This window comes from Lissotriton vulgaris, chromosome 2_1 (assembly GCF_964263255.1).
Source record: "Lissotriton vulgaris chromosome 2_1, aLisVul1.2, whole genome shotgun sequence".
NCBI lineage: Eukaryota > Metazoa > Chordata > Amphibia > Caudata > Salamandridae > Lissotriton > Lissotriton vulgaris.
In genome coordinates, this window is record NC_141687.1 from 346,141,240 (window position 1) to 346,213,328 (window position 72,089).

Here is a 72,089-nt window from a genome sequence, read left to right on the forward strand (position 1 = left end):
CACCTGGGCAGACAGCAACAGTTGGGCTTACTGTGCCCACAACACCTCCCAGCACAGTTGCAACATCACAGCCAACCACTGCACCCCAACCTGTGTACCTAGCACAGTCAGTACCATCCTGTGCCGGACAGTTATGGATTCTGTGATGGCTATCATCACTCCAGGCAGGAAGGAACCAGGACCCAGTAGGAGGGTGCAGTCTGTTCCAAGGGCACAGGCCTGTGGGGCTAGGGGTAACTGTAGGCCAGCAGAGTGAGCCCAGGCTGCCATCACCGAAGTCCTGGGAGTCTACCATGACTTCCAAAGTGTGATGGGCCAGTTATTGACCAAAATCCGGGATATTAAGGACCTGCAGAGGGACACATACCAGGAGGTTTGCTGGCATACACACAGAGGTGGCCAGCATGCACATCAAGTTGGCCTGCATCAATACCAACATGGCCTCCCTGGTTGGGGTGCTGTTGATGGAGCAAGGATTCGCACGTTAAGCGACTTGCTTGTATCATGAACCTCGAATAATGTTAATAAAGTAATCAATATGTTCGTCTTACTCATTTTGCACACTTTCCATTATACGGGGTGTCCCCGTGACGCTTGCCTATGTGTTTATTAATCGTAATACGCTTGCATTTTAAAATGGTCGCTGCTACGTGGGAATTTAGACTGCACATGCGTCGGTCATACCCATGTGACGTGACGTACTCGCAGTTCTGGTGGGAAATTGTTTGCTCATGCGCAATACAGCTAAAATGGCTGCTCTGTGTTCTCACATGCTCAAGGCTTGCATTGCTGCTTTTGCTAAGCTGTTCGTTCTGCTTAAAACTTAATGCTTTAGTTATGATAAAGTAATGGGAATAGTATAGTAGTTCATGGTATACAGTGAAATCATTTTTTAAAACTGTTTCTTTCCATTTCATGTACACTTCGAAACCTGGCCCGTTGAATTATGCTGTGACCCATTTTGAACCATACTGCGTCTGCGCGAGATCCACGAGTCTCCAGAGCAGATGACCTCTGAAAAATTGCCAAGGAGCAGATTGACTGTGAAGATGCTCCTGAGAACCTAAACTTACGAACTCAAAACTAATACAATGTATTTGTAAATAGAACATTTATTGTTATACGAAATGAAGACATCATGATAACCAAAATTCAATGGGTGTGAACAAGATTTAAATAAGAAGCCTGAGAAAGTCTAAAATTTAGGTGGTGTGATGACCTAACCTCCTCTTTTGTCCAATCAAAATTGGGGATCCTTACACTTGCAACATTTGGGGGTGGTACACTGACCCGCAAAAAACAGTATAACTAGCATAGGTTTAGCTGGAGAAATTGTCCGACTTGTCCGAATAGCTGACCTGTCACTGACCCAACGCACTCTATAGGTGACTGATACAGAGAGCTGCGGAGCACTCTGTTGGGAGGTTCCAGAAACCCATTGCGGGGTTTTGATAATTTAAAGTGCTGGCGAAGCACTTTGCTGGGAGGTTCGAGAACCCAATCGGGGTTATTGGCAGAATCCTTGCAAAGAGGGAGTAGCGCAGGCATTGCAACCGAAGCTGTGGGTGTTGGTCCTACCCTTTGGTGAACCCGATCCTGATCCAAATTCTGGGGTTATCCTGTCCTGACTGTCCATGAGCTGTACCTGCTCGCCTACTGGCACCTAAGTCCTTGAGGGTTCCTTCCAGTCTTTCCAAACTGACCCATGGCCAGGGTTGGTCTTCTTTCTATCCTAGGTAAATATATAAGTCTGTGTGGGTGATTGTTTATCTATATTTGCATTCTCGAATATTGCAAAGCATAATTGCATATGTTCCCTTTTCTCCCCTGTCCCTTTATAAACAAGATTTCCATGCATTACTCATCTGTTAGCATGTTCCACTTTTGACCTACCTTTAGTTAATGCTAAATCGCTTCTATTTTTAGTATATGTTCCTTACCTTACCCTCCCTTAGGAGATAAGCTGAATTGAATAGTATGTTCCAATCTTACCTACCCTTTAGTATTTTTGAGCTAAAATTGAACTTCAAATTGCAAATAGTTTCTTTGACTGTTCTAAAGACTTTTTGAATATAGCATGTTCCCTTTCTTTACCCTCCTTTAATCAGGTTGCGAGAGGTTGTTATCTAAATATAGCATGTTCCTTGTTCTTACCTATCCTTCAGTTTAAAGTCTTAAATGCTTAGAATACTCTGTCTTATTCATAGCTATATACTGTGTTTGATGCTAGTTATTGATAGCTTTATCACATTTAATTTTCTGCTCATGACATATGATGATGAAGATGATTAGATAAAACTTTGAACCTACCCTGAGTCTGTGGTTATTTCATATTTCAATAAATGTTTATAAATGTTCTTGACTACCTAATATTTCGACTTGACTCCCTGATCCTAGGTGTTTAGGTTCCTAGTATCTACATTGCTAGGTTATCGATATGGGAATCAGTGTAGTATAGAGAATCTCAAGATATACTGATAGAAGAGCGTGAGTTACCCAAGGTAAATATTGACGTGTGTTTAATGAAATTTATGGGCCCAGGTGAGTACTTAGTAAAAATATCCTAGCCGGGTGACCTGCGCGCTCTATCAGTATTCTTTTTTGGTTAGCAGAGGAAGGGTTAGGGATCAGTCAAAGTTAGGTAGCTAGTTAGTAGGTTAAGGTTCATATTTTATTGATCGATCAAATGTGTTATTACTGAACATTGTGTTATTATTAAATGTGATGTTATTGAAATGTTTATTTGATGCTGCTATATTGAATGTATTAACAAGACTTGTCCGTACCTGTTATATGTTTTGTCTGGAATCCCCGGGGGCAGAATAGCGTGTGGTAGAATAGAAGCCACATCGCGGTGAGGTCACTTAGTCGAGGAAAAATTAGTGCATGGTTGGGCAGAACTGGAAGCCCTAATTAGGGTTTTTATATGAATGGCTGAATAAATGATAGCAACGAGTTTGCTAGCAAACATCTATTGTGATATAACCTAGTAAGGGTCACACGGAAGGAGTAGCAGGTTCATCGGAGCTAGATTGATAGCAAAAGGGTTCGCTGGTGAAACTTTAGATTTAGTATATATCCCAAAGTGGATGAGTCAAGGGAGTAGCAGGTTCTCTAATGCTTGTATGAAGGATAGGCAGAAGGGATCTATCCGCAGTATATGAAAAGTAGACAGAAGAAGTTTACTTACAGTAAAACATATCTTTCCTTTCTAGACACTCGAGTACAGTGGCGAATGTTTTATGTTGTAAATTAAATAAAGCACTTGCACTTTAAGAAGAAAATTGAATTTCAGTTACCTTGTGAAGCAGGGAGTCAGTCGCGGAGCTGTGCTGATGTCACTATGTGCCGCGCTGGTATTGGTCGAAACAGCGGGTATGTAGCTAAGATAGTATTGTAAAGGAGGGGTGAGCGCAGGAGTGTGAGAACTTGACTCACGGGAAAAGCCACGCACCCATTGGTGGAATTTATTTGCAACCACATTGTTGATTGGTTGTCTAAAATTGAAAGACGCGCTAGCATTGGAAGAATTTAGCAAACAGAAGTACGTATTTTCGCACGATTTAAGTTTTTTGCGAAGTATATGTGGTATCCAGAAAGTATACCTAATCCGAGAAACTTAGGGTTTGCTAAGGAACAGATGTTAAGAGGTAGACCTTACAATATGTATGGAAGCAAGAGAAAAATGACTCTTGTAGACAAAGTTAAAAATTATTTTAAGAAAGACAAGCCGATTAAAACTAGAGAAGGAGTTATTATTCCACCACCAAACACTCCCGCTTCATTTATGATGTTTGACAGAGGGTATTATGCTTGTGTATGGTTGGAAAATTGAGTGGAATATACCAAAGATGACGGAATTTTAGCATTCCCTCTAAACGGTACCTTCAATGGAAGAATTTTGTTCAATTTGAGAAACCGAATGAATGACTTACATCCCAGACCTAGATTGACGCAATATGAGGCTTTAGAAGAATGGGAGTTTGAGGCCTTTGAGCGAGACAGACCCAGGATTGACAAAGGAATAAGTAAATGGTATCCGAAAAAGCACAGAGAAGCAAAACAGAAAAAAATGAAACAGTGGAGACAGAATATGATAGTGGAAGGCCCCTACCCAGTGCTAACCGTAGAGGAGCCTATGGGAGGTAAAAGGACTGAAAAAACTAGACATTTAATGACTACTGGTGATTCTGATGATGAATACCTCGAGGATTTATTAATGAAAAATCCACCACCCTATAGTGAAGAAACAAGAATAGTAAACCCGAAAAATCCATTCTTTAGGCCTCCCTTTAATGAGGGGTCGAGCATGTCTGATCCGACTGTTCCATATTATAGGCCTTCCTGTAATGAGGGGACAAGCACTTCAAATCCGACTGCTCCATTCTTTAATCCACCTTTAGTTCCGCAAGTGATTCACGAGACCTCCCTTGAGAGGGTATTACAAGAAAGAGAAAAGGAAGCTTTAAATAAACAGAGAAGTGAATTAATTCAGAAGATATCCCAGTTAAATACAAGCCCTGAGGCTTTGACAATTCCAGTAACCATTGGCCCAGTTGTTCCATTGTATGGAGATAAACAAACTAGTCCAAACCCTCCAATTATAACTACATCAGTAGTACAGCCAAGAAAAGAAACGCTGATAGTAGATGATCAGGCAAGCGAATGTGAATCAGTGGTTTCCTTAATGGATTTACCAATACGAGAGCCTGAAAGGGGTTCCATGAGAAAACCTACACCAGTACCTGCAAGGGAAGTACAGATAGAGACTTCATCAGGAACGAGAAGTGCCACTGTAGTGACTCCTGAAAACAAAGAGAGATGGACCCGGGAAATAGAGAGACCAAAATCGCAGAACAAGCCATTAGACATTTTTAAATTAAGAATTGAAATTGAAGAATTGATGAATGGGAATGTGGGACTGGAAAGATTGAATACACTCAGTGAAGACGAATTGCAGTTTGTCTGTAAAAGCATCACTAGAAATACAAGGGTGTTTCACGAAAAATTAATAGATATGGCAACTAGCATGGGAATTGACATTGGCAAATCTAAAGTGTTGCAGAAACCCTATCGAGTAGAATTTTCTGACAAAGAAAACATGAATGCGTCAGGGAAAAAGGTCCAGATTAGAGAGTTGATGAATTTAATGCAAAAATGGGGCGATCTAGAAAGATGGAGAGCCAGGTGGGCAAAGAAAAAGGAAGAGGTGCGGTCAAGACAAATGGCTTCAGAATTTGTCCTGAAAGAAGCCGACAAAGTAGAGAAATTATGTCCCATGCGAGAAGTACCAGGTGGAGAATATGTACATGTGCAATGGTCCCGACAAGATATTGTGTCATTTACAAATGACTTTCCAAAATTACGAGAGAAACCGGTAAAATGGTACAAACAGGTCGAGAGATTTGTGAAGGTTTCGAAATGCTTTCTGAAAGATTTAGATGGTTTCTTCGACATTGTAGTCCCTGTGGATCTGTGGACAGAATGTAAAATTGCTGTAGATTGGCCGAATGAAGAATACCCTAGAGACCCAAAGACAGGAGCTCCTTCCGAGGATGTGATGATGAAGTACAATCAGGTAATGTTGTACCTAAAAGGAAAGGTGCCTGCAAAAGAGACAGACTAGACCCGAATAGATAGAACTACTCAGAATCGAGATGAAACTGTACATTCATATTATGAGCGTCTGTTACAGGTGTTCAAAACGTACAGTGGGCTAGATAATATTGAAATGAAGGATATGACCTGCTTCATTTATCGATTTGTGTTAGGATTAAGGCCTGAAATTTCACAGTGCATTAAAGACAATAAAATTTGCTGGCAAGCTAAGCCCATAGATAAGGTCCTGAAATATGCCAAATACTGTGAAGATGAGCTAGAAAATAAGAAAAAGGAACTGAAAGAAAAAGTTATGTGGGCACAAGTAAAATTAGCAGAGCACCAAGAACAGCAATTAAGCAAATTGACAAATACTCAGAATCAGAGACTTGGGGGTGGAGGAAAACCAAGGGTAAAGATGAGTCGAGAAGAGGCCAGGAAGAAATTTCCCTGCCACGGGTGCGGAAAAATGAGGCACTGGAGAGACAAGTGTAAGGCTGTGCAGAATGATAATGTGCAAATTAATGATTTAAATCCACAGGCGCAGAATGAGGGACCACGGAAGACACAGCAACAGGTAAAACAGAATCAGTTGCCTAGTGCACCTAGGCCAAATTATAGGAGCAAAGCACAACAGGGTAAAGACACCGAAGTGTGGGAAGGAAGGGAAGATAGCTTTTGCTAAGCTGTTCATTCTGCTTAAAACTTAATGCTTTAGTTATGATAAAGTAATGGGAATAGTATAGTAGTTCATGTATACAGTGAAATCATTTTTTTTCTATGTTTTAAAACTGTTTCTTTCTATTTCATGTACACTTCGAAACCTGGCCCGTTGAATTATGCTGTGACCCATTTTGAACCATACTGCGTCTGCGTGAGATCCGCGAGTCTCCAGAGCAGATGACCTTTGCAAAATTGCCAAGGAGCAGATTGACTGTGAAGATGCTCCTGAGAACCTAAACTTACGAACTCAAAACGAATACAATGTATTTGTAAATAGAACATTTATTGTTATACGAAATGAAGACATCTAGAGAACCCAAATTTAATGGGTGTGAACAAGATTTAAATGAAAAGCCTGAGAAAGTCTAAAATGTAGGTGGTGCGACGACCTAACCTCCTCTTTTGTCCAATCAAAATTGGGGATCCTTACACTTGCAACATTGGGCGGTGGTACACTGACCTGAAAAACAGTATAACTAGCGTAGGTTTAGCTAGAGAAATTGCCCGACTTGTCCGAATAGCTGACCTGTCACTGACCCAACGCACTCTATAGGTGACTGATACAGAGAGCTGCGGAGCACTCTGTTGGGAGGTTCCAGAAACCCATTGCGGGGTTTTGATAATTTAAAGTGCTGGCGAAGCACTTTGCTGGGAGGTTCGAGAACCCAATCGGGGTTATTGGCAGAATCCTTGCAAAGAGGGAGTAGCGCAGGCGTTGCAACCGAAGCTGTGGGTGTTGGTCCTACCCTTTGGTGAACCAGATCCTGATCCAAATTCTGGGGTTATCCTGTCCTGACTGTCCATGAGCTGTACCTGCTCGCCTACTGGCACCTAAGTCCTTGAGGGTTCCTTCCCGTCTTTCCAAACTGACCCATGGCCAGGGTTGGTCTTCTTTCTATCCTAGGTAAATATATAAGTCTGTGTGGGTGATTGTTTATCTATATTTGCATTCTCGAATATTACAAAGCATAATTGCATATGTTCCCTTTTCTCCCCTGTCCCTTTATAAACAAGATTTCCATGCATTACTCGTCTATTAACATGTTCTACTTTTGACCTACCTTTAGTTAATGCTAAATCGCTTCTATTTTTAGTATATGTTCCTTATCTTACCCTCCTTTAGGAGATAAGCTGAATTGAATAGTATGTTCCAATCATACCTACCCTTTAGTATTTTTGAGCTAAAATTGAACCTCGAATTGCAAATAGTTTCTTTGACTGTTCTAAAGACTTTTAGAATATAGCACGTTCCCTTTCTTTACCCTCCTTTAATCAGGTTGTGAGAGGTTGTTATCTAAATATAGCATGTTCCTTGTTCTTACCTATCCTTCAGTTTAAAGTCTTAAATGCTTAGCATAATCTGTCTTATTCATAGCTATATACTATTTTTGATGCTAGTTATTGATAGCCTTATCACATTTAATTTTCTGCTCATGACATATGATGATGAAGATGATTAGATAAAACTTTGAACCTACCCTGAGTCTGTGGTTATTTCATATTTCAATAAATGTTTATAAATATTCTTGACTACCTAATATTTCGACTTGACTTCCTGATCCTAGGTGATTAGGTTCCTAGTATCTACATTGCTAGGTTATAGATATGGGAATCAGTGTAGTATAGAGAATCTCAAGATTTACTGATAGTAGAGCGCGAGTTACCCAAGGTAAATATTGACGTGTGTTTAATGAAATTTATGTGCCCAGGTGAGTACTTAGTAAAAATATCCTAGCCGGGTGACCTGCGCGCTCTATCACTGTAAGGCACAGCTTTCCAAACTGTGTGGCGTGACACGCTACTGTGTCGCGCCCCATACGTAGATGTGTCGCGCGATGGTGCCGTAGCACTTCTCCCTCCCTCCCCAGAGTGCTACGGCGCTGGTCATGGCCACTGTGAGACTCTGAGTCAGGCAGCGAGTCCAAATACATACGTTCATTTTTTAGTGGCAGCGCGATCACATGCAGGCGTAGCTAGGGAGGGGGGGGGGGGGTGGCGGTCCACCCCAGGCGGCACTATCTTTGGAAAAAAATAAAATAAAAGGGAGAAAGAATTGGAATGAAAGATATACGGAAGGAGCAGTAAAGAAATCAATAACTGGAACACAGATGAAAAAAAGGCTAATGTTGTTAAACCAACGTTTTGTTTTTTAAAGTTTCTAACTCTGTGTTGTGCAGCTTTTCCGTATTCAACTAGAGGTCAACAAAATGCTATTTTCAGAGAGACACCATTTCCATTTTCTTTACTGTGAACCTTTTGTTTTTGGTCAAGTGAAGTACATATTTACAAGTGTGCCCATATTAACGATCTTGCATTGGGGGTGGTATTTGTGAAAATAGTAAAATTGAAGCCAGGAAGAGGAAGCTTAACACTTTCTTCATGGGAGGCATTTTAGGTAGTTAAAGCAGAAAAAGAGGGCCAAACACAAAATGTTCCAGGGCTTTAAAGTACTAAAACAGGCAATTTTTAAGTGAACGTAGTTTGAGACCAATCGACCATCAGTGTAGCCAAGTGGAGTAATTCTAAGAAAGCAATTACGTTGATAAATAATGGTAGAAAACATCCTTTAAGCTTTACCATGCAGCTTATGCCAAACTTTTTTTGTTGAGCAAACTAGAGCCAAAGGTATCAGAGTGCTTTACATACGCACCAGTTGTGTTACAGACGGACACTTGCATTTTTTTGTGTGTGGGGTTGTGTGCGTGGGGGTGTGGGGGGTTGTGTGTGTGGGGGGGTTGTGTGTGTAGGGGGGGGGTTGTGTGTGGGTGAGGTGTGTGTGGGTGTGTGGGGTTGTGTGTGTGTGTGTGTGGGGTTGTGGGTGTGTGTATGTGTGGGGTTGTTTGTGGGGGGGGGCTGTGAGGCCTGACGCCCCTTAGGTGGTTTGGGCTCGCTTGCTCACGTTACCGTGTCTCTGAACATTTTTTCACAAAAAGGTGTGTCACCAACATGAAAAGTTTGGAAAGCTGTGCTGTAAGGCATCAACACCACCCTCTACAGGGCGTTTCCACCTGCATCTACCCCTTCCTGTGGTCAAAGTCCAGACAGGTCGTCCTCATCTGTTGCAGCCACAGGAAGTAAGGCCCAGTCAGAGAAGGACACACCTGCAGTTGCCTCTGTCTCAGCAGCTGCGGATCCCCCCTCTTTCAGAAAGAGGGGATGCCCACACAATATTCCAGTAGGTGGGGATGGCAAGACAGACACCATCACCAGTAAGAAACCTTGTCCCTAATGTCTACCTGTGTGTGTTACACATTCACTTTGTGGACTATTCCATATTTGATCCGAGGAGTATGTTGGATTTTGGACTCCATGCAATTTGGACTCTACTACAATGGTTTCATCCACCATGACTGTACACTTAACTTTTTGTTGTCAATGTGTAATTCCTACTAAATTTCTGTATCTGATCCTTTTTCACTTTATTAAAAACACATGTCATTAAATCATTGTCTCCTGTTGTAATTCTCACCTATAACAATGTGAATGTACCAGCATGTGAACTTTGCAACGTTAAAACTAGGTACTTCTGGAAGCATGGTTATGTTGTATGTAAACAGTGTTCAACTCAAGATCACTACCATGTCCCAACCTCACATACATACAAGTGTCTGGGCCGATGAACATATTTATTCAATTGTTCAATCATAGGCTGACATGGTGTAAGAAACACAGCAAAAAAGACATGACTCAGTTATTCTGTGTCAGTGATCACATAATCACTTGCAGACTTTCACAACATGAAAGAAGGGGATACAGCTGACAATATCCTACACAATAGGCAATAATAAATTAGATCTACATCACCTAGCTGGAGCTATATTCCCTATCTCACAAAAGGAATCCTACACTTAAACGAAAGAAATAAACAGATACATGTCAGTACAACAGTTTCTGAAGACAGTGACATTTCAATCCAGTGCTGCTTGCATTTGCTGAAATGTCACAAACAAATGTCAGTGATATGCCACAAGCACTTTGGCCCACAATGAGGAGATACATCAACAGCTACAAACAGTTCATACACAATGAGGAACTAGCCAATGTGATTGCAGTATAGCATGAATTGGTCCCAACACAACATTGTGTTGGATCGCATGATGGCACACATATTGCATTAGGACCAACACACCACAAGGAACAAGTATCCAATAGATGCCACGTAACTTGCATCCTGTAGATGTGCAAGCTGTCTTGGTACCGGCTTTATACACCCAAACTCGGTGACAGACATTCCCAGGAGAAATCCATGTCCACTTCGTACATCTGAACAGCATCATATACCTGCTAATGTCACAACTCTAAAATGTCCAAATGAAAATGCCATGGTGAAGGCATCTAAAACAGACAAACACAGAGAGGAATTAGCTAAGCAGCCCTACAAATGGCATAAATCACTTGTCAACTCCTAGAGAACACAATCCCAGACAACATGTATTGCTGAACAAAGCTACACTTACATATCTAACACCTTACTCCAGATATTGCCAGACCCATATATTCCTAGTATTTTGCATTAACATCCTCCTCACAACATCACTATAAGAGTAGCAGTAATAGTCAAAGTCATCACATCTCTTACCATCCTAACACTCAGGAGAAGTAGTTTCGGATGAGATCTTGACGCAAGTCCAATCCTTCTTCTTCACCACTATCATCATCATTTGGTATTTCAGGTTCCTCACCTGGTGGCTGTCCATTGCCTGCATCCTCTGTGATGTAAGAGTTGTTCCGTCGATGGCAATATTGTGGAGCATGCAGTAGAGCACAGTGATCTTACACATATTCCCGGGTGAGTAGAGGAGGGCTCCCCCAGTCTTGTCCAGATATCTGAATCTAACAAAAGCCCGCTCCACTGGCCACCATGTTCTTCCATGGGCCTCATTGAAGCGGACTGCCCTTGGTGTAGTAGAATTCCTCAGCTGTGCCAACAACTAAAATGCAATATAGCCCAGATTTTCACAAGTGGTGGGATTGATGAAGGATAAGTGATGTGAGGTAGGAGGTCAAGCTCCACCTGATGACATAAGTACAGTATTGTTTGATGATTCACACAAAATTTCTGTATGACAAGTTGCTCTTTCATAGTCTGGAGGTCTGGCCATGGGCGGTGCATTGAAGCTAGGTGTCTCATTCCTCTGACAGGGTAACTATGTGAGAAGTAACACAAAAATGTATATTGGTCACAGTGTGCACAGTAACATATGAAGAGTAAGGCAAAACTCATGTAACTGAACCTAAATGCTTTGTGAAGCATTACACACTTCACATCATCATTGTCAAATGCTAAACATCCATACCAGTCATCTTCAATGTGGCATTTACATGTCTGTAACAGAACTGTTCACATTATCAAATCAGAAATTGTAAATTTGCACTATGGTGAGGGTATCATTAGTTCTCAGGTGAAATACCGCCAACTGCGGTGTACAGTGCACTGTAAACATTTAGCCTATGTGCATGCACAGTAATGCACTACACAGATGTTATGTACTGGACAGGACATGGAAATAGAGTTTTTCAAAAGTAAACATGTTTGCTCTCATTTGTAGAGGTGGTGACGCACTTAACTGTCACCAATACTGTTTTCCCAACCGCTAACATGGCACATGCATGACTTCGCTAATAGGACATTTTGATCGTCTGCCGCCAGTGGAAGTCGACCGTGCAGTAGATTGTTGCATGAATGCCAGTCACAGTCATAGGCTAATGTTGATGATAGTGAAAGTCATGGCCCAATGGCTGTGTGCGCCAATGCTGATGACTGCGTGCATGACGTACATGTACGCTGCAGTTTGAAAAATAACCCACTTACCTCCTGACACTGCTGCTATCAACACCTCCTCCATTTTATCTGCTGTTTCCCGCCTCTAGGAGCAATCATGGCACATACTGCAAGGGAGAGGGCCCGTCCCTGCACTCCAGAGAAGTTGGATACCCTGGTGAATGAGGTTCTTCCCCTGTATTCTCAGCACTATGCTCACCAGAGGAAATTATGTCAAATACATATTTGTCTAAATGTAACTGCTTCCTTTCTATTCCCATATTCCTCAGAGTGTCAGAGTGTAAGCATTATGTTGATTGCATATGTTTTGTGGTCCCTACATAGGACATACATGTAATGGATTATGGGGCACTGTACTTTGTGTAAAGAGGGCCACCATTGTAATGTGAGATAAAGGTGATTTCTACTTGTGTTACATGCATATATCTATGCAGGGCTTACGTTTATAGTAGTGACAATTAGTTCTCAAATCACATCATGGTACATGTGCATAGTTATGTACAGGCTTTACACAATGTGCCAAGTCCGTATACTGTTATAAGCATTTAAGGAGGATTTTAGCCATGAGTACCATCCCACAGATCACTTAGCCCACATCAGTCTTAGTAAAACAATTGTCTGGGAGGTACCTTTACCTCACAGACCCCTTCAGAGTACCACACAACTGTATACTCACATATAAGATGGCCAGAAGATTCACTTTTATGTATTGCAATTGTGGGAATGTGAGGTTTATGTGGGATAAGTAGCCTCAACCTGCAGAGAGCAAGGTTTTACAATGATTTGTGGGCAGTCTGTGCCATGGCCCAGACTTGGACAGATTTACCGTGGCAGGAGAAGTGAGGCACAGAGTAACGTCCAAGTAGACCTGCTGATCCATAGATGTATTTAATTTAATTTGTTTTTCTATAGCGCTGGCCTGGCCCAAGGGTATCGGAGCGCTTTACAGCAGATACTAACAGATAATCACCATATACATAGCAGATAGTTACCATATACACAAAAGAAGGGCAAACATGTTAATAGAAGAGAGCACAATAGAAGAGCAACACATTGTAGTGCAGGACAGATTTGTCTTCTGGGTTATTCGGAGTCATTGAGCTTGAACAGAACTCGATGTCCGCTAGCTGCCTCGAGCTATCCATTCCCTAGGGAGCGGTTGAGGAACAGGGTTTTAAGTTGTCTGTTGAATTCAACAAAGAAGGAAATGGTTCTGATGTGAGGGGGAATGGAGTTTCAGATTTTTGGAGCGCTTCCAGTGAAGAATCGTTCTGCAGTCTTTTTTCTTCTAGTTTTTGGAGGGATGAGTAGGAGTGAGTTTGAACTTCTCAGGTTCCTGGTCTGGCCGGCTTTTTTGAGTTTTTTCGGCAGGTATTCGGGTTTGCCGTTGTGAAGGGCTTTATGGGTGAGGCAGGCTGTTCTGAAGTTGATCCGCATTTCGACTGGAAGCCACTTAAGTTCTCTGAGAGCAGGTGAGATATGTTCGAATTTCTTGATACCGGTGATCATTCTGGCAGCTGCATGCAGCGTTTTCTCGATGGGAGCCAAATGCACTTTAGGAACTCCAGAGAGGACTGCGTTCCCGTAGTCCAGTTGTGCAAGTACTAATGATTGTGTGGCCTGTTTGAGATCACTGGGCGTAATGAAGGGTTTTATTCTGTTCAGTAGTCTGAGGTTAAGGAAAACACTTTTGGCCGAATTCTTAATATGTCTCGTCATGTTCAGTTTTGGGTCTAGGGTGATGCCTAGAGATTTAACAGAGTCTGCTAGAGTGAGATTCCCGTTGAGCGCACCGATGGCTTTTAACCATTCTGCAATGTGGGGTTTATCATCCTTATTCAAAATGAGGAGTATCTCCGTCTTGTCGGGATTTAGTTTAAGGTGGTTGCATGTCAGCCAGTATTGTATATCTCTCAGTACATCATTGAGTCTTTGAATGTCTTTGAGAGAAGTCGTTTCCAGATCGATCTGGGTGTCAATAGCGTAGAGATAGAAGCGTATGCTGGCTTTCCTAAGTAGTTTGGAGAGCGGTTCCATTTAAATGTTAAAGAGTTGCGGTGATAGCACCGAGCCTCGAGGGAAGCCTTTATTGACCTGTTGGAGGTCGGAAGTGAAGTTTTTTATTTTTATTTTTCGAGTGCGATTGTGTAGAAAGGAGGAGAACCATTTGAGAACTACCTCGCCAAGACCAGCTCTTTCTTGGAGGGCCCTTATGAGGAGTTTGTGGTCTACAGTGTCAAAAGCTGCAGAGAGGTCAAGGAGAATGAGGAGGCAGCATTGGTCAGAGTCTAGCGAACCGTGGATATCGTTGATGATGTTGAGGATCGCAGTTTCTGTGCTACAGCCTTTTCTGAAACCAGACTGGTGGGGGTCCAGGAGGTTGATGTTGTCCAGGTGGGTGTTGTGTTAGTTGATGTTATACGCATCTTTCTAGGGTTTTTGAAAGAAGGGGGAGGTTTGAAACAGGTCTGAAGTTGTTCAGGTCCGTAACATCTAGGCCAGGTTTTTTCAGCAGGGGTGTGACTGAACCATTCTGGAACAACCCGGTTTTTTAGGGAGCTGTTTACGATTGTGCTCCAGAGAGGCGCTAAGGCGCCCCTCTGGAGCACAATCTCTACACTGAGGGTTTGGAGGAGGAGATCAGCCTGATTATCTCAGTTTCCTGAATGGGGCAGAAGCTTAGCCAGGAATTGAAGGAGTACCAGGAGAAAGATCATTCGATTCAGCCAAGATGCTCTTCATGGGGTGCGTGTTGTTGATGTCCAATGAAAGTTCGATTTTCATGATCTTATCATTGAAGAAGTTGGCGAAGTTATCGCATAGTTCTTTGGAAGCCTGTTTGGAGGAGGACATGGGCTTGGAGGTTTGTTGTCTAATGATACTATACAGCTCCTTGGTCTGTTTTTGTCAATGTACAGCGCCGAAAGGAAAAAGCTGGATTTTTTGTTTTTGATGTGATTGTTGTACTTCCTAAGGGCTGATTTGAGTTGATCAGTGAGGATGGAGGTAGGGTTATTTCTCCATTGTCTTTCTTTGCCTCTTAGTTCTCTCCTTTCAGAGTTGAGGTCGAGTTGAACCAGGATCTTCATGGAGTGGCTCCCCTCTTTTTCAGCTTTAGGGGAGCTAGTTGGTCGAGCATGGACAATAGTTTTGCGTTGTAGCACTCAGTGAGTTCGTTTGTGGAGAGGTGGTCGTTGGTGTCAGGAAGTAGAGAGCCTATTTGCTCTTTAGGAATTCCCACAGGAATATGGGAGAAGTTTCTCAACCGTTTGGGGGGTCTTGCATAGGTGTTTGAAAGAGAGTTAGTTGATTGATATGAAATAAGATCATGTGGTGATCTGACTAGTCGACTGGGAGTATGTGATTGATTGTGATTGTGTTTCTTTGAGCAATGATGGCATCCAAGGTGGCTCCTTTGTAGTGAGTCTCCTTAGTGCAGTGCTGGATTAAATTGTTGTCACTTAGGAAACTGGTTAGCGATTGGATTAGCGAGTTGTTAGTCTCATTCCATCGCAGGTTAAGGTCGCCAAGGATTTGATTATTGGCATCTCCGAGTGCACCATGAGCTATCAGGTCAGATAAGTGTTCCCAAAAAGCTGAGGTGTTACCTGGAGGATGATAGAGAAGATGGCATCGTAAAGTTCCATTATCTTTGGTCTTGATGTTGGTTGAGAGACATTCAAATGAGTTGTATTTGTACGAATCTATTTCTATGATGACCATGTTATTTTTATGGATGATAGCTCCCCCTCCACCTCTTTGGTCTTTTCTGTCTTTGTTGATGATGGAAAAACCAGGGGGAACAAGCATGTCTAAGCATGGTGAGGCTAGTTCATTGAGCCAGGTCTCCGTGATGAACGCAATGTCAATGTCATGAGAGAGAATGGCCTCTGCTAGATCAGTTGCATGCAACTCTCCCAGGAAGAGTTATCTGTCCCACTAGTAGGCCTGATATGGGCAGCATGGTAGCATTCACATCGCGTTTCATATACTTGTGCCCCAATCCTGTTTTTGCTTTTGGCTTGCTGCCATTTTGTTGTTGTTGTTGTGCCTCCCTGCCTGGCTCTCCACCCCGCTCCCGCCTCCCAGCTGCTCCTCCCTCCCACTGATAGTCAGGCTCAGCTCCCCCGCTGTAACGCTGTGACCGTCCTGATTTCATCAGAAGCGGTCGCTCCTCACGCTGCTCCCTGCCCTGTATGCTGATTTGGTATCGTAGCGCCTACTGCCAGACTACTGCCTGCTTCCTCACCTTGCCCCCACAACTTCTATTTCCTGATTGCAGATTAGAATACTATCGTAGCGCTAGATCGCCATAGTACGCTTTAACGATCTGCTCAATTGTGCTGTGCTGCCTTGTTTATTTCCTGATTGCTGATTTGAATATTATCGTAGCGCTAGTCTGCCAAAGTGCGCTTCAATGTTCTGCTCAATTGTGCTGTGCTGCCTGTATTTTTGTTTTGTGCCTGATTGTGCCGGTTCCACTGCCATTCACATCGCGTTTCATATACTTGTGCCCCAATCCTGTTTTCGCTTTTGGCTTGCTGCCATTTTGTTGTTGTTGTTGTGCCTCCCTGCCCAGCTCTCCACCCCGCTCCCGCCTCCCAGCTGCTCCTCTCTCGCCCCTCCCCCTCCACTATCCACATATGACAGATGCCTTCGCGCGCAGCATTCACGCGCAGCGGTCGCGCCCCATGCGCGCCGAAGGTGCGCCAAAGGTAAGTCCGTCTACGCCCGTCCGCGCCTGGACCGTGCCCAGCGCCAGACCCCCTGGTCCCCGCAATTCCCATTCCACCCGCATAACATACAACGCCGCAACCCTCTCAGCCCTTAACCCAGGCCGACTCCCAAACTGCTACCTAGCCGCCCCAGGACACACCCATGGTTCCTTCGCCTGCCACTCCTGCAAGTTCGACTGCATCAGTACCCACACCAAATCCACAAACTCCAAACAGAGCTCCGACACTAACCACCTAAAGTGCATCCTGATCAACACCCGCTCAGTCCACAGACACTACATTGAACTTTGGAACCTACTCGACACTACATCGCCGGACGTCGCCTTCCTCACAGAAACATGGATGAATGCCTCATCAGCGCCCGACATCGCCATAGCCATCCCAGAAGCCTACAAGATCATCCAAAAAGATCGCACCAACCAAACAGGAGGAGGCATCGCCATCGTCCATAAGAACACCATCCGCATAACGACCAGTTCCGATGATAACCTCGTTTCCGCCGAACACCTTCACTTCCAGATTCACACCGACCACAAAACCACACTCAGAGGCACCCTCATCTACAGACCACCAGGACCCCACACACAATTCAGCGGAGACATCACTGACTTCATCAGCCCACATGCCCTCCCCTCCGAGAACTGCATTCTACTGGGAGACCTCAACTTCCACCTGGAAAAGAAAAACAACAGCAACACCACCACCCTTCTGGACAACCTGGCCAATCACGGACTCAAACAACTTGTAGACACCCCCACCCACTACGCCGGACACACGCTCGACCCTATCTTCACCTCCAGCAAGCACATCTCCTTCGATCACACCACAGCTCTCCACTGGACGGACCACAGCTGCGTTCACTTCAACTACAAAAAGTCCACGACCCACAACCCCCCACAACCTATTCCTCGTAGAAATTGGAACAAAATCACCACCGAACAACTCTTCACATCGCTTCACCAAAACCCCCCCACCAAATCATCGGACCCAAACCAAGCAGCCACTAACCTCACACAATGGATCACCCACAGCGCCGACGAACTAGCACCCTTGAAAAACCATCTAATCAAGCAAGGTAGCAAAAAAGCCCCCTGGTTCAACGATGACCTTAAGAAATCCAAGAAGTTCTGTCATACTCTCGAGAAAACCTGGAGAAAAAACCCAACCACTGATAACCTAGCCACCTTCAAGAACGCCACCCGCAAACACCACAAACTAATCCGATCCACCAAAAAATCAGCATTCAAGGATCGACTTGACAACAATGCCCAAAACAGCAAGGAACTATTCAACATCGTCAAAGAATTTACTAACCCCACCGCCGGCACCAACAACATTTCTCCATCCCAAGACCTCTGCGACTCTCTATCCTCATTCTTCCACAACAAAATCGCCGAAATACATAACAGCTTTGAAAACCAGTCCGAAGACAAGTCCACTCCACCCATCTTCGAACCAACACCGCCCTCTAACAACCTTTACGCCTGGAACCCAATCACCACCGAAGACACCATCCGCCTGATGAACTCCATCCACTCAGGATCGCCAACCGACCCATGTCCCCACCACATTTTCAACAAAGCAGGCTCCATCATCGCACCCCATCTCCACGTTGTCATCAACTGTTACTTCAACTCCGCTACCTTCCCGGAAATCTGGAAACATGCCGAACTCAGCGCCCTTCTGAAGAAACCCACAGCAGACCCCACCGAACTTAAGAACTACCGCCCCATCTCGCTCCTCCCATTCCCCGCCAAAGTCATTGACAAAGCTGTCAACAGTCAGCTCGCCACCTTCCTCGAATCCAACAAATCCCTCGACCCTTCAAAATCCTGCTTCCGAGCCAAACACAGCACCGAAACTGCCCTCATCGCAGCAACAGACGACATCCGAACACTGCTGGACAACGGAGAAACAGTTGTCCTCATCTTATTTGACCTCTCCGCAGCCTTCGACACAGTCTGTCATAGCACCCTCATACAACGCCTCAGCAACGTCGGAATACAAGGAAAAGCATTGGAATGGATCATATCATTCCTTGCCGGAAGAACCCAAAGAGTCCGCCTACCCCCCTTCAAATCAGAGGCCACCGAAGTCATCTGCGGCGTACCACAAGGATCATCACTCAGTCCCACCCTCTTTAACGTATACATGAGTCCCCTCGCATCCATCGCACGCCAACACAACCTCAACATCATCTCCTACGCAGACGACATCCAGCTGATCCTCTCCCTCACCAAAGACCCAAACACCGCAAAACCAACTTACACGAAGGAATGAAAGAAGTAGCCGAGTGGATGAAGAATAGCCGTTTAAAACTTAACTCGGACAAAACGGAAGTCCTCATCTTAGGGTCATCCCCCTCTGCCTGGGACAACTCATGGTGGCCACCGGCCCTGGGAACCGCACCCATACCTTCGGACCACGCACGTAACCTGGGCTTCATCCTGGACTCCTCCCTCTCGATGACCAGACAAGTCAACGCCGTCTCATCATCATGCTTCAACATTCTACGCATGCTTAAAACAATCTTCCGATGGATCCCCACCGAAACAAGAAAGACGGTCACCCACGCACTGGTCACAAGCCGACTGGACTACGGAAACACCCTTTACGCAGGAACCACAGCCAAACTACAGAAAAAGCTCCAACGCATCCAAAACGCCTCAGCCAGACTCATATTGGACATCCCTCGGCAAGCTCACATTTCCGACCACCTGAAAGATCTACATTGGCTCCCTATCAACAAGAGAATAACGTTCCGTCTCCTCACCCACGCACAAAAAGCCCTCTATGACCTAGGTCCCGAATGCCTCAACACGCGACTATCCTTCTACACCCCCTCCCACCTGCTACGATCGTCCAATCAAGCCCTCACCGCAATTCCGCGAATTCACAGATCCACCATGGGAGGAAGATCCTTCTCCTACTTAGCGGCCAAGACCTGGAACTCTCTCCCCACCCACCTCCGCCTTACACAGAACCACCACTCCTTCAGAAACCAACTAAAAACTTGGATATTCGATAAGTAAAGCACCTCCCTCCCTCAAGCGCCTTGAGACCCTCTGGGTGAGTAGTGTGCTATACAAATTTTGGAACTTGAACTTTAACTTAAGGAATGGTGATTGAGGTGACCCACTCACCTGATACTTCTTAACATTGACCCACAGTGTTAATGTGTGACTCTCACTAATGACAGTCCCCTCACTCTCACAGGTCTGTTGACACTTTTCCTATGGTGTTGCTTCCACTGTACAGGCCTATTACACGCCAGAGACATGAACAGGGTTACTTTAATTAGATTTAGAAATGTGAATAATCTGCTTGGTTACAATATTTCCTATCCCATAACAATGTTATGTTGAATGTCATCCTTGTTACAATGCCACATATGGCAAAAGGTGTATCCTGTACTGGCAGAACATACCATGCAAACATATTCTAGCATACTATGATATCCCAATTAGTAGTCCATATGTACACAAATTTCCCAGAGAGGTAGGTCTCAGTGACATATATACCAGCCATTACATTGTGGTCTTAGGCTTAGGATGTTGTGTATGCTATGGTACTCGTCACTATGGACCATATGCATCAATGCTTTGGGAATGGCAGTAGAGGTGTCTGGACAGTCATGCACAAGTGAATATGTGACGATACAACGCGATCAAAATGATTGCGGTACGTTACATCGCAGTTTTTACAACGCAAGTCATTACAACGACTTACGCTGGAGGGCGCTGGACTTAGGAATAGTATGATTTACTATTCTAACACCAGTTTATGTACAGTAGGGAAGGTGTTGGAATAGTAAATCATACTATTTCTTAGGTTAGAGCGCCATCCAGCGCAAGTCGTTGTAACGACTTGCGTTGTGATACCCGCGATGTAAAGGCATTGCGATGTAATGCCCGCGTAGTAATGAATGTTTCCCGCACAGGTAGTTTACCTTTCAGAAGTTCCAAATAGCGATCTGAGTGTGCAAAAGCGAAGAGTTGTGTGATGTGCCTACCCATTGGGACTCTAGTGATCCCACAACCTCATGTAATAGATAATCAGGGACACCCAAATCCTTCAAAGGTGTCTAGGTTTGTGGATAGGCATTCTCTGAATGGCGTCATCACCTGTACCAAACAGTATTGGAGTTGTTCATATGAGTCTTGTGCTGAGTATCTATCTCCCAAATGTTATCATGAGACTCCTTTATGTTTTCATGAGTATATGCTAAACGTGATACATAGCTAAAGTACATGGATTGAGCTTTCATTTGACTCTTCAGGTAGTGGACATATGATTTAAATGGGAATGCAAAGCATCTTCAGTGTGCAATGAGTATTTGCATGTGACATGATATCTGCCACAAAACTAATTGATGGTACATTGGTGTACAAATCGAACTTCAGCACCTCATGATGTGTTGTAAATAAAAGGTAGTATTATTCAACTTTGGGCCTTGTGTGAGCATTGTGTAATTCTTAAACTTGTATCCATCCTATTTTGTTACATTATTTTACAATGACATAATATATGTGCCAAAGTATTCAAGGTGACCAACTATCCTAATATGGACATAAGGATGGAGTGAAGACAGCTCCATCAATGTATTTAGGCCTGTCTGGGGTTGTGACATGGGTAGACCCAACACTTTGCAGGTTATGTAGCATGCATGCATGTACTAAGGCTACATTTGAAACCTAGAGAGTGAACCATGAAGCTGGTGTGATATGTGGACTTCCTCAATGTTTTTTGTTGCTGTGTGATGGTCAGGTGTGGAAACGCAATTGAAATAAATCCATGTTTCATGTCATTTCAGATAGTTCCAAGGCAAGCGCAGGAGAAAAGGCCAACTTCGGTGGTCACAACGGTTCCGGATGTGAGACGTCAGACATGAAGGGACAAAGTAACCTGGAGGGTGTGGGGAGTGCATAGGAAGATAGCAGCTCAAGCTCTTCATCTAAGGAGTCATCCTGTGGTGGACAATCTCGAGTGGTGGCTGACCCTACAGGATCATTACCACCTTCATCCTTGTCCGCCACTACCAGTTCCTTCCCCACCCTTCCTGTTGTGTCCCCCAGAAGTTGGCTGTTCCCAGTCCCTAAGAACGGAGCAGTCTCCTACACCCCAGGCACCTCAGCCCCTGCCCCTGTTGGCCCCGCTGTGCTAAGTGAGGAAGTTGTTGGCCTCCTGAGGAGCGCTTCTGTGGGTCAGAAAGCTGTCCTGAATGCCATGCAGGGGCAAAGCACCCAGCAAACCAAGATGGTGGGCTGCCTGGAAGGCATTCACACTGCAATGTCTGGCCTACAGAGATCTTTTCTTACTCTGGCCTCCTCCCTCACTGCAGCCATCATCCATTCCGACCTTCCACCCCACCTCCTGCCCCTTCCCCATCCAAATTCCCTATTCCCATTCCTATCCCAAGCACACACACCTAAGCAAACACACACTTCAACAGACATAACCACCACATGTAAACACAAAACATCCCAAAAACTTAAACATACACACACACAGCAGACACCCATCCCCTCCCACCACCCTCACCACCCCAGCATACACGCAGACAACACAGCAACACACACAGAGCCCTCCACAGACACAGTCATGCCCACAGACAACACGGAAACACAGACAGAGCCCTCCACAGACACAACCATACCAGCAGACTACACAGCAGCACATACAGAGCCATCCACAACACCTAGCATTTCCACTGCACACACAGGCACAAACACAAACACCCACAGTCACCCTCACAACAGACACCATCACAACACTAAGTGCAGACAGCAGACTCAGCTCACACTTCCACTCCCTCTTCCTCCCAACCCAAACTCCATCCAGAACTTCCTACCCATTTTCCTCTTGATGATGTCTTGTTTGCCCTTGCCCTCGCCTATTTGAAACATGAGTACCACCTTCCCAAAGTCCCAAAAAGCTCTCCCACACCCAAACCCCTCCCTTCCACTTCCCACTCATTCCGTCCCAGAGAAACAGCATCCCCACCCCATTAACCTAGCCCCCATAAAAACAAATAAAAACCTCTCTCAAGGGCAAACCTATCCACTCCACTTCCCACTCTACTAAAGAGAAACAGCTAACCACCCCCCCCCCTGAACTCAGCCCAAAATAGTTTAAAAAAAAATAAAACTCTCTCTCTAGGACAAACCCATCACTTCCACTTTCCACTCCACCCCAGAGAAACAGCATCTCCACCCCCCAAAACCAGCCCAAAAACAAAACAAAAACCATAAAAGCCATACCCAAGGACAAACTCACCCCTTCCACTTCCCATTCCTCCCCAGAGAAACAGCATCCCACCCACCCCTAAAACCAGTCAAAAAGAAAAAAAACATAAAAATCCCTCCCATGGACAAACCCACCCCTTCCACTTTCCACTCCAAGTCAGAGAAACAGCATCCCCACCCTGTAAAACCAGCCCAAATCCCTCCTCAAGGACTAACACACCCCTCCCTAAACCTCAACCCCTCACCCCCATAGCAGGTACCATCTTCGAGGTACCTGCTTGTCCAGTGGATGCCCCTTTGTGAGGAGGTTCTATGGCAGTGTCAGTAAAGGCAAGTTACATCTGACAGGATTGTTCTGTGGCACTGGACATGAGAATGGACTGCCCATTGGCGCTTGTTTCTTTTGATGGGTTGTTCACATATGAATAACCTTTTTTTATTTAAGACATTGGTCCTGCCATTACTATTCCAACTATTTGATGTTCTTGTATTGTTAGTGATGTGTGACAACAGTTGTGTTTGTATGATACCTGATTGCTGATCCATTTATAGTGGTTAGTATGATGTGTCCAGTGCTGGAATTTCACAGGACAAGGGGTAATATTGGAGAGATGTACATATGGGATGAACTGAGATTGGTGCAGACCTTGCTTTGGGTGTTAAGTGATATGGTAAGTATTTCAGCATGTCCTGTCCAATGGCCACAGTATTTAGGTTACAGTTGTCTCCATTGTGTATGTTTGATATGTGTGTTCAAGTTGGAATTTTGTTTATCCACACATGGAGGGTGTTAACTTATAATATCTTTGTGGAGTTGTGCATGGACCTGTGAAATTTCATGTATATACCTTACACCTACTTTAACTAGATGCATAACACGTACTGTTTATGCTTTGTTTACTTTCATGAGCTGCACAAACACATTCCCTGCACATGCATTGCACTTGGGAATGCTATTGATTGTCCCTGATGTACTTCACTTCACAGGTCCACTCCATATTGAGCAGGGAACTTGCAGGACTCGCAGAAATGTGAAATCGTGTCCCCATCGCGGTGCCTTGCTAAGACTCACATATGAGCCTTAGCATTGCAGTGCCGAGGTCCAGTTGTCGCCGGACCGCCCGGACTGGATTCCTGTAGGAATTCAGCAGGTGGTCGCATTATGGCTTTGGCAGCGTGGCAGCGGCGTGCAGGTGTGGCGGCCTGCTGCCACACTGCCAAAGTCATAATACTGGGGTGGCAGAGTGGGCTAAAGAATGGTGATGGATTAAACCCAGATCTGTTGACTGGGTGTGAGTGTTTGATTGGTTCAGATGCTCCGTCCATCACCACCCCCTTTTGTACCTCTTTGTTCACCATAAGTTGGCAGGGTATGCTCAGACGTGAGTCCCTTGCTCACTTTGCCACTGGATTTAAGCAAGCCTGGCTGAAGAATGTTGTAATGCCAGAAACCGGTCCTAGGAAGCTTGAATCCGGTCCAGGAAAGGCATGGCTTGGCAGTTTGGGCTGGACTGTTTCCATGAGGCACAGGGTCAGACTGATTTCCATATGGCCATGTCTGAACTGGGGTGGCAGAGTGGGCTAAAGAACGGTGATGGATTAAACCCAGATCTCTTGACTGGGTGTGAGTGTTTGATTGGTTCAGATAGTCCGTCCATCACTACCCGCTTTTGTACCACTTTGATCGATTTAAAAAATAGCGATGTAGTAAATATCGTTAAACAGTGGTTTTCTGTGTAAAATAGAATGTGATGTATTGGTTTTCACAGGGTCAGACTGATTTGCCTATGGCAAAAAACTTAGGGGTAAAAATTGATTGCAGCCTCAATTTTAAATCGCACATCCTTACAGTTGCTGGTCAGTGCTATGGCTTTTTAAAATGTCTCAAAAAATTCCTTCCACTTTTTTTCTTCTCTCACAAGAGGATTATTGTGCAAGCTGTCATAGGATCTCGGCTGGACTATGCAAACATACTTTTCCTCGGTCTGCCGGAGTATCTAATCACTCGCCTCCAGCTGGTCCAAAATTCGGCTGCCAGGGCAATATATGGCCCGAATCGCTGATCAAAGACCTCTGTTCTGCTGAGATCTTTGCACTGGCTCCCGGTGCGAAAACGCATCTTGTTTAAGACACTGACCACTGCCTTCAAATCCTTACATGGAATTGGAGCAACTTACTTGAGGAAAAGGGTGCACTTTTACTATCCTGTCTGGTCCTTGCGATCTGCGTCTCTGGCCCTTGCCTCTGTTCCTAAAGTCAAGCGAGCAAGTATTGGCGGGCGCTCATACAGACTTTTGGCCCCCCAACTGGGAACAAGCTACCAGTACATCTCAGACAGCTAAACACCTGCTCTCCTTTAGGAGGGAGCTTAAGACCTGGTTATTTTCACAGTAATCTCGGGCTCTTCTCTCAGTCTGACAAGGTTTCTGAGCGCCGGGACACTCGGTTCGATTAGCTGAGCGCTATACAAAACCTCCCATAACATAACATAACATAACATAACATAACATAACATGTCTGAACTGGGGTGGCAGAGTGGGCTAAAGAACAGTGATGGGTTAAACCCAGATCTGTTGACTGGGTGTGAATGTTTGAGTGGTTCAGATGCTCCGTCCATCACCACCCCCTTTTGTACCGCTTTGTTCGCCATAAGTTGGCAGGGTATGCTCAAACGTGAGTCCCTTGCTCACTTTGCCACTGGATTCAAGCAAGCCTGGCTGAAGATGGATGTAAGGCCAGAAATCAGTCCTAGGAAGCTTGAATCCAGTCCAGGGAAGGCATGGCTTGGCAGTTCGGGCTGGACTGTTCCCATGAGGCACAGGGTCAGACTGATTTGCATATGGCCATGTCTGAACTGGAGTGGCAGAGTGGGCTAAAGAACGGTGATGGATTAAACCCAGATCTGTTGACTGGGTGTGAGTTTGATTGGTTCAGATGCTCTGTCCATCACCACCCCCTTTTGTACCGCTTTGTTCGCCATAAGTTGGCAGGGTATGCTCAGACGTGAGTCCCTTGCTCACTTTGCCACTGGGTTCAAGCAAGCATGGCTGAAGACGGCTGTAATGCCAGAAACCGGTCCTAGGAAGCTTGAATCCGGTCCAGGGAAGGCATGGCTTGGCAGTTCGGGCTGGACTGTTCCCATGAGGCACAGGGTCAGACTGATTTCCATATGGCCATGTCTGAACTGGGGTGGCAGAGTGGGCTAAAGAACGGTGATGGATTAAACCCAGATCTCTTGACTGGGTGTGAGTGTTTGATTGGTTCAGATACTCCGTCCATCACCACCCGCTTTTGTACCACTTTGAACGATTTAAAAAATAGCGATGTAGTAAATATCGTTAAACAGTGGTTTTCTGTGTAAAATAGAATGTGATGTATTGGTTTTCTTTTATTTTGTGTTTATATTTTTTATTATCTTTTATTTTATTTATTTTTTATTTATTAATTCTTAATTTATAATTTTGTAATATTTGGTTTTTTTTAATTATAGAATTATTTTTAGTAGTGGGATATCGGTTAATAGGGTTAAAGGTGGGTAGATTTTTGAAAAATGTGTACAATATAAGTTAATAATATTTTTTATATGCAAAATATTTATTAATTTTCAAATGTATTTTATTACAATATATATATTTAATAAATATTTAGGGCTGCAGGTCCGAGGCTTTCCGACTTCTATCGCTGAGTTCAAAACCGACAGCCTTATTACGATGGAGGCTGTCGGATTTGAAACCAGCAGGCGGACCGATTGGTTTCCGACAGGCTCAAGGAGCCCGTCAGTCAGTTGGAGGGCGTTCATAATCCCCTATTTACGGCGTTTATGCGGTGGAGATTAAGATGTTGGTTTCCGACAAGCTTTTCATGCCGGGCTGAAAAGCCTGTCTGAAAGTGACTTTGGGGGCCCCCAGCAGGTGCCCCTTGCCACAGCAGTTTCCGGTTGGATGCCTATGTGCTACCCTGGTAATCCCTGGAGCTTGGCAGGCACCTGACGGTGAAAACACCCATTTCTCTAGGGGAGCTTGCGCTATGGCCAGTTTACGGCTGCAGAAAAGGGGGTGGTGAAGGGGGTGGTGATGGACAGAGTATCTGAATTAAGCAGAACACTCCTAGCCAGGATTCAAGCAAGCCCGGCCGACGACGGCTGAAATGCCAGAAACCGGTCCCCGGAAGCTTGTGTCCTTTCCGGTGAAGAATTGGCTTGGTAGTTTGGTCTGCCCTGTTCCCATGATGCACTGGGCCAGGGACAGACTAATTTGCATATAGCCAGGTTCTGAGCTGGGATGGTGCAGTGAGCTAAATAACAGTGATGGATCAAGCCCTGATCTTTGGACTGGGTAAGAGTGGTCTGCTTAATTCAGACACTCTGTTCATCACCACCCCCTTTTCTGAATCATTTTTGGCCACTATAGGTGTGGCAGGGTATACTCAGACATGAGTCCCTTGCTCACTGCACCATCAGGATTCAAGAAAGCCGGACCGACGACGGCTGAAATGCCAGAAACCGGTCCCCCCAAGCTTGTCTCCTTTCCGGTGAAGAATTGGCTTGGTAGTTTGGTCTGCCCTGTTCCCATGATGCACTGGGCCAGGGACAGACTAATTTGCATATAGCCAGGTTCAGAGCTGGGATGGTGCAGTGAGCTAAATAACGGTGATGGATAAAGCCCTGATCTTTGGACTGGGTAAGAGTGGTCTGCTTAATTCAGACACTCTGTTCATCACCACCCCCTTTTCTGAATCGTTTTTGGCCACTATAGGTGTGGCAGGGTATACTCAGACATGAGTCCCTTGCTCACTGCACCATCAGGATTCAAGCAAGCCGGGCCGACGACGGCTGAAATGCCAGAAACCTGTCCCCGGAAGCTTGTCTCCTTTCCGGTGAAGAATTGGCTTGGTAGTTTGGTCTGCCCTGTTCCCATGATGCACTGGGCCAGGGACAGACTAATTTGCATATAGCCAGGTTCAGAGCTGGGATGGTGCAGTGAGCTAAATAACGGTGATGGATCAAGCCCTGATCTTTGGACTGGGTAAGAGTGGTCTGCTTAATTCAGACACTCTGTTCATCACCACCCCCTTTTCTGAATCGTTTTTGGCCACTATAGGTGTGGCAGGGTATACTCAGACATGAGTCCCTTGCTCACTGCACCATCAGGATTCAAGCAAGCCGGGCCGACGACGGCTGAAATGCCAGAAACCGGTCCCCGGAAGCTTGTCTCCTTTCCGGTGAAGAATTGGCTTGGTAGTTTGGTCTGCCCTGTTCCCATGATGCACTGGGCCAGGGACAGACTAATTTGCATATAGCCAGGTTCTGAGCTGGGATGGTGCAGTGAGCTAAATAACGGTGATGGATCAAGCCCTGATCTTTGGACTGGGTAAGAGTGATCTGCTTAATTCAGACACTCTGTTCATCACCACCCCCTTTTCTGAATCAGTTTACGGCTGCAGCACAAGCTCCCATAGAGAAATGGGAGTGTGCGACCACGCCATGTGCCGTCACATCCTGATAATACGGTTGGAACCGCTGATTCAGCAATTGTAATGAGAGCCTTAATGTTAAATAAGTTCTTTTTTAATGTTTTTTAAACAACATATTACATATTTCAAATCATTTGAAATATTTTAGAATTCATATTTATTTTTTAAATTGTTTCAATCGTAATTTTTTATTGTGTTTATTTCTTTTTTAGTTATTGAAAAAATTCTTTGTGGTATGTGGAGTTAATAATGGATAAGAGTGGGGAGATTTTAAACAAATGTTTATTATAATTATTAATTTTAAGTTATATTGTATATATAAATTGTTTTCTTAATTTTAAAATATATTTTATTTTTTAAATATTTTTTTTAACAGTGTAATGTGAAAAAAGATATATTTTAAACAAAAATATTATAGGCCGATTACGATGTCAAGAGGAAACTTTCTGCTCGACACTGTCTCTGAATCGGTTTCGACTGACTCGCGATCGGCGGTTCCTCATGACCGATTACGATGCGACTGAACACTGTACGGTCGGAGACCCATTGTTTTCTATGGGAGCCCGTGTTCTGCCCGACCACCGTCTGTAACACAGACACCTATGGGGATATGGGTTGTGTGAAAAATCCTGCACCCTGTTGCAGGCATGCCAGCAACACAGTGCAGGGTTTTACAAGGGGGTGTCTTAGGTACCACATTGACCCCCAACCGTAGGTCACAGGATGACGGGTGCCCTGCTGAAGGCCCCCAAAATTATTTTGCAACAAAATTTTCATGTCGGACAAGCTAACTCGGAGAGGCTGTTGGAAAGCAGCATCGTAATTGCAAGGTCAAAAACGCTGTCCATAGAGGTGTACGATGCAGTTACCACCAACACAGATACTCCAAGGGCCAGTCGGAACCAATTCGGAATGACCGAGCGGTTTATATTCTGACTGCTAACATCGTAATCGGTCGGGCAGATTATAAAATAAACGAGTTGTCAAAAGGGTTCCGACACTATCGAGGAGATTCCTACTGTCAGTGGAAGGCTTTCCGCCCAACATCATAATCAGCCCCAAATATTTAAAATATTTAAAATATTTTAGAATTCTTTTATAAAATAGTATATTTGTATTTATAAGTTTCAATTACAATTATTAATTTTTTGTGTGAAAACAAATTTGGAATGTAATTTTTCAAAACTATGGTTATGATACATATTTAACTTTTTTGATAAAAATGATTTATATAATTTGTTTATTTGCAAAACATTTAGTTGTACTTTTGAAACATCTATGAATTCGTGAAAATATGAATCAAAATTATCGAAATTTTATTTGTCAATTAAAAATAATTTTTCTTTTTTTATTGTACTTTCTCACACAAATAATAGCTTAAATTAGTGTGTTATAAAATTTTTAGATTTTTTAAAAATGTAAATGTGTAAATGTAAATGTATAGGCATTTATATAGCGCACTACTTACCCGTAGGGTCCCAAGGCGTTTCGACCGCTGCGAAACCCTTCCTGGCTTCCCTGAGAGATGGTCCCTTAATGGGTATCTCCAGGGTGAGACCAGGCATCCCCGGCGGTCTGGTGGGGCCGTTAGTGAAGATGAGGCAAGCTAATGCCCAGAGTTGCCGAGTGTGATCGCTGATCAGAGTGGGCACCGAGGCGAGAGAATTATCGAGTCCGCAGACCCTGGTCCAGAAACCTGCCGTGCCGGAAATCGAACCCTGGTCCCGGGCCGTCCTCTGCTCTCGGGTCTGCCGCCTCTAACCAGTGAGCCACGCTACTTCACAAAATTGTTTTAAGTAAGATGATGTGTAGTATTAATTGTGTATTTTATATTTTAAAATATAATATTGTAGGTAAAAAGCTTATTTTTAATTGGGATTGTTTAATTTGCATTTTTACGTTTTTATACTTTCGTCAAGTTTGTTTAGATTGGATGGGATATAGTAAATCTCACCCCTTTGGTGTCCAACACTTTCCCTGAGTTGGTTTAGATTTGAGTGAGAATAGTAAATGTAATCCATATAGTGTCCGATTACGAGTTTAGCATTGTGGCAGCGAGGCGGTACGCCACCACCCACTCCCACAGTGACAACCCCGAATGCCACCCACCCACCAAATTACGAATTAATTTGTGGTCTGGCGGCGCAGCAGTGCTGTGAAAAGGGTCAATGTGAGCCTTAATGCTGTATTGTCGCAGGACCTCCACAGCGGGTTCCAGCATGGCATGAACTGTGAACTGAGGGTACATGCACACAGGTGGGGCACATTGTGTGCCCCTCTGCTGCACCTAAATGCATGGGACAAAGGGGACCTGCTAGGGCTCCCTTTGTTCCCATACCGCCAGCAATTTCATGGAGTAAGAACCTCCATGATACCGATGGTGGTAAGGAAACTCATAATATGAATGGCAGTGCCTCAGCAGCACTGCCAGCATATTGTGAGCCCCTGACCACTGCCTGGGAATGCGGTTCCCTGGAGGTTACGGCCGTCCAATGGTGGTCTGACTACCAAAGCTGTAATACATTGGCCAGACCGCCAGTGCAGCGGTGATTGGACTGCCATCACCGCACCTCTGAGAGTTTGCCGGCCAATCTCATAATCAGGCCCTTAGTGTCCTACACGTTCCCTGAGTTGGTTTAGATTAGAGTGGGAATAGTAAATGTCATCCCTTTAATGTCCAACACCTTCCCTGAGTTGGTTTAGATTGGAGAGGGAATATTAAATGTAACTATATCCTAACCAACACCTTCCCCAAATTGGAGTTCAGATAGAAAACGTCACCCTTTAGTTTTTAAAATGTTACCCACATTTAGGGCTTTATTATGAGTATGGCAGTCCCTAGACATCCGTATACGTGGTGGTGGTCCGACCGACGCAACCTCAGCAGTCCGGATGCCAAATTGCGAGTTTGGCAGTCAGACTGCCACCATCCCAACAAAAGACCTCTTCCATTGGCAGGTTCCTGGATCCAGACGGGGCAAAGGTGGGGAAAGTGGTGGTTTTTGGCGGTGGTGTTGATACTGGCACCGACATTCAGAATACAACCTGCCTTTCTGACAAGCATTTCACGGCAGTGAGCCCTCCATGAAAAGGTTGGTGGAAAGGCAGGGAAAGTGCCCTCAACACGGCCCCATGGCGTTTTAACTCCGTCTGTTTGCACTGTTGTGCGTGCAGTCGTGCACTATGTGCCATCCACAACTTGGTGCATGTGGCGCTGCCACGGCAGCGGCATATGCTACAGGGTCTCTGTGAGCCAAAGCATGCCACTGCCGTAGCACAACCTGCACAAAACCTCCTTCCTGGCGGTTAACTCGTAATAATGCGGTCAGGATGCAACTGGCTTGGCAGTATACGACCCGACCGCCACAATGGCAGTCTGGCGACCGGACCGCCAAACTTGTAATTTGGGCCTTAGTATAATAAATAGATGTCACACATATTTAACAAAATATATATTTTCTGACAATTTTAATTTATTGTATTATGTACATTTTGTGTAATATATTTGTAAAATAAAATAATAGCAATATTAAAGTGAAATAAAGTAATTCAAGTCAAGTCAAGTCAAATGATCTTTATTCGGAATTTAAAACATCCATAAAAGTACACACAGGTTAGAACGCAATAAAATTTGATAAAAACATACATTATGCTATTACATTAAAACAACCTTTTCCAATAGTGTTGAAGCAGCTGTATATCAAAACGGCAAATGTGCAAATTGCAAATAAAGTAATTATCTTTTTTAATTGTAAAAAAACAGAAAAATAGATTTGATACAAATTTGTATAATATACATTTCAACTTGTTATTTTACATTTAATATAATTTTTGAACGCGTATTTAACTTTTTACATACATTTTTAAATATATTTAATATTAGTAACTATTAAATAATTGTATATATTTTCTACTATTATTTAATTTATATATTACAATTTTTGGAACTATTTTTACAACATTGTTTGACATGTTTAAAATTTGGAATCATTTTCTACATTTTAGCCTACATTTATTACACATTTTTATTATATTGCCCATTGCATTCTATGTGGAGATAGTTTTTTTTTAGTTTCATTTAGCCACCATTTATTTTACTGCTGTCTTCTATTTTGTAATCTACTGGTGTTATTTTGGGTTATTTTTACAAGAGGCGAGTCGCAGTTAGGTGCTGCTGTTCATCGGAAAAGGTAAGTCAGTCAGTCAAGTCTTTATTTCTGCACAACTTCATAAAAGCAGATACCAATTATACATTGCATCAATATCATGTCAGTCATACACTACAAAATGGCTGGGTGCAACATTTACATATAAAATCCAAGTTCTTAAAAACAAGAAAAAATGTCGCACCTAGAACAAATAAATAATTAAAAACATCTTAAACATAGTATAAAAATAGCATTTATAGTAAGATCCAACTTTTGTAAAAACTAAGAGAAAGTTGGAATCAGGAGAAAATATTGTAGATATGAATTAAAATCTTTATCAGTGTTGGCGGAACAACAGACTCATTTTTTAAGACCCGGAGGGTCTCAGGCACCTATGCCCATGGTCAACCATTAAAGTGCGAGACTTGACAATATAACAATTAGAGGCAATTAGAGGCTTTATATCATGCTTACACTAGCTCAGCTTACTAGGCAAATAATAATTACTTTACACACTGATTAATGCACCACTTACTATATTTTCAAGTGACCTATATAATACTATAACAATGAGGGGGAATACCATGTGCACTGATGACTTATTTCCATAAATTGTAGCTATACTCCTGCCTGCTACGCTCAACTCCTTGTGGCCCACGGTTAAACCACTAAAATTATAATGAAAACACCATATAGATGGAGCACAATTTTGTCACAAAAATCCACAATCAAAATATTGAAGTCCATAAAATAATCAAGTTTCACTGCAAGCTTCCTTTTAGATCCAGCCTTTTATTCGTTTACGTTGTCTTTTATTTATTTCTCCTCTTTATTTCTCAACCAATTCTTCAAGAAGACATTAACAGGATATACTATCAAACGTACAATCCACAGCCTACGCGTTTCATCCCTCATGGGACATCATCAGGGCTGTAAAGAAAAAAACATGATAAGAAAATCCGCACTCCAAATCCTTGATTCCAAGAGTACATTATTAGCACTAACATCCCACATCTGTTACATGAGTATACATACAAGTATATAAACATAGGAAGCCTGCCTATATGACACACTAAAAACAATTATTTTTATTGATGTGCCTGCCGATATTACACACTACTTCACCAATGTACATTAATATTTAAAAAAATGGTTAGAAGTACAGTTTTTAATCTACATACACATATTCAATGACTATATCCCTAGCCATATGGAATTCTGCAATGGTGAATTTCGGTATCCCTACATACAATGAATCATACCCCCTTGTGCATAGTACTATTACTTCGTACCTCCAATGAAGAACTTCTAGTACTTAGGGAAAAATTGGTCCCGGTGAGTGTATCTTTCAGTTACCGATTCCTAATCCTGATCTTACATCAATCGTCCCTCTATCTGTAAATACAAAGTTTGTATGAGGTTGATAGGAAAATAGTTGCCTGCATTGACCTCCCAAAATACCTCATGCTAGCCCTATCTGGATTGGACAGCCCCCTAACCTCAAGTCCTTGATGAAGTTTCATTTATAAGTATCCTCAATTATCCTTCAAAATTCACCAGTCAAAACTATTTCTTCACAAAAACCTGTAAGGCACAAAAAGACAACTCTTAGGTACACCCCTATCCATTCAATATAAGTTTAGTTAGTTCCCATCCTCACACCTGATTCACTCACCTCCAATACATTATCAATGATTCCCCATTCCTAATCCTGGTCTTACAGCAATCGTCCCTCTATCTGTAAACACAAAGCTTCTGTAAGGTTGCTAGGAAGAGGGCTGTCTGTATTGACCTCCCAAAATATTTCATTCTCTTACTGTCAAACCGGAAAGGACCCTCACCTCACGTCCATGATGAGGTATCCTTTATAAATCTCCTCAATTATTCTTCAATATTCACCAATCAAAAGTATTTCTTCCCAAAACCTATTAGGCGCAAAGAGACAAATCCTAAGCACCCCCTACCCATTCAATATATGTTTAGTTAGTTCCCAACCAAACACTTAGATCACTCACCTCCAAATGCCAATTCAATTCAAATATGGTCCAAACACATTCTGTGCCTGGTTCAAAGCAACTATTCTTGTCAAAGTTCATGAAATATGTATGTAAAATATAAAAGTGAATCACAATAAAATGTGCTATTCACTTGCCTCACCTAATGTCCATCAACTACCTAATTTCATTAAAATCGCAATGCCGCTCACCTCCTTACAGCTATGGTCAGCCGCTCGTCATGCTCTCTCGACAGCCTGTCTCGATGATTCCCGCTGCGAGTGCAAAACCCCACTGTACCTGTTTTCAAACCATTGTTAACCAATCACAAATTCGCAATTCCAGCCGCTGTTTAACCTGAATCTACAATAGAGGTGCTCATTGTGGTCCGCTGCTCATCACATCCGGTCTCTTCCAACTTCTAATACGGAAGTGCGCAGCAATTCCCCGTGACAGCCGCCTCATCCAATCACCTTACAATCTATCTAGCCTGCTCATTTGCCTCTTCACCGAACCAGTTTCCTCTAAGGTCCGCTCCCTATTGAGCATGAGATGGGCGTCTCCTGCCCTCTCATAGGATGCATGCATATCTAATACCGCCAATTTTAGAAATCCAATTGCCCTAATAATTTACTTGAAACACCTAGCAATTTTCACAAAGACAGTGAAAAGAACAAATTTACTTAAATACAAGTCCCTAATCAATATGTAAAATTTAAATGATGTCTCTAATGGATACCGTTCGCCATAATTACTCAATCCAAGCGCCCCTGGCTTCTCACCAGCAGTGCAAAGAACACATTTGCTCCTGTATATGTTTCTGGAAAATATGAAAATTTTAAATGATATCCCTGGTAAATATGAGAGTTTAAAATAATATCGCTAGTGAATTCCATTCACCATAATTACTTAATCGGAGCGCTTATTGCCATCCCAACTGCAGTATAAAGAATGACTTAACTCAAGTAAATGTGCCTAGAAAATGTGAAAGCATTAAATTAAGTCGCTAGTCAATATATAAATGTCATATTCTTGTGTGTGGATGAGAAATATCTAAACCTGTCACAACTTGGATTCCCATCAACATATATACTTATCACAAATGCTTTGTGCCTCCTGCCACCTCATCGGCATGTGAATATCCAATCCTTAGTACTATACATCACAACTCAAAAATCCATTGATTCTATTCTTAATACCTCCATCCATACATATTTTCAATAAGAGTACCAAGTAGCCCGATATCACAATAAAAGAATGCCCAGATTCCTACTTAAAGCAATCTATGGGTGCCAATTTTTCCACCTTGCAACCATGTATTACTGTTGATGCTAATTCCTAATCCATTGATTCTGTTCTAAATACTTCTAACCATTCATGTGTTCAAATGAGAGTGCTGCAAACCACTCAACCACAAGACGAGAGTAACACAATCTATGAATACCATTTCCATCACTTCGCAACCATGTATTACTCCAAAAAATAATGCAGTTCAGGATCACTATTCAATCCCAGAGTGACTGCTCTGCAGCTACTTATCCATCTAGCTTCCTGTTTTCTAATCATGAGTTCCCAGTTGCCTCCTCTAGTTCTAGGAATAATTTTTTGAATTCCATGAAACGTAAACTCCTTTTGTGTGCTATGATGCTCCATTATATGCTGATACATAGGTGATTTTAAATCTTGATTTACTACAGCACGTTTGTGCTCCTGAATTCTGATTTTCAAATTTCTTTTAGTGCTGCCAATATAGATTTTACTGCATGAACATTGTATTAAGTAGATGACTCCAGTGCGATTGCAATTGATAAATTTGTTAATATGATAACATCTGTCCGTATTATACCTAACCTACTTGATTCGATTGATACCCAAACTACAGACACTACACGAGCCGCAAACATAAAAACCTTTCAGCGGCTGTGGTAGCCAATTCCTGTAATTTCTTACTATGGGTTCAATATAATTCCTCGTAATCAAACTCCCTATAGTGGGGCTCCTTCTGAATATTACTCTATATTTTCAAGTGCTGTATGCAGTTTTTCGCTTGCCCTCCACACTCCCATCAGGTATCGAGTAAGTGCAAAAAGCATCACTTTGTTATTATCATACCTCAGTATTCCAAGGACGTCTTTGCACTCGCTGACACCCAGAGACCGGCAGAGCAGAATTATCCCACAATATAGATGGTCTGGGCAAAAAAACATAACATGTTCTACAGTTTTGTTGCTATCATCACAAGCTGATCAGTAACCCACTACCCCTGTTCTCTTTGCAGGTACATGTGCATAGCTAAGGGTGGCTCAATCTCATTCAGAAAGTCTGCCTGTATATAAGTGTCTTTTACTAATAGAAAATCATCAGTAAGGGAACCTCGGCTCATCTGGGTAACTAGGCGTGATTCACTGTAATGCCAAAAGGCAGCTTTAAGCTGATGCTAGGAACACCCCCAACCTCACAATGGGGCACTCCACTAACCCTATATCTGTGATTGTGGATTTCAGATATTTTATCCATGCAATCTTGCCAGAGCCTGCGTAGCAGAGGATTTCCTCAAGCCCCTGCCGGTTACAGAGAAATAGCCCAGATCCTCCCCCAATAAAGCAGGTGATGAAGGCCTATCCTTTCAAGTAGTGGTCTCAACCCGTGATCCATCCTGACTGGTAACAATAGATTGCTAACTAGCACGCCAACCAACAAGTGCATGAAGCGATAAGAGGTCTTATTCAAGTGTCCCCAGAGTTTCACTCCATACGAGGCTATCCAAAGGGCCTTACAATTACAGAGCTGACAGACTGGCTGCACGGGGCAAAACTGTCAACCACGCAAAATCTTAGTAATCCCTCTCACTTCTTCATCCATCCCAAAAATGCATTGTGTAATGTGCACTTTCCACCCAATGTGTTCTGTAAGTGTTATACCCAGGTATACGATAGTACGCACCCTTTATAGTGGAATCCCTGCTAGAGTGGGGTTTGCCCTAGTTGTATGCCCTGGGTTCAGAACCATATATTTGGTTTTGCTCAACGTGATCTCCAATGCCATTAGCTTGCAGAAACTTTCAAACGGTTTCAGTAACCTTTGATGACCCATTGGAGACCAAGGGGTCTATTAGCGGTGCTGGGACCGGCCGACAGTTGTGTGGCCGGTCCCGCACTGGCAATTAGGATACCACCGCCACTGTGGGGGTGGCATTCCCCATCCACAACATTGTGGCGGGCGGTGCTCACAGCACCGCTCGCCAAAATACTGTGGATGCATCTTGTGCATAGGCATGCACAAGTTGACAGCTATTGTGCGGTGCCTGACACCTTGTCCATGGCAATGTAGGGGGGAGGTACCATAGGTACCGCCATGTGCACCTCCCAAACACTTCGCGGGGGCCAGCAACGGGCCCCCACATGCAGTAAACGCATGCCTTTCCAACGCCGCCATGGAAAGGCACATCCCCGCCTGTATTTTAATATGGATGGCGGTGTCTTGCAGACACCGCCACCATATTCAGCCCTTTTTCCATCCACAGGGGTCCCCCCGCCATCATAATATAGCAGGGGAATTGTAGGCGGGCGGGGAGAAATAGCGTGCAGATCACCACCGCCATACGTGCGGTGGCGATCGGGCCGCTATTCTAATAAACCCCTTGGAGAGGAGTAAGGCACTATCAGGAAACATAAGGGCCCCCATGTTTGCCAAACTGGTTGCATGATTATCAGACTCATCCAAGTACCCCACAAGGTCATTGATATAGAGTGTGAACAGCATGGAGGCAAATACGCACCCCTGCCTCCTCCCTCTAGTCACTGGAAAGGGGTTGGTCAGTTCTCCTGAATTGCCACACCTAATCTGGGCATAGCTTTTGGTATGCAAACTCACTATTATATCAAGAAGGGAAGTAGGCATTCCCAACTCGAAAAGGACCCGCCGTAAAGTTGTTCTAGGAACTAAATGAAAGGCTGAGCGCAGGCCGACAAATACAACATAAAGTCGGCCTCCACCCAGTGTAATGGTCTTTCAGTACAACAGCTGTAATCGGAATGCTTGGTCCATGGTGCAGATGGACTCTCTAAAGCCTGTCTGTAGGGGTGACAAAATGGTTTAGCTAACAATCAATCCTGCAGTCTACACAAGAAAACCTTGCAGAATAATTTTTGAGAAGTGTCTTTGAGGCTCATCGGTCTATAGTTTGCGGGCTAGTTAAGATTGCCTATTTAAAAATGTGGTTTATTTCAGCCCCAGTCCACGTGGGTGTTAAAGGGGCAACTTTCATAATAGCAGTGAGAATTACTGAAAAATAGGCACTACAAAAGCCCAAATCACTCAAGAACAGATCTTCAGGAATGTAATCTTGTCCTGGGCCTTTGTTGGAACTAATGATCACTACGGCTATGCTGAGTTCCTCTGCGGATACCTCCTTTCCCTCAGGATCAAGAAATCGGACAGCAGACCATGAAGAGACATTCCCTTTTCATGTTACCTGCCTCTCCAAGAGACGGATTGCTAACTCCAGTGCCCATTGTATGCATGTGTGCCTCAACAATTCCCTTTTCTGCGTATAAAGGCTGGAAAAATGTGTGACTCATTCAGTTGCTGCTTTGTTTTTTTCTATGATGCAGAACCCATCCTTACTGCCTGATGACACCAGATTCCAGAACGAGCACTGATCATTTGTTCTGATGGCCTGTAAGAGGTCATCACAGATCCTCCTTTCCCAGACTTTTTTAGAGGTGGATAGCCCTTTTTCACAGGACCGCTTGTGCCTGGATCAAAGAACACTAACTCACCCCAAGTTTAATATTGGGGTACCCTTGTTTACCTTACTATTTGGATCAAAGATCTGTCTTGCTTTTTAATTGAAATAACCAAATTAGTCTTAGCGTCTCTACAGGATTTATTCTATCAGAATAATGTTTGCTTCCTATCCACTGTTTGCCCTGAATCATTATAAAAATGGTTTCTCAGTTCTAAGAACAACCAATTGTGCACCTCAGTTATTGCCCCTAGGGAATTACAAACACTCCCTGCCTAATCCATCTTTAGTAGACTCTCCATGTCTTCTGCAACCAGTCTGTAAATCTCACTAATGGCCTCCTGGGAATGCTTCAGACAGCTCCATTTTACCCTACATCTGCTACTAGAAATTCTCAGTCTTCTATCAGAGAGCTCTCCTTGACGTTTAGGTTGTAATCTAGTAGGCAGACTCAACTTAAGTGTAAGGACATTTTCGTCACTTTCACAGCGAAGGAGTACTATCATACCAATAATGGATCGCCATACCTTACATCCAGCAATATATAATTGATTAAGCTGGAATGGTTAGTCCTATTAAAGGTATGATTGTCTAATTTATCAGCATTTAATCTTAAACTGCAAGCGCGTAATCCCTGATTTAGCCTAAGGGCATTATTTTGTACTGCTATAGGTGACCATTTCTTCCTAGGAGGGATTTCTAATATAGGGATTGACCAAACAGACTCCTCATCTGCCATAATTACCTGGCTGTCGATGCTCATGGGTTCAAATTGGCAATTAAAATCGCCCCACAATTTTCCTTACACGTTTTGGAAGTGCAGCTAAATACACATTCAAGTGGTCCAAAATCATAGATTACCTTTTGTTCCCTGTTGGTCTGTAATATACATTGTAGATATAATATATTGAATCAGAAGAGTCAAACTGAGACACAAATGTCAGGGGAGTCAACATCAACCTCTCTTAGTTAGTCTATAATTGATGATCTGGACACATCGTCAATCCCCCTGAGGGCCTATCCAGCCAGGAGGATACTGCTGCCTTAAAAAAGTTGTGTACCCAGTAGGAGAAGAGGCCTTAACGGCCATGTCTCTTGGAAGAGACAAATGTCATATTTGTCCTCAAATTCATGCAACTCTGAATTAACTAATTTAGATGCCAGATCTGCAAAGTTCCACCAGCTACATGTGCAACTGGTATAGGGTGTGACTGAGGGGCCTAGGTGTTTCCATTGGTTTAATGGACATAAAATGGTCATTTGATAGACTTTGCGAAACTAACCCTCTCTCTGGGCTAGGTTCAAACACAACCCCAGTTGCAGGCTCCTGAAGTTGGTTACTGACCTTTTTGAACTATCAGTAAGTCATCCCACACTGTTGCTAAAGGTTCGAAGCGATTATAAGTTGAAACGAAGCAGCTATCACCACGTCTCATCTGGGATGAACAAACAGAAGCTAAGTGTGTGTGTGTGTGTGTGTGTGTGTGTGTGTGTGTGTGTGTGTGTGTGTGTGTGGCTCTCTCTGTGTGTGTGTGTGTGTGTGTGTGTGTGACCTCAGTTGTTGTTGGCAAGAGGAAAAATAATTTTGAATACCTATACCATGATCTGCTATGAGTTAGTTTAGATTGGAGTGGGGATTGTATATTTAAACCCTTTAGTGTCAGACACCTTCTTTGAGTTGGTTTAGATTGGAGTGGGAATAGTAAATGTAGCTCCTTTATTGTCCAACACCTTCCCCAAATTGGCTCGGGTTGGAGTGGGAATACAAAATGTAATTGTCCACACATTTGGGGGTCGATTCCGATTCGGGAAACGAATCCGTACGACGATTCATATTCGTAGCCGTTTCCGTATGAATAGTACGAATCCGTCCGAATCGCGTAGTACGATCCGTTCCGAGAAAATACATCTGAATCATTGCGAACTGTACGAAAATGAAGGGTAAATCCGTACATCGACCCGTACAGTGAACCGTACGATACGTAAATATACTGTAAATGTTGCGTATGAGCAATTCGTACGGAGGGCAACACTTTCACATACGCACTGTACTCCTAAAATCAAGGGGTGTACGCACGGGTGTACGCTCCGTACACCTACGACATTGGGGTGTACGAACCGTACCCCTACGGTCTGTCACCTACGATCATGGGGTGTACGCACGGAGACATACGCACCGTACCCCAGAAATCCAGGGGTGTACGCACCTTACCCCGATGCACCCTACCCCTGCAACCATGGGGTGTATGCACCGCACCCGGGGGGGTCCGTTTCGTAGGCATTTTGGGGCGAAATCTGCTTTTACGGATGTTTTAAGCTCCCGTAGAAAAAGAGTCGTTGTCGATACGATTCGTACTTGCTGGGTCGGAAAATGCAGCTTCGATCCGTACGGACATCGCGTACTGCGCGTTCTGAGTGCAATACGTACGGATTAGTGAGCTGTACGGTCTTCGGTACGATTCGTATGGAGAACTGCTTTGGGTACACATCGTACTACATCGTACTTACGGGTACGGTTCTGCATACGATTCGTATGGGGAAAACGCTCCGTACGGCTATTCGAAGGGCATTTTACCGAATCGGAATCGACCTCCTAGGTGTAATAAATAGATGTCAAACATATTTATATATTTTTTGGGCAATTTTAATTTATTGTATATTTTACATTTTGTGAACTACATTTGTAAAATAAAATAATAGCTATGTTAAAGTAAAATAATTAAGTCCTTTTTTTGTAATTGTAAAAAAACTGAAAAAAAATGATTTTATACATATTTGTGTAATGTAAATGTAAATGTGAATGTAATATACATTCTCACATGTTATTGTACATTCAATATAATTTTTGAACACTTATTTAACCTTTTTGCATACTTTTTTCAAGCATGTCTTACATATTTATTATTAGTATATATATTAAATCATTGAATATATTTTCTACTATTATTTGATTTATGCTTTACAATTCTTGGGACATTTTGTATAATATTGTTTGACATGTTTAAAATTTGTCATCATTTTTACATTTTTGTCAATATGTATTAACATTTTTACTATATTGCCCCTTGCATTCTATGGGAAGAAAGTTTTGTTTTAGTTTTATTTGGCCAACATTTTTCATTTAACGCTGGCTTCTATTTTGTAATCTATTGGTGTTATTTGGGTCATTTTTGCAGGGGGCAAGTCACGGTTAGGTGCTGCTGTTCATCACCCTTTTTAGGGTTTTTTGTAAGGGTTGTTAGGGTAAGGGGATTTAGCGTGGATGTTTAAAAGTAGGGTATAGTGTTGCTTAAGAGTTTTTGGTATGTTTCGATGGGTTTTTATTGGCATCTTATGTTATGTTGTTGTGCCGCTAAAATTCTTAACAGTAATGTTAATGTATGATTATGTTATTTCTGAAATATGTGGTGGTACTTATGTTTTGATGGTTACATTTTATGTATGTATTTTTTGGGGATTGTAATGTTTTGTACGGGAGGGTGTTTAACTTTTCTATTACAGGCTTGTGTTTGTGAATGATTTAAATGGGAACATGGAGTTTAAGATTTTTTTTAAGGAAATCTGTTTTGGCTTATTATAAACGGATTGGTTTTAATTAGATTTCCTTATTTTTCGGGTTTGCTGGAGCGTTTTTTTCCCAAAAACCGTTTCTCTGGAAGTTTTATGGAACCTACAGACTTTGGATTGCTTCGAGGGATTTTGATTGAATTTTTAATTTTGCTGAATTTGTTTTTGGCTTCTTTGTGTTAGTTTTATAAATTTTTTGATTGATTACTATTTTTTACTATGTGGATTTGGCGATAGAGCTTCAGCTACAAAAACAGTAAGTTGTCTTTTTGGGAACATTTCAGGTATTTGTAAGGTCGCAACATATCTTGGTGTTAAAGTTTCTTCAGATATTGATTCCGTTGTAGCTTTAAATTACGAAGTATTACTAAAAGAGACTGTATTGCAATTTAAGAAATGGCACAAACTCCCTCTTAATATAATTGGACGTATAAATTTAATTAAAATGAAGATTCTGCCTAAATATCTATATTTATTCCGGGCAATTCCTTTACGTGTTAATAACTCTTATTTTGTCAGATTAGAAGGGATTATTAGTAGCTTCATATGGGGATATAAAAAGGCCCGACGGGCAATTTCTTTACTTAAGTCTCCTTTCAGTCAAGGAGGTTTGGCTCTTCCAGATTTCAAACTCTATTATTGGTCGGCTTTTCTAACGCGTTTTCGTAGTTTAACAATTCGGGATAAATGTTTATATTTTCATAAATTTTTGTTAGGACAAGATGCCACTATGTTTATTTACAGATTAAATGACCCTAATTATTTCAAAAGGGTTAGGTTTAAGACTATACGAGATACTGTTAATATTTGCCGCTCCATCATGATGAAATGTAATGCCTCTTATTTCCATTATAAAACACCTCTTTGGGGTAATCCAGGACTTCCTTCAATTTTTAATGAATCAATATGTAAATTATATTCAGAATCTGGTATTAGATCATTGGGAGACCTGTATGATCATCAAGGGTTTATGACATTTGAAAAATTGAGGCAATGTTATCACTTATCTGAACTGGCTAGGTTTAAATATTTTCAAATTAAGGATTATTTAGTGAAAAAATTAGAACTTAATAGGATAATAGACTCAGACTTCTGGTACTGTATTTATAGAGAATCAGACCAAGCTTTGATTAGTATAGGATACAAATTATTTGCGGTCTTTTATACTAACGATTTAATAAAATTAACGATGAAATGGAATACAAAGCTAGCCGCAAATATACCTCCTGATCTAATTACCCTATCTCTTAAGAGTTTAGATATGTCAGTTCATTCTTCGAGCCTTAAGTTGCAAATGTTTAAAACTATATGTCAACTGTATCATACCCCAGAGAGAATTCTTAAATGGACAAAGAATAATAATTTTAGTGAACGAACTAAATGCCCTAAATGCGATTTAAGTGGGGCTGATATTACTCACATGTTTCTACTTTGTCCTATGCTTGAAGATTACTGGAGTGGTATAGTGAAGGTGGTTTCTGACAGACTTATTCAACCAATTTCTTTTTCTTCAATTGATGTACTAATTGGTACACTCGTGGATCAAAATGAATTTAATGATTTGCTGATTATCTTAATTTCATGTGCAAGACTTATTATTGCCAGAGGTTGGATACAGAAAAACTCACCTACTGTTATGGAATGGTGGAGCTTTGTTAAAGAAATCTATGCTATGGAGACCACTCTTGCTAACTCAAAGGGCCTTCGGGCCAAACAAAAAATGGACAAAATCTGGAGAACATTTATGTTTTAAATCAATGGTATCTATTCCTTCCATTTCTTCTCTTTTTCCTGTTTTTTTTTTTTTCTTTTTTCTTTTACATGACCGTATTTTTGTTTGTGATTAGTGTTATTGTTAAATGTGATTTTTTTTGTTATTTTTGATCTGCTTGTTTTTGATATTTTTGATCTGCTTGTTTTTGGATCTTGTGTACTTTTGATGCAAATAAAAAATATTAAAAAAAAAAAAAAAGATTTAAATGGGAACATGGAGTTTAAGATTTTTTTTAAGGGAATCTGTTTTGGCTTATTATAAACGGATTGGTTTTAATTAGATTTCCTTATTTTTCGGGTTTGCTGGAGCGATTTTTTCCCAAAAACCGTTTCTCTGGAAGTTTTATGGAACCTACAGACTTTGGATTGCTTCGAGGGATTTTGATTGAATTTTTAATTTTGCTGAATTTGTTTTTGGCTTCTTTGTGTTAGTTTTATAAATTTTTTGATTGATTACTATTTTTTACTATGTGGATTTGGCGATAGAGCTTCAGCTACAAAAACAGTAAGTTGTCTTTTAGAGCAGTGCAACAAGAATGTGGAACTCCCGGCTCAAAATAGAGGAATAAAGGATTTCAGAGGAGAACATGACGGACAGTTAGAGGCAGGTCACGGGAGTCGCTCCTAGTGTGAGGGATTATAGGAAGTTGTCAGGGAGCCAAATGGAGTCAAATAGAGGAAAATAATTAAGTGGAGACACTGCCCTCAATGCCAGCGAAAATGGTAGCAACACAATCTTCAATTTTTTTCAACCTCTTTTAAACACCCACACGGACCTGTTCGGGTTGCGAGTCCCCAGCCCAGGTCGCACCAGTGAGTGGTAGCACCGTCATTGCTATCGGTGCCCCAAGGCGACGGACTCAGAAGCCATCCAATATCTCATCAGATGTCACCAAAGCTCAACGAGAGAGTGTCCATGAATGTAGGGGAACAGACTTATTGGCACCTGGCGGAGAGGGGATGCAGTCTGCGATGAGGCTGGTACAATGATATGAACTCTGCCATCGCTAAAACAAGACTCAGTCCCAAATGTGTGACCTACTCGACTGCAGTGTAGGCCGGAGGCAGCGGTCAGCAGGGGCCCACAGCCACGTGTTGTTGGCTCGCAATGCACTGAGTTAGTGACACCAGGGCAGTTGTTGGGTGTGTACGATCACCTCTATAACGATTATCCTTTTTTCCCCCGGACTGCAATGTGTCTTCCTCTCACACCTCTCCTTGCATGCAATGATATGAACTCTGCCATGAAGAAATCAAGACTCAGTTCCAAATGTGTGACATACTCGAGTGCAGTGTGGCCGGAGGGCAGTAGTCCACGAGGGCCCACACACACACATGTGGTTGGAATGCTATACACATACTTGGTGGCACCACATCGAAGGGAGTTTAGTGATATAAACTCTGCCATAAAAATTGTCCTCTGCCATAGTGTAATCAAGACTCAAATCCAAATGTGTGACCTACATGTCCGCTGTGTATGCCAGTGGAGTACGTCAACAAGATCGGAGAACTGTAGGCCTTGCTTGCGGAGGCTGTGATGGTCTGAGGAGGCTGCCAAGGTCGCAGGCCTCGGGCTTTGGGCTTGCACTGGCACGTGGTGGGCCCTCTTTGACACACGCCGGTGTCTACAGGTGAGCAGTGAGGCCTGGGTGCGCAGGGGCGGCCAAGACGGGTTCGGGGACCAGCGGCCCGGGGAGCAGCAGGCACACAGGATTACAGGCAACACCGTTCACGGTGACGGCCTCGTGGCGGGGTGAGAGGTGCCGCCCTGGCAGAGGCGTTGGGCATTCCGGAAGAGAATCACGCCCAGAGGTACCTGCTTTTTATTCACACCCCTACGCTGGCTTGGCATACGCCGGGCCAGCCCACTCCACTCATGCTTACAGGGGGGGAATGTAACAAGCTACATTTCTGAGAACTTCCCCACTGACTGGGGTGGCATGGCGTCCACTATCCACTACAATCCATACACCAGCAGTGTATGTTGACATGGATATGTGTGTGGTCTGCATTCTGCAGTCTGGCTAGCACATCCACGCCACACTGGCATTGTATACTTTCTCATTCATGGGTCACTAGCCTCCTTCGTACATGCCTGGTTCCCACCTCTCCCCACAATCTGCTATTGTGTGCCTGAGGTACTATGCTGTTGATGGCTTATGTACATGACTGTCCCTGGTTCCCACAGTAAATTGTGCTGTTGTGTCTGGTGGGTGGGCCTGTTGTTTGGCATGTTGTATGTGAGTTTGTAACATGTGTGTTCCCAGTGTTGTGAGTTGCATGATTGTGGAGTTGAGGTGTGTGGTGTGTTCTTTTGGTACTTGCCAACAAGCAGTGCATTTCCATGGGTCCCATCCTGGTAGCGCTGGTTGATGATGGACTGTTGGTAGGTGTAGGAATCATGCACACTGCCAGGGTAGTTGGCGACGACATTGGTGCAGATTCCCCGGTGGTCCACTGTTGCCTGCATATTGATGGAATGCGTGTGGTTTCTGTTGCAGTAATTGTGTGCAGTGTTGCCAGGGGGCACAAGTGGGACATGTGTGCAGTCAATTGCCCCCTAACACGTGCAGGAAGCCAGCTATGGGGTAGATACCTTGCTTGGTCTCTAGCTGTTCCTGTGCAGTGTGGGGGAAGTATAGGTAGTGTGGTACCAAGCTCATTATTGCATCCAATACAGTTGTGGGGAACTTGGATTGGGCTGGCTGTGAGACTCTTCCGACTCTGGGGGTTGTTGGATGGAAGGTACCAGAGTTCAACAAGTGCAGCACTGCCAGCAGCTTTGTCTAAGGTGGGATGTTGGTTTTCCGCTGTGTTGGTACCGTCAGCCTCAGGGCATGGTGTTCAGGTTGCCGAGGATGGTTGTCCTTTTGAGCCCATAGTGGGCAATGACATTCTCTGGTGTTGGGTCTGTGAGGTTGGTGCAGTTTCTGATGGCCCACTGTCTTTGTCTGCGCTGCCTCTCTGGTGGTCCGGGGGGAGGGAGGTGGGAGGTGGGGTGGGTCCGGAGAGGTCCTGGGGGTGGTGGCGGTGGGTGTTGTGGCCCTGTTGGGGCTCCGAGCTGCATGATCAGTGGCTCCATGGCATCTGTTGCCCTTCAGGTGTAGCTCTGGCATGGGCTCCCTTTTCTGGTGCAGGCTGTCATCCGACTTTACACCAGGTCTGATCAGGAGTTAATTTCCTGCTGCTAACGCGCCTTATCACCTGTTTTGGGTTCTTATCACTGATCTGGCTAGTCGTTGTGAATGTTGCAGAGTGGTGTTGTCACGGCTTTTTGCACGGGAACGGCTACTCTGCATCTCATTAGCGATTGTTGCCGGGTCATCTGTGATGATGTTTTTTGCTGCTGCTATCGCAGGTAAACTGGTGATATGGGCTGTTACCACCAGCTTGTGAATGGGTCGATACATTTATCATGACTTTGGCTGCGATAAAGTGCTGTTTACTCGGCGATACATCCTTGATAATATGCCCCTAAATGTAGCTGTATTTTGGTTAATTTCTCAGTCCCTTCCAGGGGAATCCACAAACCCTGGGCACCTTTAGAATTCTCAGGATGTTGGAAGAAAAGGATGCAAATATAGCATGGATATCCTATGTGGAAAATAAGTACAGGGACCTTGGCGCAAACTACCCCAAATAGCCAGAAACAAGGCTTAACACGGGGGAGGCTTAGCAGCGAAGGGGTTAAGGTTATGATGTTTATTTGTCTTGTATCCTGATTTGCTAAACAGATACTTTTGCTCACACTACCATGAGTCAGTAGTATTACTCATTTTCTATGCAAAAATTGTGTATAAAAACCCTTGATTTTGGGGATGAGCCAGAAGACTTTCCTATTCTACTAGGGATGCTGGCCAATCTCCTTCTGATTTTACTGCACACTGAAATTTGTAATTTTACCTGATTGTTGCCTACTCTGTATAAAATTGCATCAGAGAGTCTTCATGGCATTGACTGTGTAATGCTTATTTAAATGTTTTGCAATAAAACTCTTCAACATTTCATTGATCTGCAACTCAGATATTGAGTGGATCCAATTACTTAATTAGCTGTTTTACTCTGCTGATTTGATGCTTTGGAGATGCGTTAGCTATTCAATCTTTTGATGGTGTGTGGTTTAGTACTGTCGTTAACTAGGTCGGAAGAGAACCCCTCCGAAGGGCCACTGGGGGCGACTGAGTTACTACAGTGGATGATGAGAGCAGGCGACCCCATTGGAAATGTGGGAGCAAAACTGCACCACAAACTGTTACCTAAATCAAACTTACCACATTTACTGGATCGAGGATGGTGTTAAAACCTTAATTCAATGAGAAACAAATGCTAGCTTTGGTTTTTATAACACATGAATAAATGTGTTATAAGCGTGTTATATTTAAACAATTTTGGACAATGTTTAGACTTTGTAGAACAGGATAGTCCATTTCTAACATGAGGGAATATCAAAACATACATATTATAATGTGATTCTGACATAGGTGACATAATATACATTCACCATTATTTCCATTCATTTTTTGATGAAGCATCCAATTATCGAAAATCTAAATTCTGCACTTACTTAGAATGCAACTTGGTGTACAGAGATTAAGAAAGAATTAGTAATCGTTTTGAACGTTTCTGAAGAAAGGTAATGACCAGCAACAAGTTTGCTATATTTTAAAATAATCTTTTCTAGCTAACTGCTGGCTGATTAAAAGATCAAAATTTTATTTTTAAATAGGATGCTGAAATGAAAGAATCGCTTTATTTTTTTTATAACATTGTTTTTTATTGAGCACTGCAAATCATACACAGGTGTACACGATAATTCAGAAACATATTAGAGGCCTCGCATAGTAGCAAGGCTACCCGGATCCAGGTCACATGTTAAGTTAAAGTGTACAGACAACGTACAGTAAATACAACATAACTTGCAGTATAAATGTACAGTTCGTAAAAATCTGACAGATAAGTACGATACTAATGAGTGACATCACGTGCAGCATCCGTTATATCCCCCACCCAAACTAACTCACCCCAAACTATACCCCAACAAACAAGTAACTCAAATGCTGCTATACAGACTACCCACTGGGCTGATGTTCCTGCGTCCAGTATGCGTCTAGTCCGAAAACCCCGAAAGCGGGGGTACCCCCATCAGGGGGGGGGGGGGGGGGAGACGAGAGGAGGGAAGAAGAAGGAGAATGAAGAAAAATCACGAAGAGGAACAAGGAGAGAAGGAGGTCCAAAGTGAGACAGGGATAAAGGAAACCAGGCCGGGGATATGGAAACTGGAAGGTTACCCCCAGGAAAAGCATGGGAAAGCATGAATCTATCTGCTCCTATGAAACCACACCACTGTCCCGCCCACAACGATGCAAACCCGATGGCTCATCATCTTCCAAGGCCCTGAACTGTTCTATCAGATGTGCCCAGTCCAACGAAATCGGCCGCTTTCGCAGTCCCCTGTATTTTTCACGGTGCAACGTTTCCCTTTCTGCAATCGACCACCTGACCACTTCTTCACGCCAATCACCCACTCGCAGCGCCAGAGTAGACTTCGAGCATCGCATAATCATGCGTTTGGCCAACATCAGAGGCAACCCTGCAAACCTACGTAACACCTTAGCCTTCGTAGGGAGGGGGAATAATCCCAAAAGGCAGGCCTCAATTGTGTCCCATGGTGCAGGCTCCGTTAACACCTCTAATCCCCAGACAACCTCTGACCAGAACCCCGTGGCACCCGACAGGACCATATCATATGAAGAAAATCAGCGTCTTGCAGCCTACACCGCGGACACACAGCAACCCCATTGGAAACATTTTCCGTATCGTGGCCGGGGCTAGGTATGTGTGATGTAATACAAATAACTGAATCGTTTTTAATCGGCAATTCCGAGAGACTCGCCGGGGATGCTCAAGCATTTGGGCCCATTCTCTATCCTCCAGCTCCCGTCCCAAGGTCATGGCCCACTTCTGCCTAAGGTGTGTTAGCGGAACATGCAAATGTTCTCTCAGGCCTCTATAAAGCCATCTTACCAAGTGTCGGCCATGCCCCAATCTGCAGTGATCGTAGTAACTTGAAAGTTGCGGGTTCCGTTTGGTCCATATTCCAGTAAGTATGAATGAATCGCACTACAGCCGCTTGAGTAAGAAATAAGGTGTCAGGCAACGAGTTACCTCGTACAAACTCGTCATGTGGCATCAAATGGCCCTTGTGAAATAAGAAATGAAAGAATCGCTTAATGATTGACAGCGTACATAACTTAGAGCATTCTAAAAAGGTTAAGTGCCAGAAAGTCATTATAGGATTTAATCAGATATTAAAAAAATATCTCTGAAACGTCTGACATGTAGATTTTATATACTAACATGGTAGATTGTATTATGAAGGACTACCCAAAAGAACAAAATAGTATACATAGTATTACTACTGCATTAACAAGCCTGGTTTTATCAAAAGTTTCTTAGGTAATTCAAAACCCTCCATTTGGTAATGTTGTGTACATTTGTTTCACAATAGTTTATCATTTTCACAAATAAATAAATAAGAATTGTTTGTGATATAGATGTTTAACAATATAAATAAAAATGTTGTCTTTCAGCATCTTCAGGAGCATAAGAAGGAGACTGTGGCCTACCATCTAGAGGGGAACACAGCATTATAGATAATGAAGAACCCAGTGGTACAGAATGCGAGGGAGCTGGCAAAGTGGGAAGCATCCAACAGACTCTGATGCCTCCAACATTGACCAGTCCCTTGTGGTGGCAGAGGAGGGCAATAATGGCCAATTATGTTTTACACTCTTTGCCACCACCGTCAGTACCATTTCCACCCTCAGTCCTGTATCCCCAGTAAACTACCCCAGCCCTCTGTCTGGGGTCTCTGTTGCCCCAGGTACCTCTCCCACTGCAGGCTTGGCAGCAACACTGAAGTCAGAAGAGGCACTTGGAATTTTAAGAATCCTCTCCATTGGGCAGACTGCTGTATGGAAGGCCAGCCAGGGTGTTGATGAACAATGTACTCAAGTCATCACCATCCTGGATGCCATTCACTCTGCCATGTCTGCCCTACAGAGGGATTCGGTCAAGCAGGTGCCTCTTATAACACCACTGCAATGCCCGGGCTTCTTATCATTCCTGATTCCAACCTTAACACCTCGCCTGCAGCCAGAGCCCTTCCTACAACCTCGTCAACACTCCTTTCCCACAGCTCTAAACCAACAGACAACAGACATGACACCAAGCACAACACGCATGCAATCCAAACACAACACACACATTCAATACCTAAAAGAAAATACAAACGACACGCACACAGCACACACAAGACTCAAAGTTACACACATCCACCTAAACAACAACAGCAACATCGGAACTAACAAGGAAATACTGTACCACAGCCATGAAGGTATAATTGTTGTCCCAATAAAATACCGATCTTTACAAGATAAAAGTCAACAAGGACAACCTACCGACGATTTTGAGGTTGATTGTCTTTCTCCTTCTCCACCATAGCGAGGTACACTCTGACGACTTGCAGAAACATCGACATCCTTCCTGAATCGTAAAGATTCTGGCCTTTTTATATTTCGTTTCCTCAATCGCACCGCCATAGCTACGGACTGTTACTTTGGGGTAATCTCAGCAGCTCTTACATGGGCCCTTAAAACCCAACAAGGTGTAGAGGTTTTCGGAGATGGGTGCAGGCAGGGGGAGGGGTGATCACACCGGCCCCTTCCATAGCTGGGAAAGTCAGTTAAAGTAAATATAGTTGTTTGGGGTCCATTTTGCCACTTTTTCTGCCCTCCATGTCAGAGAGGTCTTTTTACCAACCCCAGCAGATCGAAAGTCTTCTAAAAGTATTATAATAGACTTCAGGAAACTTCTTTGACACCTCACCCAACTAGTTACATTCTTGTCATTCATGGAAGACATTTACTCTAAAAAATGTAGGTACTGAAATATTTAATTATGCCAACAAGTAGAGTGGCGAATTGCTTTGCTTTCCCAGCAAGTTAGCCTAAAGAGGATGCAGCACTACAGTTTCATAGTTTCCATGTGACTACGGCACGACTACAACATACATTATATATTTTCTCCAAGGGTGGTAAAAGGTGTTTTGGAACCCCAGAAAAAATAGATGTTTCTATTGAGGCTCTCCCTTTCTTCTGAGAATAAAACCTTTGGTTCGGCCATTTGTTGCAATCAGGTGCCCTCCTGTGGTCATTTGTGTTGGTGCCATGACACAGCTGCCCGCAGTGGCATTTATTTGCTCCCGGCTCTGAACAAGACAGATGTAAAGTAACATCATGGCTAAACGAGAGCCATTTTGAAAAAAAACTGCACATCTATCGATCACCTACGCTCGGTTTCATCCTAACTCTAGCAGCATTCCCACTGCTGTAGTATGCAGATGCTTTCGCACCTACAGTACGAATGGCCACAAAGAGGGAGAGTTAAACATATTTGTAGAGGGAGGCCAGACAAGATGTGCTTAACTCAAAATCACACAAATGTATGCATTAAGAGTGTAGATCAGGATTCTCCAAAAAGCTATCCAGCTACCTGTAAGTATGTCTCCTGTGTGACTGCGCTGCCCGGTAAATTAAATTAGATGCTTTTGCTTGGTTGACTTATTAATCGTATACTAAAACTGAAAAGTATGAATTCAAAATGAAAATGTGTATTTTCAGAACTCATCAGTTAATTTTTGAGGGAAAATGGTTACATTTCCAATATATATTTAAAGCCGATAATTGATTGGATAAAAATGAAACATTGTTACTGCTGGCAACAATGACTGAAGCCCTGAGGGGTAAATAACGTTTCCCACAAATCTTTTTCCCCCGCAAGGAATTACAACTCGGTCGTTATAACGAATTCCGCATACCATTACTCCGTAAATCGGAACAACGACGTGCGGAGGGGGGAGAAGGTGTTGGATTCAAAATCCAACACCTTCCCTACTGTCCGCACAGACTGGAGTTGGGATAGTGAATTATACTATTCCAACATCCAGCGGGACGCTGTTACGACTTTGTTACAACTTGCGGGGTAATGGTATGCGGAATTACAACGGAGTTGTTGTAATGACCGCGTTGTAATTACCTGCAGGGGAAAAGACTGCATGATAATGAGGCATATTCGTACTGAGGTAATCACTGATGGTAATCTTGCATATGGGGCCCCTAATTTAAATTATTTTATGTGGTTAGTATTACATCTCTAATAAGGTTAGTAGCTCAGGAGAATTTTCATTGAACATAAGTAACTCTTATTACAGGAAAGGTTGGAGACCCTTTCTGTAGAATATTAGAAGCCCCAACTTAGCAACTTCTCAGGGCGATCCCAAGAGTGATAGCAAACAATCGTAAATCAGGGCCTAGAAATTGTCAACTTCATACTTTCAGGTTGGTTTTCCCAGATTATGCTGCTCAGTCCCCAACCACGACCTCCCCCTCTTCAGTGGCTATAAGATAATTTACAAAAAGACCAATTGATGGACAGAATGCAGAACAATGTCATATATTCACTCCAGTACAGAGAACTGGGCCTAAATTCATCGTTGTTTTGCTCTCCATGCCATTGCAGTTTGAACCCATATATATATATATCCAAGACAAACTGCTTCCTTTTTTGAAGTAGTAGAGGCCACTCTGGGGACGCGTTGGAAAACCTTTATTGACACAGCTTCAGGCATGATGCATTTCGGCCTTATGGCTTTCTTCGGATGCCGCTAGAGTTAAGGATCTGTTCCACCCCACCTTTTTAGCCTGGCGAGGCACTCTCCCATTGGCGGTAGTCCTCTAGTCAATTGGTTCCCTGGTTGCCACTCCCCTGTAGCCTTGGAAAAACTACAGTTCCCAGGGTGCAGTATTCTTGGTCGTTTGTTACCAGAGGAGAGTCTGGATGTTCATGAACACAATTGAAAGGTGAGGAGTGTCCGAATATCAAGTCCTTATTCGTGTGTCTGCCACAGGGCTTTCCTCGAGTCCCCAATACGTTCCAGCCTTCTCATACAAATGCCCGCCTGGCGGTGAGCCAAGTTTGTCATGCACCTGACTCCTCGTTAATAACGAGCTGCACAAGTCAGCAGCCCATGGCTTGGCCAGCATATCAGGCGTGCCGAAGTAGTCCAATACCTTGGATGCGAAGGAAATGCTACAGTAGTAGCGGGTACCAGTTTTAACTCCGGCCACTTGAGCGGAACGGTGCCTCTTAAGCGCCTCTGGTTAGCGCAATAATATCCAAGACAAACTGCTTCCTTTTTTGAAGTAGTAGAGGCCACTCTGGGGACGCGTTGGAAAACCTTTATTAACACAGCTTCAGGCATGATGCATTTCAGCCTTACGGCCTTCTTCGAATGCCGCTGGAGTTCAGGATCTGTTTCACCCCCACCTTTTTAGCCTGGCGAGGCACTCTCCCATTGGCGGTAGTCCGCTAGTCCATTGGTTCCCTGGTTGCCACTCCCCTCTAGCCTTGGAAAAACTACAGTTCCCAGGGTGCAGTATTCTTGGTCATTTGTTACCTGGGGAGAGTCTGGATGTTTATGAACACAATTGAAAGGTGAGGAGTGTCCGAATATCTTGCAACAATAAAAATAAGGAAAGGACCAACGCTCACTAACTAATGTGAGCTCCATTTTGTAATGGATAAACCCCGCATGTATATACATGTTAACACTTCATAGGAAAACATTTCATTATCCGCATAATAATAATTAAATCAATTATATTTCATTATACTTAAAAAACTTGAGGTACCAATGCTAAATAACCACCTTTAACTGTCGCATTGCATCTGTCAAATTCTATGAAGCCGTGGATCGGCTGTTGTCCTTTCCTAAAACATTTTATAAATTTGAAACTCTCATGTCACATTGTTTTGCATATAAAGAAACAGTTTCAGTTTTTTTGTCATTGTTATTTAGCACATCAGGAAAAACTTTGATAGACCTCATTAAACTCTTGTATCATTACATTTATCAGGATGCAATTACAATGTCCAATATGTGTGAACTATTTACAGTTGCTTACTTTTGATTTTGAATTATAAATGATAAAGCAGTCAGATCTGCAGCATTACCATCACCCGAAATCAATTGTAACTTCCATGCATTAGCTGATCAACCTATATGTACCGATAATTCCTCTCCACAATTCAAACCTCGTGGGTGTTTGGTGACCAGATCTGTTATATACCGAGACTCTAGTCTGCGCAGCTTTTTTACTCTGTCACCCCCCCCGCACATTTAAAGGTACACGATCCAGACCATAGAACTGTAGCTGATTGCGGTCACTCTTGTGTTTCTCTGCACAATGACGCGCCACTGGATACGCCTGATCTATTTTGTCAATGGCCCTCATGTGCTCTAATATCCTGATTTTTAATGGATGGACCGTGCTGACCATATAGTGAAGTCCGCACGGGCAAGTAAGGCAGTAAACTGCATAAGGCGTGCTACATGAAATGAATTTGTTGATTTTTCTGATTATATCTATGTCTGGAATTTTGTAGGATAGGATCCTCCTGCTATTAGCACACGCCTTGCACTTGCTGCAAGGATATCATTCCATCATTTGTTTCAGTGTGCTCACTCTTGGCGGTATTTTCTCTAAATGACTCCTCACTAGCATGTCCCTAAGAGACCTAGCTTTCTTGAAAGTCCCCAATGGTAGTGGAGGAATATCCTCACTAATGATGGTATCTGTTAGAAGAATATGCCAGTTCTTCTTTAGCATTTTCTTGAGATGGTTAGCATCCACAGAATAGGGAGTTACCATCCGGAACTTCCCCTTATCTATTTTGGGTTTTTCTTTGTTTAATAGCAACTGGTTTCTCTGTAGGCCTCTCACTTTCTGTAAGGTGGCATTAAGTGCTGTTGGATTATAGCACCTTACAATAAACCTGGCAATACTCTCTGATGCAGCCATTTCAAACTCCCCTTCCTTGGAGCAATTTCTTTTTAGTCTAAGTAATTCCCCATAAGGAATACTTTGGACAAGTTTGGTAGGATGGCTACTGGTTGCATAGAGTATAGAGTTCTCTGCAGTGGATTTACGGTATAGAGCAGTCTCTATAGTACCCTCCTCAACATATATCGTCAGATCCAGGTAGTCCACTGCCACTGGACCCACTGTACCCGGGAATCTTAGATTTAATTCACTGAGGAGATCGATATATCCATGTGCTGATTCCGCTGTTCCCTGCTACACAATGAACAGGTCATCGATATACTGATACCACTCTATGACCTGGCTTGCGGCGGTACCACATTAGTAGGTTTTGGGCACCCGCTCCTCCCACCAGCCAACAAACAAGTTCGCATAGCTGGGGGCGAAGCAGGTGCCCATCGCTGTACCAGTGAGCTGTTTGTAATGTTGGTCCTCAAATAGAAAGATGTTATTGTTTACACAGAATTCAATGAATTCTATACGCTATTTGTTATGTTCAGAGTACCGCTATTGGCGTTTTTCAAGATAGAATCTCACTGCTTTGACCCCATCCTCATGGTTTATACACGTATAGAGGCTAGTGATATCAAGGACCATTAACTGATAGGTGGAATCCATTCAACACTCATGATCCTATTAAAAAAATCTTTAGTGTCTCTGATATAAGAGTCTAACTGTGCCACCAACGGAAACAAATAATGATCAACAAACATAGATAAATGTTCTGTCAGTCCATTTAGAGACGAAACAATCGGTCTGCCAGGTGGATGTGTACTGTGGTAGAAGGTTGGAATAACGGGGTTGGAACTACGTAAAAACAAATGTTCTTCCGGTCCCAGCATTTTCTTATTGTACCATGTAGCAATTAGATAATCATACACTTTTATGCTGCTTTGATACGGTTTAGCTGTTACTTTTTGATAGCAATTCGTATTTAGTTGCTTTAATTCCTCATTACAGTACTCTTCCCTAGTTTGCAGCACCACATTCCCCACTTTATCAGAAGGTTTTATGGCGATAGATTGATCCTGCATCAACCTCTGAAGTGTCTGCTTTTCCACCTTGACAGATTGTTGCAAAATAATTTATTTTTCGCCTTCACTCTGAATTTTAAGAGGTCACTTGTGTTGGCTTCTGAGAATACATCAATGGCATCCCATGGCATTTGAGGGTTAAACAAAGATTTAGGTTTGAAAGGGCTCTCCACACTTTCTTACTCAATGCCCACATTGACTGCTCTTTCTGCCATGTCACCATTAGATTTCTGCGTGTCCTCAATCTCCAACCTTAGATTTTCAAGGAGCTCTTTTGCCGGTAAGTCTTTTCCTGTTAGTGCGTATATATGTGTGTGTATATATGTATATGAATATATATATATAAATATATATATATATATATATATATATATATATATATATATATATATATATATATATATATATATATATATATATATATATTCGAGGAAACTCCACAACACCTCTGGGATGCAATCCTGCAACGCCAGCGAGAAAGGAGACGGACCACAGGATCAGGTGCAGTGATTTTATTTTGGCACAGTGAAAAACAGCTACGCGTTTCAGGCTACACGAGCCCTTGGTCACGCTGCGAGTCAATAAAGTTTTTGTTGCTTTTTTATATGTATACACAAAGGTACTCGCCCATAATAGTGACATCATACATCACATGGTCATAAAAAGGAAAAACATACTATTAAAGGTATGTTTTCTAATCATTTAACTGGTAGAAATGATTACATAATTCTTTCAGCATAAATGCAAGATATAAACCTCATAAATGTACTTCGGTTGATAAAAATATTAATGGATGAATCCACTATTAACCTTATCAGTAAATTACAATATATCAGTCTAAATACAGAAAAATTTCCTCGAAACATAATTGTTGAAGTTCATTCCTACCCTCCATGATTATTCTCTACATGGGTAACATGAATATACTATATTCAACATGACCATGTAAAAAAATGCAAAAAAAAATATATATATATATATATATATATATATATATATATATATATATATATATATATATATATATATATATATAAAAATATATATATATATATTCTTGCTCCGAAAACACCAACAACACGAGTCACTCCAGCAGCGGGTGCTGTTTATGTGGTGGTGTCCCGCGATAACAATGTTCGCTCCAAATTCTCCAAGTAATACCCAACCGGGTTAGAAGAAATACAGCACTCTCGGGGTTCCAGTTGTCAGCAAAGGTTTATTACCAAAACTAACGCGTTTCGGGAGAAACTCCCTTCGTCAGTGTTAGAAACGAACGCGCTGCGCGGCGCCATTAAGTACGTTCATTGTAGGTGGTAAAGACAAACATAGGACTGCTTCAAACATTCATGTTTAAGCGCCATCTTTGAATATGCATGTTATTAATTCAAAACGACTGTGTCAATTCTTCAGTTTTGTAAACCACCCAACCATAATCACGCCGTGTATCGGCAAAAATAAACTTGATTATCCAATGGTGACATATACAGTGTCTCACGTGTGTGGGTCAACGGGATATATATCATTTCTGGACAACGATGTCAAGAAGTCCATAAAACATCGCTTCACGCATACTGAGTGAGATTGGTTGTCTGGGTCAGCGACGGCCCGTGGAGGGAGTTACGGTGGGGCAGGAGGGCGGGGAGGGGGAGGGGCAGGGTGGAGGTTGCTAAAAACCGGCATATGGATAATTGCAGGTAAGTAAACAATTTAATCAATAAAACGAATTTCGTAGCGCGCCTTGCATCGCAAAATGCAATGCAGTGCGAGCTACGAAATTCGTTTTATTAATTAAATTGTTTACTTACCTGCAATTATCCATATGCCGGTTTTTAGCAACCTCCACCCTGCCCCTCCCCCTCCCCGCCCTCCTGCCCCACCGTAACTCCCTCCACGGGCCGTCGCTGGTCTGGGTGAGTATGTGTTTGTGTCAGTGACTGTATAGGTGAGTAAGTATGTGTTAATATCTGTATGAATAAGTGAGTTGTGTGTTTATAACTGTATAGGTGAGTGTGATTGACTCTATAGGTGGGTGAGTGAGTAGCTCTATGAGTGACTGGCAGTTTGTGTGTGGCTTTATGGCTGAATGTGTGGATATATCAGTGGCTGTATTAGTGAGTGAGTGGGTGTACAAGTGGCTGTATGGGTGACTGAGTGAATGTGTGTGTAGACATATGAATCAGTGAGTGGGTATGTAAGTACTGGTATGGGTGTGTGAATGGTTTCCAGAATGGTAGTGTGAAAGTTGAAGTGGGTGTATGAAAGGATACATGGGGGTGTGAGTGGCTGCAAAAGAGATTCTGTGGATGATGTCAACAGTGATGTAATTAGTGATGTCATTTGAGATGTCATCAGTGATGTCACTGACCATGTCATGAGTGATGTAATATGTGAGGTCATAAGCAGTACATTGCGGACGCGAGTTATAGTTAGCTCAGCTAACTATAACTGCTGAATTTCTCTGGTTTTGTACAAGTGAAATAAGATATACATACTTCTTTCAAAACTCATATTTTTGTACTGAGTTTCTTTCAAAACCATAATTCAGACCTATTTTCTGCTTTCACAGTTATTTGGGTAGTCGCAATGACATCGTTAATCACGACGATCGTGCCTTCCCCATAAAGTGAAAACACATATATGCACACACATTACAGTATTCTACACACTAGAGGTTAATTACTGTACACTTCAAACTCATATTTTTCTAGTGTTTTCTATAACAACCATCTCTAAAACGTATTTTCCATTTTTTCTGTGACTCCGGATATCATGATGACATCAGTAATCGCAATCCCCACGAATATGTTGCAAAAACAGAAAACAAAATCAGAAATTCAATAGCCACCCCCACATTAAAAAATTATAACTATATAATAAATTCTAATCATCTCAGTAGATACCTCACTATATAAATAACTCTACAAAAACATTTACCAGAATCTCAAAATAATATAATGTGCATTAAGGATTCACCGATATGTTAGTTTTTATATTTTCACAAATATTCGCGACAACGTCGATAGTCGCAATGACTCCGCAACAGTAGACAGGGTGGCCGTACTGGCAGTTTTGACATCGTCACGAATATTGCGCGATTTAAAAAATCAATTTTGGACACATAACTTGTGTCACTAATACCGCCAATTCTCAACCATGGTGTAATAGTTTCTCCAACCTGACCACTTATCTGTGCTTTCACACAGAATTTCAGGCCCAGGAACTGTTCCCGATAGATAGATTGGTAGCCACAACTTTCTATTCAGGTTGCGACCAGCCAATCAGAGCATTCCCGTTGGCACGTGCATTCGCGATTAATCGCAAAACCACAGTGAAATATTCTCGGCCAGAGATAGCACTATAATTTTAAACTTACATTTCTCAAAAATGACTAAACGGATGTACAACAAATAAGCAAAAGGCACTTCCTTGAATTGACATCCACCTCCCTGACAAATTTAGTGTAAGTCCGTTCGGGCTGTAGAGATGGCTAAAGGTTCCAATGGGAATTAACATTACAAACGCAACCTTATTTCGCTATCCAAATTCTCAGTCCCCACTGCACGGATCAGCCCCAGAATTTCCCAATCAGTAGTCAATCAATCAATCAATCAGGGTTTTATAAAGAGCGCTACTCACCCGTGAGGGTCTCAAGGCGCGGGGTGGGGGGGGGGCTGGGGATGCAGCTTCGGATCAGTTGCAGAGCCAGGTCTTTAGGCTATTCCTGAAAGTGTGCAGAGTAGGGAAGCGTCTGATGTTGACTGGGAGCTCGTTCGAGGTCTTTGCTGTGATGTAGGAGAACCCACTGTGACACTTTTTTGGCAAAATTTCATGCAGATTGGTCAAACAATGCCAAAGTTTCAGCCAAGTCAAGAAATGCTTTTCCTATGGAAACTAGGTCCTAACTATAACTACCTACTGGCACCGCCAGTAGGTAATATATATAATATATATACTATGTAATATGTATAAGAGGATGGAGAAGCAAATGCCTCAAGCGAAAGAATTGGTACGAAGACCTAGAGTATGAGGGAGAGAAAGGAGCAATAATGGACGAGTTACAGGTAGTGAACCTGTCACAACGGCCAATCACAACATCAGAAATCTCACTGTTAAAGTGGGGCATTCATTTCTGCCCAATACAAAAAATTTACCTTGCACAAACAAGAATTGACGTTTACTTATATATTCGCAAAATAAAATTGGCGAAATTCTTCATGGATAATCAAAATAAACAGAAACAAAAATAAAACATCTCCAAAACCCACATCAATACTTCTGGCAAAAGAATCAAAAGATTATTTTACAATACTGAATTTGAATGCTGAATAGGGGAAAGAAATCACTTTCGAAACTGCAATACCACAACTGGGGGCAAGTTTGAGTGACAAAAAGCCAAAATCCAAGTTTTATCCACATTTAACTCCTGGAAACAAAATTGATATGTTTCAAGAGGCAGTAATACATGATTTGTATAAAATGAAGAAATCAAAACACATTGACAATTTGACAACAATGGAACGAGAAGCTCTGAACAATCTTATCAATGACCAAGAATTTGAAATGAAAATGGCGGATAAAGGGGGAAATGTGGTGTTATGGGTTCAAAAAGCATACACCACAGAAGCATAGCGCCAATTGACAGATTGCCAATTCTATGAAAAATTACAAACAAACCCAACGAGAAAATCAAAAGGGACATTGATTCAAAATTGAGCACATGGGAAACTAGCAAATTAATTGACAATGATGAAAGGAACTATTTATTTGTTGATTTTCCAAGATTAGCTACAATGTACTTTCTGCCGCAACTCCATAAGCACTCCACAAAACCACCAGGGAGACCTATTGTGTCAGCGAAGGGTTCACTTTTAGAACCAATGGCCAACTTCATTGATCATTTTTTACTTCCATATGTGGCAAATTTGAAATCCTATATAAGGGCCACAATGGACTTTCTGGGAACCCTGCAAAACCTAACATGGCAAAGTAACTACTATCTAATCACAATGGACGTGATCGCCTTATATACCAATATCGACAACACACTTGGCCTGAATGCGTGCCAGTATTTCTTACAAGAGAGAAATATCCACTTCAAAGAACATAATGGGATGTTAATGAACATGATTGCATTGTACTTAACAAACAATATTTTCTTGTTTGGGGATGAAATATACCGTCAGCAAAATGGAGCTGCAATGGGCTTTTCCTTCAGCCCAAGCTACGCTTGCATAGTTATGGGCTGGTGGGAAAATGAGGTGGCATGGAACATCAAAAATGAGCGCTTCACCAAACAAATAGTGACCTGGAAAAGGTTTATCGATGATCTTTTCATCGTTTGGAATGGGAGTGACTTAGAATTCCAGGAATATTTTGAAATTTTGAACACCAGCACACCAGGCTTAAAATTCACTTATGAAAAAAGCAAAAATAAAGTGGTATTCCTGGATGTGGAAATATATGTAAAAAATAACTGCCTGGAAACAACTTTGCATCGTAAAGCCACAGCCACCAATGCAACCCTTGAAGCAACAAGCATTCATCAGTCATCCTTAATATCCAGTATCCCCCATGGGGATTTTCTCCGCCTGCGAAGAATCTGCAGTGAGGGAAAGGATTGTGAAAAACAAAGTGCGGGAACAATAAAACGCTTCAGAGAAAGAAAATACAATAAAGGAATCCTAAATAAATGCTGGAATAAAGCGAATGAAAGATCAAGAATGGATTGTCTGAAACCAAAAAATGTTGAAGAAGAACCCAAAGTGGTACCTATAAGATTTATCTTAGACTACAGTCAAGAGTTTAAGGAAATCACAACGAAGAAACTGGAAAATCCTCCAGTTGGATGCAACAGTAGGGCAAAAAATGGGGCCCCATCCAGTAATAACATATCGGAGAGCCAAAAACCCAAAAGATCAGTTAGTCCATAGCCATTTCAAGACTAAAGTCCAAAAGACAACATGGTTGAAGACAAATGGGTTCATAAAATGCCATAACTGAGAAAGTATGTGATATTGCAAAACAAACAAAGGAAGCTGTTATGGCAAACAACAAAGTCTGGCAAATAAAGGATTTGATTACATGCAAGAGTCAATACACGATCTACATCATTGAGTGCCCCTGCATGTTGAAATATGTGGGCCGCACAATTTGTGAACTGAAATAACGTATACTCGAACATGTCCGTGCCACAAAAAACAAAGATAGAAATAATGCTGTGGCTAAACATATGGAGACGCATCACAACGGGAATTGGAAAAGCCTAAAATTCTACGGAATTGAAACCATACCGTCAACTGACAGAGGTGGCCATCGTGAAAGAACTTTACGACAAAAAGAGTCTAGACACATCTTAAATTTCCGGATTATGACACCATATAGATTGAATCAGTCGGAAGAACTGTATATACATTTATGAATCTTAATAATTAGCTTCTACCAGTATAAATGCATCAAAAAGTAACGGAAGGGAGAAGAAAATCAGTGGTAAACACCAGACTCTCGGAGGAAAGAAGAAAATCAGTGGCAAATATCAGACTTAGAAAAAAACAAAGGAGAAGAAATTTAAGGGTTAGATAAAGTATGGCCCACTGGAGGGTTTTAAAATGAGGCCATATAGATAAATAAGTATGTATAACACAATATTGGACTACCCACTAGAGGGAATATTAGTTTGAAACTTTATCTATACCCATAATAAGAATGCATATAAAAAAAGTAAGGACAGTAAAATGCCAAATTATGTATGAAAATTCTCAATATGAGAACAAGAGTGTGATATTGCCAGATGTAACAAAAAATGTCCGATGAGAATACCGTTATTTAACTTGATTTTGATGCATTTGTATGTGCAAAAAATACATATCTTTTTGAATATTTTGTATCAAGCAAATGAAACTACAGAGCCCAGAAATCTATGGGAAGCTTGAACAACAAACAGGAAACACTTTAATCATGGTTTCCTGTTAGAGTAATTAAAAAAAAACTGTGAATCATGTAATGAATTGTCCGTGAGCAAGGTAGACGGGACTACCAGAACGCGTGGGTCAAACCGTGCTGGTTAACTAATGGATTTAAGAATAAATTAACCTAAAGGCAAAATTGCTGGTGTTGCGGCTTAATTGTTTCCCTCTGGAAACGTTGTTGCTCATATATATATATATATATATATATATATATATATATATATATATATATATATATATATATATATATATATATATATATATATATATATATATATATATATATATGTATATATGTATATATATATATATATATATATATATATATATATATATATATATATATATATGACTGGAACTTCGACATTCGGTGCAAACCAGCAGGAGACCAAATAACGAAAACGGACCCAAGTGAGTTGATTTCAAGCGTCTTTATTTCATACTGTGCACCCTCACGATCGCCATGACGCGTTTCGGGCCCTGGAGCCCTTGATCACATGACATGGTCGAATTACACCCTGTGATTTGTAGTGTTGGACTAGTCACATGGTCCCAAGCCTATAGAAATAAAGAAAATACTTCAGCCTGGACCAGAATACGTAACCAACAATTTATACATTGCATTTACAGTTTTCAAACCCCATTTGTCATAATTAATATCGACAAACAATCCTTAGAAATGTGCAAATTTACGCAATAAATATGTTAAAAACAATATTTACATTTGTGCAAAATTGCCAATATTACTATGTACAACCAATCACTGTGGATTGAATATGTACAATACATTTTCTGTGCAATATTTAGCAAAAAAGTAAAGTGCATTATGCAATATTTACAAAGGAAGGGATTTGATTAATATTGCCCAAGTGGGCATGGTTAAAAAATCTTTCTGGACCACTGCTTCTACATTGCTCGGGTATTCATGTCGACTCCAAACACTATTAAAAAGAAAAGTGTGATTACCCAAATGTGTGTTCATATATTATGTGTTTTAAAATCTGGCAGTAATCAATAAAAATAGCCATTACAGATGAATCTACGCCTCAATTCCATTAAACAGTACATTCTTAAGACTCTGTGTACATTTGTAGCTTTTCATTCCAAGTGCAAGCAAGTATATAAATCCTCCGTCGCGTTCAGACCACTAGGAGCCTTAGTGTCTAATTCAAGAATGTACCGGGTTTCAAGTACACGTAAACGTGCCTCCCTGTTTCCTCCTCTACGCAGAGGCTCCACCATGTCTATAGCATAGTATTTCAGGCAGTTGACATCACCCTTATGACAAAGATTTACATGCCTCGCCACCGGGTAAGCCTCATCTTTGTTAATGACGGCCTTCATATGCTGTAATATGCGCTTATGGACTTGTAGTTTAGTACTACCAACGTAGCAGAGTCCACAAACACATTCCAAGACATAGATGACAAAGTCTGATTTACAGGTAATTTTCTTGGTGATGGGGAGATCTGCCTCGCTAAATGGGGAATAATACGTAGTCTTACTTTTCCCTATGGTGCACGCTTTGCATACTGCACATTTCAAGAAACCCTTACTTTTCCCTAGCCAGTTGACTCGTGCTGGTACTTCCGGGCTACTGCTGACTAGCATGTCACTCATGGATCTGGCACGGCTATATGTGATAGCCGGACATGTGGACATAGTTTTCCCAATCACAGGATCCCCTGTGATTATATGCCAGTTTTTCTTCACTATCCTCTGAAGTTGTCTATGCTGGCAACTGTAACCAAGAATAAATCTTGGTTGGTCCACTGCTGCACTTGTCACTATTGTGTCTACCCCCATTGATGTCTTAGGAGAAAGTGCTGTTTTATTTACCCTTTCCATTGCTTTAGACACTGTATTTTCCGAGTAGCCCCTCTGTAGGAACCGCAACTTGCTTTCTTTCTGTGCTTTTAGACAGTCTTCATCGGTGCTACTAATTCTTCTAATCCTCAGCATCTCCCCATAGGGGATGCTGCGGATCAGATGGTTGGGATGCTGACTGGAGGCATGGAGGATGGTATTACCTGCAGTTTCCTTGCGGTGTAATTTTGTATGCAGTCTCCCTTCCTCTACATAAACCTCTACGTCAAGGAAATTTACCTTCCTGTCACTGATGGTACCTGTGAAATGTAAATTCAGTTCGTTCTGATTGATGTCACTGATGAACTGTTCTGCTTCACCTGCAGTCCCTTTCCAAATTATGAATAGGTCATCGATAAACCTGTACCACACTAGCACTTTGCTACACATGACCTCACTAAAGGCATTGCCTAGGACCTGCTCCTCCCACAGCCCCATGTGCAGACATGAGTAACTGGGGGAGAAGCAGGCCCCCATTGCCACTCCTCGCAATTGCTGGAACATCTGATTTTGAAACAAAAAGTAATTATTGTAGAGGCACATTTCTAACATCTCTACCAGCATGTTATTGTGTTCCAGCATACATATGGGCCTTCTGCTCAGATAATGCTTTACTGCCCTTACTCCATCCACATGATTGATACTTGTGTACAGAGCAGTAACATCAAGTGTGACCAACAAATACTCTGTGCTCCACACTACTGTTTTTATTTTTTGCAGAAAGTCCATAGTGTCTCTAATGTATGAGGGCAAGGATTTCATGAAATCTTGGAGGAAGTGATCAATGTATCTGGACACTTTTTCAAATGTCCCCCCACAAGCTGAAATTATGGGCCTCCCAGGTGGCTTGGCACTGTCTTTGTGTATCTTTGGGATCAAATAAAACACTGGAGTTATGGGGTGGTTGGTTTTCAAGAATTTTAACTCGTCCCCACTCAGGAGTCCTTGTCCTCTCCATGTGTATAATCTTGTGTTCAATTTGTCCCAAGCTTGCTTAAATACTGATCGGTCACATCTACTGTAACAGAGTCTGTCGCTCAGTTGTTTTAGCGCTTCCTCCACATATGAAGACAAGGGCCAAAGAACAATGTTACCTCCCTTATCAGATTGCCTAATCACAGTTTTTTCATCGGTCTGTAATTTTTTCATCAGGCTACCGAAGGGGTTGTTGTGCTGTAACATATTTTTCTTTTTTGTCAAAGTTTTTTTGTTCAATTTCTTCATTTCCGAAATTATCAAATCACTGAAAACATCAATGTTGTCATGTGCCATTATTGGGTTATATGTCGATTTTGGTTTAAAGGATGTATTGCCAGGGAAATTAGTTACCACTTCATCCGCTTTCTCATGGATGTTGTCTAAGTCCCCCTCATTCAGAAGGTCCTGTAGATCGCATTGTAACTCATATTCCCTCACTGATAAACCATTATCCGCCCCCATGCTCATTTCTCGAGGTTTGCGTGCCTTCTGTTTGTTAACCAGAAATAATTTTCTGAGTTTCAACTTCCTCACGAATTTAAAAAAATCCATTCTGGTTTTTGCATAATCAAACCTACACGGAGGGCAGAATGATAACCCTAATGACAAAATCTTCTGTTCTTTCTGGCTTAGGCGAGTATTAGTTAGATTTACAATTGTCATATTGTCACTTACTTGCGGATTCAACGCCGGTTCCATCTCCTGTATGGTTTCTTTTTTGTTGATGTTGTGCCTTGATCTGGCTGCGGTGTGCTTTCTTCGTTGGTTGCGTTTGGCATTGTTCCTTTGTTTGTTACTGGTCTGGAGGCATGGGACCTTAATGACTTCTTGCGGTCGTTCTGGAGGCACTCCACCTCCTGTCCCAACGACCGCTTTGTAAAACCCGCCTCTGCCGCAGTTGAATCCTGATCAAACTCTGAGTCACTGCTCGGAATCGTGCTTAGATCCGTAGACGACATTGACGGTGTTTTCTGTCCTTTCCTCGCCTGAGGTTGTTTGGGAGTTTTGTTCGCAGAAAGAGGATCGAATTTCTTAGAGAAGGTGTAAATGCGGCCATTCAAATAGTCCAATTAGTCCCTTTGGAACTTGAAGGCCTTTCTCTTCATAATTATATCCTCCTCTTTCGAGAGTCTCGCTGTCATCGTCTCTCTTAATTTTTTCTCCAACTCCTCTTCGTTCAGTGCCTTGATTTGATTATTTAAATCTTTGACTTGAATCTGTAGTTTGGCCCCATCACTCTCAGCGTATCCCACCAAGATCCGCATGAGGCGACTGGAATTGTCCAAGTTACACTGTGCCCAATCATGGAGCATCTTCGGGTCGGGGTTTTCAAAGCTGGGAGCCAGCATAATCCTCAGGCCACGGGGGACCCGCCCCACTTCCAAGTACCTGGTGAGGGATTTTTGCTCCCACCACTTGGCTTGTTCCATTTTCATGGCCTTTTCTAGTTGTTTAAACAGCTCCCTTATTTGGCTGTTACCGGTCTCCGATGCTGTGCTGACACTCGCCTGTTGGGCTTCTGTTACAGGGCTGTCATCGAATAGGCTTACTGCCGCTTCCTCTCTGTTTTTTCTTCTGACCATGTCGTCGGCGTCCATGATGGTGCACAGAACAGTACTTCCCCTTTAAGTAAGATTACGCTTACACGCTTCGAGCGGTTGTATCCGTTCACCTCCGTGGGTTTGCTCTCTTGCGTGTCTCTTTCCCCAGCACCGGCAATTCCGCTGTTCAAGCCGCGAATTCTTCCCGCGCCAAGTAATCCTTCACAGCCGTGAGGACTGTCGGCGCTTTCTCGTGTTTTCGCTCAGTCGGAAACGTCGGGGGTAACAAGCGGTTGTTCCTAACGGAACTGTAGAGTGCTTCCGGGTTACCGTCAGCTTTGCTTCATTTGCCGCTTACCCTTGGAGCTGGGGGGATCCGTGTCACACCTAGAAGCCTGCCGGTATGTAATTCATGACTGGAACTTCGACATTCGGTGCAAACCAGCAGGAGACCAAATAACGAAAACGGACCCAAGTGAGTTGATTTCAAGCGTCTTTATTTCATACTGTGCACCCTCACGATCGCCATGACGCGTTTCGGGCCCTGGAGCCCTTGATCACATGACATGGTCGAATTACACCCTGTGATTTGTAGTGTTGGACTAGTCACATGGTCCCAAGCCTATAGAAATCAAGAAAATACTTCAGCCTGGACCAGAATACGTAACCAACATTGCATTTACAGTTTTCAAACCCCATTTGTCATAATTAATATCGACAAACAATCCTTAGAAATGTGCAAATTTACGCAATAAAAAAAAAACGTTGTTGCTCATATATATATATATATATATATATATATATATATATATATATATATATATATATATATATATATATATATATTACCTACTGGCGGTCGCCAGTAGGTAGTTATAGTTAGGATAATTTTCAATGTTAAATCTCAACATTCTATTTTGAATAACTTTGGCGCCGGTTGACGAATCTGCCTGAAATTTTCAGGAAAATGGTCTCATGGCGGTCCGGTCCTTCCCTGAAAGTTTGGGGGGGATTCGTCAAGCGGGGGCCGAGATAAAAGGGGGGTCCCAAAACGCGTTTTCCCCATGTTAATTTCCATAGGGCGGTCGATTTCACTTTTAGCCCGAACGGCTGAATGTATTTCCACCAAATTTGGCAAAATTGTAGGGACTGGTAGCCCGATGTGCCTTTGCTATGTCTCAAGATATGTGCTCCAGTGGATTTTGAGTAATTAAGGTTCAAAAAAATATATATATCTATAGCAGCGCACAGGTGCGCGCACCGGAGTGCGCTCCAGGCGCGACACGCGAGGTGCGCATGGAAAGCTGATTGGCTCTCGGGTGTCTGTAAACATTCGAAACAGTCCGCAGCGGCCGCCATCTTGTACCTCGGTAGGATTGAGGTGGAAAAAATCAAAGGGGGAAATGAGCAAAAGGGGGCAGGGTACACCCCCCCTGACCCCCTAGGTTTGATGTGGGGGTCATAAAAAAGCCGTACAGGGCCCCCCAAAATTTTTTTTAAAATTTGCGCCGAGGGAGCGCCTGGTACGCGCACCGGTGAGCGTACGATTGAGAAAAAGAATGGCACTTTTTTTTTAAAAAAAAATAGCATTTTTTTATAAATTGGAGGTAGTTCTGAAAAGAACTTTTTTTTTGTTTTTGTTATTTTATATTTTTTTTATACTTTTTGAAACGATTTTATATTTTTTTTGGTTTTTTTTCAGGGGAAAAACAAAAACAGGGATTCAGAAAATGCTCAACAGGAGCAAAAAAAATGAGAAAATTTAGGGACGGGGAGAGCATTGGTGTTCCTGTTTCTTTATTGCAATGAGTTCAACGCTCTGCTCCCCGTAACAGAGTAGTTCGTCACAGTTTGTGCATAAACATTTTATTCCTGCAAATACCGGCTGGATGTTAGGGACCATTCTTGCACGTGCTGAACCTGAAGGTGTTGCTCCACCAGTGGAGGTGCTGCTGCCATCTCTTCGTGCCTTCTCTGCCAGCTCCCTGACACTCTCCCTGGAGTAATTGTTGGGGTGTCTTCTTTTGACATGCCTAATTAAATTGGCATTTCCAAAGCTGTATTTTTTTAGAGGATTGCCTCTGGATAAAATACTTCCACATATTTTACAAGTTACTTTACTTGCATTAACTTTTTTTTGTCCTTCAGGGATGTCATAAAATTTCCAGATGAAGTGGTTCTTTGTTTTCTGGTGAGGAGGGTCCTCTTGCACAAATCCATCTGAATCACTGCTGGAGGACTCCCTTGCAGCCATTGCTGTAGATCAGGAAAATTAATGAGTAGAGAATTCACAAAACACCTCTTGCTCTCTCCAAGTGAAAATCAATAGTGAGAGAAATGGGTGGGTTTCTCTAAATTTAGAAAAAAATAATTATTGAACCAATGAAAAGTGTTATATACAGGTCACATGACCATGGGCTTCATCATTATGAAACCAAAACTGTTATGAACCAATGAAAAGTGTTATTTTCTGGTCACATGACCCGACGCGCTTACGCGACGCGCCGCGGGGCGCGGCCAGAGGCGCGCCGCGTAAGCGTGTCAGACGCCTACGTTGCACGATCGTATTCGCGCGAGTACTTCCGGGTGCGCTTACGCCGTGCGTATCACGCGGTCGCGGCTACGCGAACGTCACAATCATGTTTTCGTTTGCGATATTGGCGCTCACGAGACGCTCCTCGGAGCGCGCCCGGGGGCGCTTTTCAGAAATACGCTTTTCGGGGCGCACTCCGGGGCGCGCTCTGGGAGCGCTCCCCCCAAAAATTAAAAAAAAAAAAATGGGAAAATTGTAGGGACAGGTTGTCCTATTCTGAAGTGGTTTGTAAAAAAATTAACTTTATAAAAATATGTATTGTGCTACATTGGGCTTAATATATGTTAGAGCCAAAATGTAGCCCAAATGTAGCCCAAAGTAGCCCAATGTAGCCCAAAGATGGCCACCAGAGATCAAAAATTGTAAATGTAGCCCAAAATTCAAC